At 39.8% G+C, this 69,428-nt stretch overlaps 2 protein-coding genes across 3 annotated transcripts; both read right to left on the minus strand.

Moving 5' to 3' along the window:
• Positions 1 to 16,615: 16,615 nt before the first annotated feature.
• Positions 16,616 to 54,491, minus strand: LOC124126982 (transient receptor potential cation channel subfamily A member 1 homolog). 2 transcript variants are annotated; one of them, XM_046490503.2, is made up of 24 exons: positions 54,057 to 54,491; positions 43,605 to 43,773; positions 43,186 to 43,307; positions 42,371 to 42,556; positions 41,696 to 41,917; positions 40,507 to 40,600; positions 39,972 to 40,167; positions 38,472 to 38,655; positions 37,953 to 38,060; positions 37,519 to 37,607; positions 36,727 to 36,873; positions 35,932 to 36,043; positions 35,112 to 35,248; positions 34,554 to 34,675; positions 33,596 to 33,760; positions 32,182 to 32,282; positions 30,316 to 30,485; positions 28,563 to 28,695; positions 28,026 to 28,157; positions 24,426 to 24,566; positions 23,752 to 23,952; positions 23,011 to 23,079; positions 21,481 to 21,666; positions 16,616 to 20,956 (listed from the first exon to the last, which is right to left on the minus strand). In XM_046490503.2, exons 1-24 carry the CDS (start codon positions 54,153 to 54,155, stop codon positions 20,936 to 20,938), a joined length of 3,306 nt encoding a protein of 1,101 aa, XP_046346459.2. In that variant the 5' UTR covers positions 54,156 to 54,491; the 3' UTR covers positions 16,616 to 20,935. The 2 variants fall into 2 exon arrangements, with proteins under 2 accessions (XP_046346459.2, XP_046346458.2); XM_046490502.2 differs by having other exon boundaries at positions 24,426 to 24,626; positions 54,057 to 54,490.
• A 2,599-nt stretch (positions 54,492 to 57,090) lies between these two features.
• Positions 57,091 to 60,512, minus strand: LOC124127563 (carbohydrate sulfotransferase 9-like). The gene is made up of 3 exons (XM_046490968.2): positions 60,420 to 60,512; positions 58,753 to 58,925; positions 57,091 to 58,434 (listed from the first exon to the last, which is right to left on the minus strand). The coding sequence occupies exons 1-3, from the start codon at positions 60,502 to 60,504 to the stop codon at positions 57,304 to 57,306; spliced, it is 1,389 nt and encodes a 462-aa protein (XP_046346924.2). The 5' UTR covers positions 60,505 to 60,512; the 3' UTR covers positions 57,091 to 57,303.
• Between the last annotated feature and the right edge of the window lie 8,916 nt (positions 60,513 to 69,428).

Consider the following 69,428-nt stretch of genomic DNA (forward strand, 5'->3'; position numbering starts at 1 on the left):
CTACTGTGGACATGACCTATATACACTCCAATGCCTACTTTGTATATGACCTATATACGCTCAAATGCCTACTGTGCACATGACCTATATAAACTCAATGCCTACTGTGTACATGACATATGTGTTTTGTTCCTTGGAATAGCAGTTACAAATAATGTTTTACTTGAGTTACCGGTAGCTGTTAAGAATATTTTGTTCCTTGAGATACTTTTAGAGGCTAAGAAAGAGGTAACTACGGCTTTTTACATTCAAATAATAGTAAACTGACATAACTTGTGCAATGAATTTTTTCAATATGACTTTAGTAACAGAGATACCATTCTTGTTTCTGTAAATGAATGTACCACCCTGTTTTTCTGTTATGGTGTTAACGCCTTAGAACCTGCATTGTGCATTCCACCTTGACTTTTCAACTTTACCTTTGTTGCACTGCTTGCACAGAACACATCGACCCTGGTGTGTGTCTGGTGAAGATTTATACCACACCAAACAACTGCTGGTATTGTAAATTATGTATTGCAAGTATAAGTCGTCTGGTTTGTCTCGGTGACCTTCACTACAGCGTGACCTTGTGATGCCCTGGAGGTGTCCTCCTCTCGTTGTGGCTGACACGGCTGTTGAGCGTCTACACTAGCGGAAACTTGTATAATCAGGGACGGGTCCCGCATTGATTTTAACCCCCCAGGGAACCCTTAGAAAGATGAAAACGAGAAGCGTGTAAAAACCAACACTGATTTAATGTTTTATTCAGTAGTATGTATTTTACCTAAATGTGATAAGACTGTGTGAGACTGAAAGTTTTCAGGAAATGGAGGGGGGTAGGTTGGTGGGGTAATCAATAGGTTTAATGATGAATAAGTAGGTGAATTTGTTTGTTTGTTTAACGCTGCACTCAGCAATATTCCAGCTATATGACGGCGGTCTGTAAGTAATCGAGGCAAGACAAGACAATCCAGCGATTGACATCATGAGCATCCATCCACGCAATTGGTATACGATGACATGCATCAACTAAGTCATGAGCCTGACCACCCGATCCCGTTAGTCGCCCCTTACGACAAACATGGTCGCCGTTTACGGCAAGCATGGGTTGCTGAAGACCTATTCTACCCGGGTAGGCAGTACGCTGTAATACCGGATGTTTCTCTGTTAAATACGTCTGGTATGTGCGATGATGAGATCTGGACTAGGCAAACCAGTGGTCCATATCATTCACGTCGTCGAGGTAAAATGGAATACGAACTCCGCAGATCCACCCATCCATGTGGTTTCAAAGCATATTGTCCACAAGCAGCAGCCATTGTGGCCTTCACATCAACATTACTGAGGCAAATTTGTGATCGTACGTATGGCCCAGCTCAAATTAAACTCCGGTATTCCGGTAAGAATGTCCCCAGTTATATATGCCTGTCGTAAGAGGCGACTACAAGAATCAGGTGGTCAAGATCAACTTCGTTGATGGCATTTCATCTTGTCCCATTTCCGTAGTTCGGTGTTCATGATGTCAGTTTCTTGATTGTCTGGACCAGACTTGAATAGTTACAGACCGCCGTCATATAGTTGGAATATTTGAGTTAAACTAAAACAAACAGAGAAAAATATAAATTGAACCCTTTAACCTCTGAATATAAATCAAACGGGATGGGTCTAGAAGTCAATTTATTATCGCTGTATGAAACCGTGACATGCCTAGCCCAAGATTACTACCCAGCAGGTCTTCCATACAAACGTTCTCCTCAAACATCCATCAATTTTCACACGTGGAAAGGTGATGACAGGGGGATTGAAAACTGTCCACTCCTTCGTCAATTACAGAGGCTCAAGACATAGACGGACAAATGCTTAAATGGATAGAGGAGTGGACACGAGATGTTGATGGGAAGATAGAAGGCTTATTACAGAGTCGGTGTGAATGACGGACGTTCAGGCATTGGCAACCTCTGATCCACCTGCACCCACACCTTCACAGATGCTACATTGTTCGGAGTGGTCTTGATGCCACACATCGCTGGGGTCAACTTGGTCAGTGTGGCTCTGTGTTGGGATCTGTTAAATCACCTGCCACGTATGGCTCATTAACATTGTTCACTGGTTCTGCCATCATACTAATTTAGTCCAAGTGTCTAATAACGGGCGTTCGGGATACTGGGATCTGAATGGATGAGATGAGGTGAAATGGGGTTTAACGTCACGTTCAAGATTATTGCACTTCTATAGCGACATGCATGCACGCGTGCGTGTGTGTGCTTGTAGTAGTCTACTTATGCTGGTTTTATAGTGCTAGCCGACTGATATACCATGCCGCAGTTTAAAATGGATACCCTACTGACTCCGAGCTGACCAGTCATTATTGTATCCACTTAATGCCGAGTACCAGGCAGGGTAATCACAAATACAATCTTGTAACGTCTTTCGGTTCGAAGCGACCAGAAAATCGAACCACCGACCTTCCGCCGTCCGGACAGACACTCTGTGTTCTAGTTCTGAATGAACTTGTACACGAACATTTAGTTCAGTTTTGTTTACCACACCATCTACACTATCTCTATCATTACAAGCTTCGGTGCCACAGTTTTGTGTGACGGCTAGTGGACCCTCTACAGTAATGTAACTCAAATCAGAGTCAAGTGTGACGTGACAAGCAAGTGACGTCAGATCAAACATTATGCTGTTGGGGATTTATGAAACATAAATTAGTAGGTAATTTGCTTCATTGAAAGTGTTTTTCCTTCAGATTCTTCACACACAAAATTGTTAGCTGAAAAAATGTGTTTAATCTTTTCTTAATGATATTGAATAAAATATTATTTTACCATTAGTTTAGAAGTTTGCATATATGGTTTCATGGGACGAAGCTTAAAATAATGTTGACTTTTCTTCAAGATGCATCTGCAGACACCGTGCGTCTTATTCCATGCTCTCTTGAATGTGAACCACACATGGCTCAGAAGACCTGATCCCGCTGGTAGAAACAATCAACCACTTGCCCAATATCTGTTCAAAAAGCCATCAGTTTCACAGCGCCATTAGGTCGACAGTTAGTATACTGCAACCCTCTCCGCCTGTCTGAGAATGTAATAGCCTTATTCTTGGCAAATCATCCCTTTGATGCTTCTCGTACAAGCGTACATCTAGACTGGGCCAGCGTCTCCAATACCATTTCGCCATGACTCTTCCCAATCCGACAATCCTGGTCGGATGAAGCCTAGTCACTTATCCAAGACTGGGATGTGTCTAGACCTTTTTATAAGACGCAAACGTTCGCAAACAATAAACCAGTTAATTTCTTCATCAGACATCCATAAAGAGGTCCCTGCGTGCGCCACACGTGCGAAACGCGAGACGTGTTGGTGATAGTGAATTAAGTCGTTAAGTCTGCCGTAATGTTTGTTTGTAAATAGACACATCACAGTCAGGATTATGTCTCGCGTCAGTAATCGCAACGCGGAGAAATATGGCAATGATAAATACCAGAATTCTGTATCGGTGTCGTCACGTGACAGAAGTAGTGCATGGATTAATCACAATCAATATGTTCATTATCCGCTGTGTGCAAATAGTTCCAGACTGTCTTCCTGACAAATAACGCGACTAATGTAGAACTGTCGCCGTGTCACCTTCTTAAAGACGCATCGTTTGTATAACATTCCTGCAAGGGCAGCAGCTGGTGCTGCAATTTCCACATATCCCCGCATTCTAATTCATGTTGGGTGAAAGAAAGACTTATGCTAACGGCCCTGCGGAATTCCTTGTTAGAATCGACTCCAGCAACGTTTGTCGTAAAACACGACTAAGATACGAGGGTTGGTTAAACGTTTACGTAGTTTAGTCGTGTTTTTAGCTGCTGAGATTGATCAAATGAGATTAAACGTCAACGCCAGAAAATAACCAGTCTCGATTATCCTACGAAACAGACTCCATTTGGCGTAAAAGGCAAAATAGCGTTGGAATTTATATGAATAGATAACTGATAATAAGCGATGACACCAGGTGTTCGCGAATTGGTTAAGCTTAAAACATTTGATGACGATCCGTTTTGCTACTACATGTTGCACAGAATGAAAAACAAGAACATATATAGAGTGGCTCTGCTTTCAAATAAAGCTTTGCTGTTTTGCTGTGGGTCATGTCTGGTCTGGTGTGTCATCGTACCCGAAAGCATGGATCGATCGGTTTGTGTGTTCCAGAGCTGTATAACCACAACAGTGATAAAGCCTTGGTTACACCTTGGTCGTTACCATGGTAACAGGGTGTCTGTCGTGATTCTGCTACTCATCCTTAAATTGAATTGTTACTTGAAAATTGCAAACTTCCAAGAGTGACGTCAGCTACTGGGTGTAGTTAAGCACTATGCTGATATTCCTGTATTAGTGTTCTTTCTCAGTGAGTGAGTGAGTGAGTGAGTGAGTGAGTGAGTGAGTGAGTGGGGTTTAATTCCACTTTGAACACTACTTCGGTCGCAGCATGTGATGTGTTCCCGACAAACCAAGGGTCATAACAAAGACTAGATTAGGTTTACAATCCACAGTCGGTGAATCCTAGCACGACCAAGGGACACAACTCTACATAACAAATTGCGACGCATGTGACGGCTTGACCTACCGTGCCCCAAGTACAGTGGAAAGCTGACATCTCCGAATATCAATTTCAAAGTTCAACAGACACAGGACTACTGAGAACCACACAAGCATACATTGCATGCATACAAAAGCGCTGTTCACACAAGCATTCATTGCATACATGCAAAAGCGCTGTTCACAAAAGCATACGTTGCATACATACAAAAGCGCTGTTCACACAAGCATACACAAGCGTATACAAAAGCGTATGCGTAACATATAGAAGCCATTAATAAACATTTCCAGAACCACTAAAGTGTAGATCAAAGCACATTGACATTCACACGCGCAGACGTGTAAGACAACCATAAACTGACGTTCACGCGCACACAAACCCATAACCGTTTTTACCTGACGTTAACACATGTAAACCAGTTTATGAAAGACAAACATTGACGTTCACTCAAAAAGGTCACAAGCGTGAGACATACACTGATACAAACGTTCACACAAGCACATGAGCTTGTGGCAGACATTAATTAAATTTACACAAGCACACGAGCGTGTGGCAGACATTAACTCACGCTCACACAAGCACACGAGCGTGTGGCAGACATTAACTCACGCTCACACAAGCACACGAGCGTGTGGCAGACATTAACTCACGCTCACACAAGCACACGAGCGTGTGGCAGACATTAACTCACGCTCACACAAGCACACGAGCGTGTGGCAGACATTAATGACGTTCACACAAGCACAGGATCGTGTGGCAGACATTAATCAAATTTACACAAGCACACGAGCGTGTGGCGGTCATTAACTCAAGCTCACACAAGCACACGAGCGTGCGGCAGACATTAATTCACGCTCACACTAGCGTGCGGCAGACGTAAACTCACGCTCACACAAGCACACGAGCGTGTGGCAGACATTGACTCACGCTCACACTAGCGTGCGGCAGACATTAACTCACGCCCACACAAGCACACGAGCGTGTGACAGACATTAATGACGCTCACACAAGAACACGAGCGTTTGGCAGACATTAATTACGTTCACACAGAGAAACTTCCCTTTCTCCGCCAGCTGAAATAGTGACGGAATGTTCTTAATTATCTCATAGCCATTTTAATTCTGGATTCGAAGCATTTTGCGATCATTGCATGTGATGTTTGTTTGTTTGTTGTTTAACGACGCACTCAGCAATATTCCAGCTACATGGCGGCGGTCTGTAAACAACTGAGTCATGTGATGTAAAAAGACATTGCACAACTCTCGGTGGATGGCGCTGGATGGTGTTTGATAGCCAACGGAGAAAATGTAACATAATAAAAACAATAAGTTTTATCCCGGCCCGCGACACCTAATTGTTGGTTTGATGCGCAATCTGACAAAAAAAACTTCATCTAAATGAACCAATCGTTTTCTTACACATGACATGTCTTTTTATTCCATGAATGAGGTAAGAATATCTAAACGCTTACTTAATTAGTTTACAAACTGGAGAAATATTATTATTATTATTTTCATATTAGAAAAATTAGTCAGACTGGTTAGGCTCATCGTCAGCACAGGGCCCTTGTCCCCTCCACACGCAGCTCAGACAGCGAATGGGACTTCTCCCAGGAAGACCTTTCGGAGGATGTGACTTCCCCAACACTGCAGCCCTCTGCATTACCCAGATTGTCAGAAGGGTAATGTTCCTGGCATTCGGGGTACTTTCCTAATGTCAGTCAATAGATTTGGAGGTACCAAACCTAAGGCACCGAGAAAAATGGGGAGTCGGGTAACTTGGTACTTGGGATGCAAGCGTGACATATCGAAAGCGAAATCCGCATGTTTGCCATGGTTTTCCTGTATCTTGTATATAAATGATTTCATTGGATTTATCAAAAAGGACAAGATCAGATTTGTTGGCCTGGATACGTCTGGGGCTGTAAACGGGCCTATTCCAAAGAATTATTATTATTGTTTTTTGAGGTTGTTGTTATGATGATGATGATGATGATGATGATGATGATGATGATCTAATCCTCAGTGTTTCCGGGGTCCTTACTTCCGGGTTTTCACTCTAGCGAGGCTCATTTCCGTTTGGCAGGAGTGTGAGTTATTAGCTTTGTATTCTAACATCTAAATGAGATTTTCCCAGACGGAGGATATTTGATACATCCTGATAGGTAATTAGAGTGGTTGGGAAGAACTAAATGGCCTTAAACGCCATGTGTGTACTTGGTAATCGTTGTCGGTTTGGGGCAGTGGGGTAGCCTACAGGTTAGCACCCTCGCTCGGGTTCTATTTCCTACTATTTCCTAGAATTTCTACTCAATGATGTTGAGGTAAAAGTATTCATTCAGATATTGCATTGTCGTTTCATATTTGTTAATATAATGTTGATGGCGTATTATCGAATTATGTCATGTATTTTATGTTGTGATAATGCATTATTGAACAACGTTTTTTATGAATGATTTTAAAAAATTCTTTTGAAAACTAACCTGAAATCAACGGTATTTGTTGTTATTTATAATTTGGCTCCTGACTGACTAAAAACCCAGCAAAAGACATTAACATTAGCCTAACGTAATTTTCATTTACATGTAATAAATTCAATAAAGTTTATATTGCTGTAAGTAATCTCCTCTAACAGTTTCTTAAACCACTGCCAATGAAACTCGCCAATGTGTCACTCAAGTAGACGAAAGATGTATTTTTTACAGCGTTATCTCAAAATATTTTAGAATGCATGCCAGTGTTGAACCATACACCTGGTACATAAACTTGGTGAGTTGACGGGTGAGGTTTGACCCACACTGAAGTCGGGATTTATCTACCAAGTTCACAGAACCCCTTAACTAGTGTTGGGGATTCACTTCGCTTCATGGTTTATTTTAATCACAGATATGTCAACATGTAAACAAGACTTTTTCTGATAACATTTGAAATACACGTTCCTTAGTCCCCCCGAATCTGTTTTGTGTAAACTTTCTCCCGAACTTTCCCCCGACCCCCTCTGTCTCAGCACAGAGCCTGTCTGGGAGGTGCTGGTGATGCAGGCGGTGACAGGAGTTAGCTATTTCAGACACTACACGCATGCGACAAGCGAACTTGAGATAAAAATCGGTGGCCACGTGCGGTATATAGGCTCACTGTTTTGCTTCTCTACTTGATCTTGGAGTGTCAGTGATAGGAGGGTCATATTTATTTTGCGAAATGAAAAGTTGTGATTTCTTCCTGAAATACCTAGGGGAAGAAGACATGCGTATGTCAACAGTGTATGCTGAGAGAAAACAATGACCTTTGAACTATTTGACCAGTGATGGACGCGCACGTGTACGGGGGACCACAGGGACAGTTAAAGGGGCTATAAACGTGTTTCAACTGTCCGTCGTTATTCGTGTCGAGTAAGAACATTCAGCTGTGTATGCACAACGCTAGCGGTAACTCTTTGCCGCCAACGTCCCCGTGAGTAATATTTTTATTGGCCAATATTTTCGCGTACAAATCCCGATCGTTTTAACATAACGCAAAAAAAATTCGCGAACAGCTTAACGTCAATCAGTACCAAGGACGGGTTCGAATCTGTAATCGGACGGTGGGGGTAGGAAAATGGTTAAAACGCCCAGTTATGTGACCATATTGCTGGAATAGTGTTATAACTGACGTAGAAATACTCTCACTCACTAACTTCCTTGAATACCAGATCCACAGCACAATCCCCGTGACATTAAACGTCAAACAACCAAGCCTACACTTTGGGTTTTGTCTAACATTCAATTGCATGATTCAAAGATCATGCCTCCATCTTTGAAACCCTAGAAGAGACTGTATGATTCAAAGATCACACTTCCTTCTTTGAAACTCCAGTCGAGAGTGCATGATTCAAAGATCAGACCTCCATCTTTGAAATCCTAGAAGAGACCACAGTCATCAAGACTCCATGATTCAAAGACCACGCCTCCATCTTTGAAACCCAAAATGGAGACCGTATGATTCAAAGATCACACCTCCATCTTTGAAACCCCAGACGAGACTGTATAATTCAAAGATCACACTTCCTTCTTTGAACCCCCAAATGGAGACCGTATGATTCAAAGATCACACCTCCATCTTTGAAACCCCGGTCATCAAGACTTCATGATTGAAAGATCACACCTCCACTTTGAAACCCCAATCACCAAGACTACATGAGTGAAACGTCACACCTAAATCTTTGAAACCACAGTCGAGTCTGCATGATTTAAAGATCACACCTCCATCTTTGAAACCCCAGTCATCAAGACTGTTTGATTCAAAGATCATACGTCCTTCTTTGAAACCCTAGACAAGACAGTATGATTAAAAAATCACACCTTCATCTTTGAAACCCCAGTCATCAAGACTGTGATTCAAAGATCATACGTCCTTCTTTGAAACCCTAGACAAGACAGTATGATTAAAAAATCACACCTTCATCTTTGAAACCCCAGACGAGACTGTATGATTCAAAGATCATGCCTCCATCTTTGAAACCCTAGAAGAGACTGTATGATTTAAAGATCACACCTCCATCTTTGAAATCCCAGTCATCAAGACTGTTTGATTCAAAGATCATACGTCCTTCTTTGAAATCCTAGACAAGACTGTATGAGTCAAAGATCACACCTCCATCTTTGAAACCCCAAATGGAGACCGTATGATTCAAAGATCACACCTCCATCTTTGAAACCCTAGACAAGACTATATGATTCAAAGATAACACCTCAATCTGTGAAACCCCAAATGGATACCGTATGATTCAAATATCATACCTCCATCTTTGAAACCCCAGACGAAAGTGCATGATTCAAAAATCACACCTCCATCTTTGAAACTCCAGTCACCAAGACTACATGATTGAAACGTCACACCTCCATCTTTGAAACCCCAGACGAGACTATATGATTCAAAGATCACACCTCCATCTGTGAAACCCCAAATGGAGACCGTATGATTCAAAAATCACACCTCCATCTTTGAAACCCTAGACAAGACTATATGATTCAAAGATCACACCTCCATCTTTGAAACCCTAGACAAGACTATATGATTCAAAGATTACACCTCCATCTGTGAAACCCCAAATGGAGACCGTATGATTCAAAGATCACACCTCCGTCTTTGAAACCCCAGACGAAAGTGCATGATAAAAAAACCACACCTCCATCTTTGAAACCCCAATTGGAGACCGTATGATTCAAAGATCACACCTCCATCTTTGAAACCCCAGACATGGCTTTATGAGTAAAAAATCACACATCCTTCTTTGAAATCCCAAATGGAGACCGTATGATTCAAAGACCACACCTCCATTTGTGAAACCCCAGTCGAGAGTGCATGATTCAAAGATCATACTTTTATCTTTGAAAGCCCAACCATAGAGTGAGAACTGTCATACTCAGTATGATAAAGCCTGTCACGCATAATATTACACTGTTTACTGACGCGCGACAACAACACTGAATGTCTGTGATTTGGCAGTTCTGACAGAAATTTGGCATGCTCTCGTTGTCTGTTACTTAAAGACATATTTTGGTGAAGATAGTACAGCTATTTTTACCCCGAAATATATATCTAGGTGTGTCCTCGAGTCTCAAGGCTGCTGTGGTTTATGACATACGCACGTGCTTGCGTTTATGCCCGTATCTCCTGCAGTTGCCAAAAACGAGACCAAATGCGACCGTAGTTCCAAAACGCATATAACGGACTTTCGCATTTGAAATAACAAATATTTGGATATTTACACCCGCTTGGGACAAGGGAACTGCAATGAAAGACACATAAGAGGCATAATTGAAAGTATGACGAGAATGTCTTTATGGCAAAGGTATTGTACGGGCGTTTCATTCAATTGGGCCAAATCGCATTTTTCGCGGGCGTTGTTCATATCCTGAGCTCTACGATAACGAGTTCGAATCCAAAAGTTGGTAGTTTTTTACTGAATATTTTCTTTCTTTCTTTATTATATCCATTTATCCCCTATACTTTCGATTATTCTTTTATGGTCATTGACTTGTTTGTAATATTTGATTCATAGACCGTATAGTTCCTTATGTGTAAGGGTATGAATGAAGCTGGTTTTACGCCGTTTTTAGCAATATTGTGGGGAATCGAACCCGGGCCATCGCCGTGACCAGCGAACGCGTTAACCACTAGGCTACCCCACCGGCCCTATAAGGGTATGGAAAATCTGTTCGTTCTTACGAAACAGATATACACCAGGGCTATAAGCATACCATGTATACATGGTGGTGCTGTTTCTTATAGCGTTCAATTATGCCGGCCAACACTCGCCATATGGTAGCGCTTTAGGCGTAACATAAAATTCACTCACTCACTCGTATGAATAATAGTTTTTTCACCCTGACTGAGTGGGTATAAATTCTGTAAAACAATTCTGAGAAACAACTTCTCACCCACCCTTTCTCTCGCTGTATCAAGTAGAAGATATTTTGTAGAGAGGGTATTTAATAGGGTACAACATGGAACACATTGTATACATGTACAAAAATGTAGGTTGTTTGCAAAAACATCAAATACACATTAACTCGCTCGGTTGTGAAAATGTAAATTCGCAGATTTGCAAAGAAAATACACCCCACGAAACGAATAAGTAAACCCTACGGGTAATTAAGAGGCTTCAGTACAAGTACCCATACAGAATAACCTGAAAGGCACCATAGTCGGATATATAGGTATCTCCCCTTGGTTGCGGCGCTCTCTTCCCTTCAGCAGCAATGCAGGCATTCCCTGAGTGTCACGTCAAGCTAGGCCGGCAACATAATCAGCGTGTTTACATCAGAAAGGGCACTGCCGAGCGTTACACGCCCCCTCGTAGTGCAAGGCTGGATTGTTGAGGATCAAAAGAGTTGAAGTCGCCGGGGCAGAGCACAATGAAGAGACAACCATCATTCACCAGGAGCACCTGCACATTGCAGCAGGTGGGGTGGCTTATTTATGTTGGAAATAGTCATGTAAACCTACGCCAAAGTATATAAATTCCTCTAATCACACAACAGAAATGAAGGTTTTTTGAAATATGTAGTTTGTTGACCTTACCAATTACCGGAAGAAAATTTCAAAGGGAGATAACTCTGATGGCGTTTTCTTTCGTGTGCATGAAGTACAGGTGGAAGCCGACTGGAATGACCTTTGACCATTTCATACGTCATGGGGTGATACTTCCCTCCATGTACAAAGTTTGAACGGTGATTGCGCAAACTTCTATCGTATGTCTTGCAGGGCGCTCCAGGAATGTTCTTCCTTACCCGCGAGCGCCACCACCCCCGCACGCTGCGTCTGCACGAGACTACGTGGAATCTGATTGGCCGAAATACTTTTCTCGCTGACAGATTTGAGTAACGTTAGACTTCAACGAGGTTTGTTGTCGGTATACATCTTGTTTTGAGATGTTCCAAGTGTTCCAGTGAATATGCCACACGCGTCGTAACTCCAAGAAAGGTGTACAAGCTGTTAAACTTTGGAAGCAATCATAACGGTAAAACAACTTTTTGGGATTAAAAAAACACATAATATGACCACATTAACAACAAATGCATATTAGCGTCTGTTTGCATAGAAAACTTAACGGGATTACAAACTGCTGAAATTATGAGGAATACTCTCTTTGTGAACATATTTTGTTGTAAACGTTGTTTTATGGATAAAATATTATGTCTCCATCTCGCCGCAAATAGCAGCAAGGTGCTGATGCGGCTGAAAACGATGTTTTCATTCTATAAGTGCTACATCCACTAGCATCCATACTAATGTACACGGCGAAGGGGCAGATCAAGGATTTCGAAGACTCCCAAGCATCAGATACGTGACTACGTTCACGACGATGATTTCTGCTTACTTTGCAAGATGACATTATGCACGCATGGCTTCCTCTTCCATTGTGGTTGTGCTGGTGTTGACCATTTACACCATGGCCCAAACGGATGCCAGTGAGGCCATACAATTGCTCGATCTTACAATATAGTTATCCGGACCATACACCGTAAACATGTTATCCTGTCTGTTGAAGTTTCGTTGCATTGTCTAAATGTTTGATTCAATTTAACCGTCTTCGTGTAGACTAACATCTAGTCTCTGAAATGAACATATCGTGCAGTTGTTCAGTTATCTTAATAAAAATATAATAAAAGGGAGCCCAGTGACTCTCTTCATTTTCAGATACTGCAGTAATCTAGACTTGCAAAACATTATAGACTTGCATGGGCTGTATTTGATATATATTTGTATCAGGGTCTGTAAGACAGGTGAGGTGAGGTGAAATGGGGTTTAACGTCGCGTCCAAGATTATTGCACTTATATAGCGACGTGCATGTACGTGTGTGTTTGTGTGGCTGCTTGTACTAGTCCGGAATGATGCCGTTTTATAGTGCTAGCTCACTTAGATACCATGCCGCAGTTTAACATGAATACCCCACTCAGACACAGTATACTAGCTCCGAGCCGACCAGTCCTTGTAAAGTTTTAGCCCCTTTATGCCGAGCGCCAGACAGGGTAACAACAAGTACCATCTTTTAACGTCTTTTGGTATGACGCGGCCGGGGATCGAACCCCAGATCTTCCGCTCTCCGGGCGGACGCTCTACCACTAGACCAAGGAGGCAGTCCTGTAAGACAGACTACGTCTTCGTGGTGTAGTGGATGACAGTCTGTCAGGTGAGCTGAAGATCGGTGGTTCGGAGGGACGCTTGAATTTGTCACTCAGCAATATTCCAACTATATGACGGCGGTCTGTAAAGCCCATTCACCTGAACCACGTTCATTCAATTTTCAGTTTCAACACTGGTACCCCTTCTTCAGGAAGTATACTGGCACCTAATATCAGGAAAGAAATCTAAACTGCGGGCAAAAGAAAGTATGTACTTGAAAATTCACACTTCACCCTGCTTATAACTGTACTGTGAAGTTGCGGTCACCATGTTCCGTGAAACGCCATGTGTCACCCTTGTCTGAGATACTTATGAGACATAGCCTAGGACACCCGTGTTTAATACATTGCCATCGAATAACCATTTCTTGGCTTCAACCATGGGTGTTTTCTTTCTTTTGCCCGGCAGTTTTGTAACGACTTCGTAGGCATTGCATTGTCATGACATTTAATATGTATCACTGTCGTACTTATTCACCTGGAACGATTCCTAGACAAAACAATACCCACAATTTGCCAACATGAAATGTGGAGATTTCGTCTGTACACCACATGTAAGTATGAAAGTATGCCACAAAACACACACATCCCTGCCTCCACAGACGGGTGATTGCATGCAGACACTCACATCAAAGTCTCGGGCGGGGCGAGACTGGAGTTGGAAATAACCAGAACACATGTAAAAACTACTACTGATATAAGAACAGCTCTAAACATAGCAATCTCGTTACCAAACGGGCACCTGTTGGCTAGAATCGCTGTGGGGAGCTTGGAGAAAATTGTTGTTGATTGACAGTAAATGTTGTACATTTCCGGAAATGATTTGCAGATCATTAGACGAGAGGAACTTCTTCGGAGAAACTGTGTTAGACCAAATACCAAAATACCTCACCCTGCGCTGGGTGCATTCGTCAACATTCGTCTCTTTCCGTTACAAGTTTCGGAAAGACACGAGTTTTCACGAATATGCTATCGAGCCGAGACTTAACACTTCGTATAATGTCGGTTTTAGAAGTGTTTTAGTTCTGGGCAGTGCCTTCTTCCCATGTTAAGCGTTCGTAGTGGCAAGCATTCCTACTTTTGCGACCCTACTCAGTTACATATGACAACCTGACAGCAACAGTCCTCTCCAGCAAGTTCTAGCCGTCCAGTGGGAGCTAGTCTGACAGCTGGTCTTCGCCATCGGGAACGATGGTACACTAAATCCACCATGTCAATACATGGTGGGTCGCTAAGTGGTTAACTGTTATATGGCAGTGTAATTTATTGTCATACAATGATTGTAACTGTATTACAATGTTTCTGTTGTGAATCAGTAGAAGTTTTATTGCATTGTATTTGGACAATGATTAGTTGTCAGGAATGTAGTACTATTTAATGTAAGCATTGGTGAGAAAGTTATTATATAAAGATGCTGGAATTATCAGTAAACTTCCGGAATAGCATTGATTGATTTCAAGCATTATAGAAACCTGTGGTATATTCTGTGACGTTCTAGTGGCACTGGACTGTGCACAGCGCACAGGTCACAGATCAGGTGAAATTTAAGCAACGTAGGTTGGGTAGAGTCCTTGGATGGGTGACAGCGTTTCGGCAGCTTAACTACTGATAGTTTCTATGGCTTCGGTCCTGCCCCACACTGAAGCACATGTAACACATGTGGCGTCTCCTTGGGCAAGTGACTCTGTTCACCCAGCAGTGAATGGGTACCCGGTAGGATGAAATGTCAATGTAGTTGTTAACCTTCCAGCGCCTCACAGGCAGCTTAGGTTGTATACTCCCAAAGGGGCTGAGAATGATAATGGTCAGGCTCCGAACCATTCAGCCACCCCTCGGATTAGAATGAAAGAAGAAAGTATAAGTCTGAAAAACCACAGACAGTGTGACCTTATATTAAGAAACATGAGTTCAAAGCTTTTATTTTGGATGGAAAACCTTACGCAATGCATATCATATCGCCTAACAGGGCCGGATTGCCGAACAGGAATCGATCACGTCAACGAAACTTTGTATCACAGAACAGGTGTGTATCGACCCGGCTAAGAAAATGGCGGACGAAGGTAAACAATGTCTTGGAAAGTGAATTGCATCTTTGCAACATGTGAACACTTTATTGTCAGTCCGAATCTTTATGCATTGATCAAAATATAACAGATGATGCGGTTTAATTGTTTCATTTAATTTCTATTCAGGGAATTCGCTGTTTGATAATTATTGAGCGATTGAGATCATCGATATACCTAAAGCATTATTTAATCTTCTTGGCCAGATTGGCGTGTTTTGAGTTTGCCATTCCAGGCAGAAATTCCGATTCATATACATAAAGAAACAGATCAACAAGAAGGGGAGCACACCTGGTACCCACGGGGATGCTTACTTGTAGCCTAAATATCATGTACAAAATTTAGATAATATGCACAGACTGTCCTGAAACTTTGGAGATAGTGATGTACGATCTATATCTAGGGTCACAACGGTTCGGGACAAATGCCTCATGGATCCAGGAATGACGTTGAAACCTGGCCTGATGAGCGAAATCCAGTTTTACTACCATTTGAATCATAGTCTTTTAACGCCAGGTAACACGCACGAATATCTTTGGGGTAGACCCGTGAAGATCCGGGGTAGAATAGGTCTTCAACAACACATGCTTGCCATAAACGGCAACTGTGCTTGTCGTAAAAGGCGACTAACGGGATCGGGTGGCCAGGCTCGCTGACTTGGTTGATGCATGTCATCGTATCTCAGTTGCGTGGATCGATACTCATGATGTCAATCACTGGATTGTCTGGTCCAGACTCGATTATTTACAGACCGCCGTCATATAGCTGGAATATTGCTGAGTGCGGCGTTAAACAACAAACAAACAATAGTTCTGCACTAATAGCTTACGTTCCTATTAAAGTAATTAGCCCACACATAACGTAGGACTACTGTTGTTCAGTGCGAGATATCTTTTAAAGAAATCACTTTATACTTTATCTATGTCTGTAGACACCCATATGTCACTGCCGTACTATGAAAATGGTGCAAATATAATAATAACAGCTGCTTTGTATGACTTATCAGAATACAGGTTCATTGAATTAAAACCAAGAAGCAAGCTAATATGGCTTGAAGAGCAATAGTCTCGCAGGCTTTAGATATGGTTAATCTTGATTGACGATCCTCAAGTATTTGTAATGTGAAATTACTGTCACGTTATTTCCTTGATATATAATCCCACTATTTTTAAATATCCCTGTGTCACACGTCCTATGCTTGGTTCTACACAATAATCAGTAATCGACATATGTGTTGGGCTTCTTTCAACACTCTGGATTAGTCGGGTCACAATATATCGTCGAGATCCCTATTTTCGAACAGCCGTATTTGATATTGATTTGTCGCATTATTGGGAGAGGTGTAACGTCATCAAAGCTGCCGACTTGTGAATGCATGCTTTCGGCCTGTCAACACTGAGTACATGTGAAGTACTGTACACATGTCAGAACATTCCTTCGTCAGTCAGACTTTTTGTGCCCGTCATGAAAAGGAAGAGTACAATAGTGTGAACACAATCATGTTTCAAATATTCATATTTTGTGAATAGGTTTCAAACAGTCAATTACTTTTTCAATTTTTATGCCGACCTGCGAGAATTATGTTGAGAACTGTGCGCCAAAACATGTCTTTTCATTCAAAAAACAACCTCGCTAAAGTACGAAACCAATCAGGTGTTCGACAATAGGATAGTCCTGTAAAGTCGAGTCTGGACCAAACAATCCAGTGATTGTGAGCAACGACCCACATCGTCGGGGTACGATGATACGCAATCAGAGCTCGGCCACCCGATCCACAAGCGACCTATTATCAAAAACCGATAATCGGAGTATTAAAATGACTTTAATAATATATCATTTGTAGAAAATTCTATGTGACGAATAATACAAAAAGTATCTAGAATGCAAAATAAGGGCATTCTAAAAATATTCAGATAAAGATGTGTTATATTACATATAAAACATTTGCACTGACCACTTCGGTATTATACATGTTAAAGATACTTTACCGGGGAATTGCAAAATGAGGGCAAATATATAATATGTTGATGTATAGTTGCCCTATGGTTCCATATAAACAGTGGGAGTTCTGAAATAAGAAAACTGTATTTCAGATTTCTACGAGTTTACAACGAAATATTTACTGCATGACGTGCATGTATTTGGTCATCTGTCCAGAAACCTGGTTTTAAAAAGGTTACAAAAACACATAAATATTCCAAACAATTTAGGGAAAATATATACGTCTCTAAGCCTCTCGCCTCCCCATCCCAGATCTATATACAATATGACTCTTTACAGAAAATATAAGTTTTTGTGATGATCATGTCATAAGCTCATATTCCAGAAAATAGAAGTATTAGAGATGTACTAAAGGAATTATCACATCACTTGGGAAAGTATCCATGAAATACACTGAATCAATCAATAAACATTTTAAAATGGAATGTTTGGTGATCGATGTACGATTGGCAACATGAACATTTAATACAATAATACAATGTTTATGAGTTAATACCTTTCAATGTCTTAACTTGTGCTAAAAATAGAACGAACAGGTGTATATAGACGGTACACCAGTAAATAACAATCGCCTTGTTATAGCTAAACAAAATCTACTGTGAGAAGTGGTTAACGCTCAGTAAGAGAGGAGACAACTCTTGAGAGAAGTAGAAGAGTTATTACCCTTGACTGAAAACTTAATTGTACAAGGATGAGACTGTTAGGAATATTAACCCGGTGTAAATGAGCCTCCCCTGCATATTTGTCACACTTGACAACGCACAATAGACAATGGCAACCTTTATCACTTGTTTACGTTATAAATATACAAATACATGCAAATAAAATCTGAGCAAATGTGACCACTGGTTATCTTTTAGATACCTGCATAAAAAATCTAAAAATGATCAAAATGTGTACACATTTTGAAAGTTATTCTTTATGAGATCAGTAACAGTTCTTTCAAAGCTGCTGACATTGTTTTTTAAAAACCAAACTCCATCTAGTACAATCATGGGCTGATCTGTTGAAATACAAATAGATTTCTGAGCTGCCGCGAGTATGAATGTATGTTTTCATTTGCTTTCCCGACTTACCACAAAATCAGTATCGGCTTACCCAAGAAGGTGGGAATCACTATCACACAGTATATCACTGGTTTCCTGATCATACCAATCACCAGCAGTACCATGCCACACACCCGACATCATTAGCACACTTTACAAGTAGCCATGATGAGAATCTAACCTTTGCCCAATATCTGGAGAAGAGGTGAACCCAGCCTCGCCTCCATGAATCTCCATGATGTTTGTTAGTTTGTTGTTTAACGCCGCACTCAGCAATATTCCAGCTATATAGTCAAGGACCAACCTGTAGGTCCCGTGATCAAATCATGGAAACAAAGGTTTGAAAGTGTTTTTGAGTTTCCTGATGTATACTGAACAATTTTGACTTGGGCTGCCCGGTTGAAAATCCCGGGCATTTTGGGGAAGGGTCAACAAAGGTCAAACAGGGGTCAAAATTCAGAATTGTGTCGATATGAATATCAAATTACTCGTCCAGTCATAAGGAACCTAGAAATATATAGTTTGTTATACTTCCGACCTTAAATGGGGGATCTATGGCCAAAAACGTTAAAAGGATCCTTGGCCAATAACACAGCATATTTCAGAATCCATTGTCCAGAAATGCTTACTTGCCAATACGGTATTCACAGCCAGCACTGCTTCAACATCTGAGTGATACCAGAGCAAACTGCTCTGTAGAATCGGACACAGATTCAGATACTAGTGATTGTGACAGTGATTCCGACTCTGCATCTGATCGGTATGACACAGAGTAGGATGATGAACTGTGCACTAAAGTAAGGTTAGAAAAGCATTACTGGACAATGGATTCTGAAATATGCTTCATTATTGGCCAAGGATCCTGTGACTTTGCTGAAGCATTTCAATTCTTCGTGCAGCCAACCATTTTCGATTTTCAAGGTCAAGGTAAACCTTTTTACTTTTAAATGTTGCTTGGTTGAATTTGTCTGTGTTTGTGAATTTCACCGACTGCCAAAAGTGCGTTGACCTTTTAACGTTTTTGGCCATAGATCCCCCATTTAAGGTCGGAAGTATAATAAACTATATATTTCTAGGTTCCTTATGACTGGACGAGTAATTTGATATGCATATCGACACAATTCTGAATTTTGACCCCTGTTTGACCTTTGTTGACCCTTCCCCAAAATGCCCGGGATTTTCAACCGGGCAGCCCAAGTCAAAATTGTTCAGTATACATCAGGAAACTCAAAAACACTTTCAAACCTTTGTTTCCATGATTTGGTCACGGGACTTACAGGTTGGTCTTCTAGTAATATGGCGGCTTTCTTTAACAATTCGAGTCTGGACAAGACAATCAAGTGATTGATATCATGAGCATCGATCCACACAATTGGGATACGATGACATGCATGACCCAAGTCAGCGAGCCTGACAACCCGACCCCGTTAGTCGCTTCTTACGACAAGCAAAGCCGCTTCTTACAAACATGGGGTGCTGAAGACCTATTCTAACCGCGCATCTTCACGGGTCATCTACATGATGAATATGTAAAACTTGTGACTCAAAGTATAATAATATGAAAGATGACTATCACATATCCTTGTTTGTCCATTTTATGTCGACATAAGAAACCAATTCAGTCATGAGTATTTTCTTCACGTTTCATCACTTGTATAAATTTGACCTTGACAAATGAAGATTAAAAATACTGTCACAATTAAAAAATCGTCAAGGTTCATTTCCCATGCTATGTATTTAAGGAAGCATTAACTCAACAACTTTATTTATTTTAACAGTTATCATGGTTATTGATGTAGATCTGCATATTGTTCACATGTACTCCAACCACTTTGTACACATGTACTATCGGCCTATGACCTACTCAGTATTAAGATATAACGATTGCTTGATTGATAGATTCAAAGTACACAGATGTGCCAGTTCTACGCGAATTCTTGGTATCATCACTATTTGATAGTGATTCATAAACATCTGCACAATTGACTCTGCTAACAGCAAAGATATTTTATAATTATGGAAAGGGTTTGGTCGAATTAACCGTCGTCATACTCATAATAATGTAACCAGCACATATCTAGAGATAGATGTACATTTATTACATCTACACTTACATTTCAACCTTGGTTGAATTCTCATTTTAAAGTATATACAACAAAAAGTACTACACTGATCAAATCAGCAGTACATTGTTCAGATTTTTCCAAACCTTTTTTTCCAAAACCATTTTAACTGCTGCTCAATGTTTAAAATTTGAAATATGGATTTAAATGGAGTAGCTAACTTCCATCCAAAGTAGAAAATGATTTTCATACAATCTTTGATGTGGCGATGTCAATTGAAATGTTTTCAAAACCGACACGCCTCAAGAGAGACAAAGGGGGATAATCCATGTTTGCCAGGGGAGGCAACTCTAAGTAGACACTATGTTCTCCCGAGTCCGCTCTCCCACTTGATCTTCATCCTTCTGTTGGATTGTGTGTTGTGACTGTGTCACGAGGACTCGCAACATGCTCTCGATCCGGGAGTTCTGTTCCTGGAGTTCCTTCATGGTCATCTTCATGCCCACTATCTCTCCTTGCATTTACCCCTGGCCCTCCTGAACCTGATGGAGGAATAGTCACAAGCTATGAAACAAGCATCCTTCAACATCCCCTCGTGGGCTAGTGGGAGAGCGTCCGCCCGGAGAGACTGTTCGAGTGGGATATTCATGATAAACTGCGGCATAGTATAACACACACACACACACACACACACACACACACAGACACACACACACACACACACACACACACACACACGTGCATGCACGTCGCTATATAGAAACAATAATCTTTGACGCGACGTTAAACCCTCATTTCATCTCACCTTACCTCCTGAACCTGCAGGGGCGGTCGGGTAGCCTAGTGGTTAAAGCGTTGGCTCGTCACGCCGAAGACCCGGGTTCGATTACCGACATGGGTACATTGTGTGAAGCCCATTTCTGGTGTCCCCCGCCGTGATATTGCTGGAATATTGCTAAAAGCGGCGTAAAACCATACTCACTCACTCACTCCTGAACCTGCTCACAAGCTCTGAAAGCATCTCTTACAATCTCTCTCTCTCTCTCTCTCTCTCTCTCTCTCTCACCAGCTCTGGATGGAGTGCTTTCTCAATGACCTCAAGAGACAAGGAAGATTGGAAGGTCAACAATCTCCATAACCTCCATAAAGGGTACTTCAGACAAATGTTAGGGTTTAACGTTTCTCTTCGGATGTACGTCTTCCGCCTGATGAAATCGGGCAAGATTTTCTCTACGTCAAGTGCCAAGTCAACCTAGAGAAGAACATATTTGACCAATTGTATTAATGTTCATCTGACATAACATGCTGACCACTTCAAGTGTGGCCAATCTAATGCGATAACCATATGTTTTTATGATAATTCAATTTACGTTATCTGGATCATTTAAAGACAGAAAACCAAATACTCATAATCTAACAGGATACATTTCGCTACTCTCCTATTTTCAAATATGGTGTTCTGATGTTTGTATACAATTGGCAATACCAAGTGAATTGCAACTATTCTGCTGTGCCAGTCTTTAAAGCTCTCATAAAATCCCACTTTCCACCAGTGATTGAAATGTCATCAGTTCATGTCTATTTGCAATATTTCAGCTACATGACAATAATCGACAATAATCTGGACAAGAGACACTTTCCACGCCATCTGGTACATTGACACGCTACCGATCAAGTCACCTAGTCTGACTACCCGATCAATCAAGTCGCCAGCTACGACAGGCATAGGTTGCTGGCAGAATGGACTCCTGGACAAACCCTATCAGCAACGAGAGACATTACCAACCTATCGCAAGTATCCAGCTCTGCCAGAATGTCGCCAGATATAGTATGAAGGAATCAGGTGAATAGAAGCCACAAAACCCTTTCCATAATCATAAGAAATGCCTGCTAAAAGCAGGGTCCTTTGTACGATTCAGACATATCATAAGCAGGTGTTTATGAATAACTATCACATTGTGATTATACCAGGTATTTAGCGCAGAAATATTTAGTGCAGAATTATATTAATTCAAACACACAGCCGGAATCTGTCATTTATCAATATATCTATTCTCATCTATTCTCTAAGAGGTACATTGAGGGGGGTTCGAATCCCGGGTCTCCCCGATTATGTTTCTAGGTTTGTCAGCACCATACCCGTGCTCGTTGGTTTCACCGAAGTGGTAAACGTCTGAGACCTGCATCACGTTGGGCTTTCCTCCCATATCAAGCTGACACACCGTGATATAACTGGAATACCTTTTAGAAGCGGCGTTAAACCCAACTCACTCACTCACTCAGGTACATTGAGAAAGGACTACAAGGACCCTCAGTGTAGGGGTTCTCATTTGGAATAAGTCCCAAGTAACCTCGGGACGTTGCTCATTATATAAATAACCGGTTCCTATGGACATGAGTCAGTTATTTACAGGTCGCTGTGATCGAGCTGGAATATTGATGACTGCTGCGTTAAACAACAAATAGACAACATCTAAAAGTGGAGCAATTTTTTTCTGTTTTCCAGCAATGGCATTTTCATTAAGGAAATTTATTAAGCTATTTCTACAAACATGACTTATCTGTGGTCACCTGGCTGCTGATCTACGTCACCTACCTGCATAGCCATTTTCTTGAAGGCAGACTGGTCCTGCACAGCCTTGATGTCAGCTACAGCCAAACCAATCTGGGAGAGACAGACAGACATGTCAAGGAATAGAGAAATGTTTGTTTATCTTGTTTACCTCATAGAGTTGTCTGACTTGACTGTCAACAGACATTTTCAAGCCAAGAGTCCAAATATCTGCTTCGTCATGCCATGAGATGACGTAAACAACTTATCTGACATGATAATCATTTATTCTGTATATTTTAATTTCAATTTGGATGACATCATCAGAGAACACTGAGTTTCTCCACGTCCTATGATGTAATGATGATGTAATTGAATGATCGAAAATTGTGACGTGCATTTGCTTTTTACACGAGTGAAAATGTCTACCTCTCACTCCCTCTGAACATATTGGCATTTGACTATCAAATTTGTTATACATTCTTTCATTCCGCTTTCAAGCACTGGAGTGTCTCAAAATTGATCTGGTAGTATAAGTTGGAATTTTTCAGGAACAAAAAGAATTTATTTAAGCTGCCTGGTGCCAAAATTCAATGTCACACAAATCAAATTTGTTTAAATGTGATTTTAAATTATGTTTTTGTTTTTGTTATTGTTTTAGAGTCAATGGATCTTAAAACAACTTTTATATTTGTCATTACCTTGGTTGATACATTCATTCCATCAACATATGCAAAAACCTAGCAGTAACCATCTAATGAAATCAGATTACTCACGAATACTCACGAGCAGGTTCGTGACGATGATTGACACGAGGATGAGGAAGGTAACAAAGAGAACATAGGCAACTTCAGGAAAGTGGACTTTATCCCGATAGTCTACTGGTGATGACTTAAATTGCTCATTGAATATGGCATCAAACTCAAACTCGCCGATCATCATGACTCCTGTTTTGATAATTGAGCGCGGGACATTTTGGAAGGCAACCTGAAACGACATTCAACATCATTGGGTTAACTGGATTTTAAAATTTTTATTTTAATTTATCTGAAAATGCATTTCAACCAGCTATATTCATCTTCCCGAGGCAAGAGAGTTAACTGACTTTAAAAGTCCAGTTTCCAACCTTGCCGAGCTAGGCTGGGATTCCTGGGCTCGATCGTAGCGCCACCAGTGACTGTTACGAGTTATGTCCCTTCTATGCCTCTCTTATGGACCAATAACATTCCACCTCTCGTATCACTTACATTTCCTTCAAACAAAATGGCGGCGCCCAGACAAGACGATCTGATCGACAATCAAGATCTATAGTGTGAGAAAACGGGTCTTACATCGCGAAGTGCATCAAACCATGTGAGCCTAGTTCGGCAAGTGTGGAAACTGGACTTTTATAGTCAGTTAACTCTCTTGCCTCGGATATATTATGCTCAGCTTTGAAATAGGATTATTGATTTGCCAACCTGGTTCTGGAACACGGTGTAGAAGCCGAGTGAGAAGGCGACGATGAAGAGGAAGAAGACGACGAAGACCTGAATGACGGTGAGGAGGACCTCGCTGAGCATGACAACGTAGATTCCAAACATGGGGAACTTCTGGATGAACTGCAACAGCACCATCCACGCCGTGAACACAGACACAGCCCCCAGGGACCACTGCCAGTACTGGTACACAAACATTCAGCGCTTGTTATGAAGAAATGTGAAATCAAAGTTGAATCAAACACGTGCTTGTTACAGACCTCATTACATTACACATCGTGTGGAGGTAAACAGGTTTCCATTCTACGAATAAAGTGAATTCCTGACCTCAGTCATCGGCATTCAGGGGAGTTGTTGCCGAGAATGACTACATGTTTACACACGAACACCACTCAGTACTCGTGTTTTGTTTATCTGGAAAATGACACTGGAACTGGACCGTTAATTTTGCATTAACTGGGTTTCAGGAATAAAGTTTGCCCTATCTCAATTTGTGGTGTTACGTGTCGATTCCCAAACTGAAACAATATGTTGACCCAGAAATCTGTACGAAAAAGAATTTAGTGTGAATCCAACAAACAACCAACAAATGGTATACAATCAACAAATGTGTTACAAAATTCACTTGGTTCACAAATCAATAGAAAATACCGCACAGCGTTTACAATAAATGGCAGTAAACAATAGAGTAGTAGTACAAAATTCAATGACAGTATATAATATGGTGGCAGTGGTCAGTAACCAATGCAAAACATACAGTGTTTAAAGCAAAAGTCGGTGATATTAATGCCGAATTTAGGACTAATCTTATGATTTATTGGAGGTGGGTTTAGAATCAAATCTGCAATAAGCGTAGCCGTAAAATGAAAATCAACGGACATGGCTAACTGACGGGCTGTTTCACCTGACTGCCTACACCCTATCGTCAAGAGACAAAGTATACGTTTTAAACACAAATAAACAACACTAAAATAGGTAAGTTACTGTTAGATGAGTCACATTGTATTATGCGTTCAGTGTGTGATCATCCATAAACAAATGCAGCAAAATGTATGATTTAAATGTAAGATTTTATATCAATTTGCTTCTGTTTAATCACATGACTTGAAACATTCCAAGTGCATTGTGGGGCCGAGCTAACACACGGGACATAGCCGATGAGCTGTGCCACTGGTTATTGTGAATTGAGGTGACTTTTGTCGTAGAACTTGCTACTTTGTTTCCACCACTGATGTAAGCTGACTGCAGCAACTGCAAGCCATGAAATAGTGTGCTTACCGAGCTGGTTGCGCTACATTATACGTTGTCAGTGCACACATGCTTGGGGTTCACAAGGATGGTGCTACTAAACCAAGGCCAACAATAGTGAAACCGAGGTCCTCAGATGACAAGATGGACATTCTGAAGTCTCGTTCTCCTCTCAGAGTTGGTGGATACGGTGTTTCCAGTGATCATACTAGGAGACAACGCCTACAACTCCAGGCCCACTTGCACAAAGCAATCTTAGCACCACGACTATTGTAAGCCTATGTTTAAGTATGGGAGTTACGATCATCTTAGCACTAAGATCGCTTTGTGCAAGTGGGCCCAGGACGTTAAAGATCAAGGACTTAGTGGGCTACTTCAAGAACGGCAAACTGATGACGAAACCAAGACACGACAGAGACGCCCCAAAGGGAACAAGGAGACAATTCAGCAGTAACAAACGACGAAATGGAACACCCGTTTGTAGCAATGTGGCCAAGGCTCAGAACTTCTCACACAGGAGACAAATGACATTTTCACCGGTAACTGTGAGAACTTTACCATATTGTCATGGAGTATCAGTGGTTTAAAATAGAAGTTTGATGATTATGACTTCATTGAATATTTACAGTGTTACGATATTATATGCCTAGTGGAAACATTTGTTGCACAACTGGTTAAATGCTGATGATATTTATTATTCAACAGCAGTTAAACTAGCATCATCTGGAAGGAGTTCAGGGGGTGTTTGTGTTGGACCGGAGATTGCTGGCCACTGTACACATATTAGCGAGTGACTGAGTTTGGGTGTAACGCCGCTTTTAAAAGTATTCCAGTTATATCAACGCGTGTCAGCTTAATGTTGGAGGAAAGCCCGAAGTGATGCAGGTCTCAGACGTTTACCACTTCTATATCTATCATCTATTGGTGACATTCATATGTTTTTACAACTATCTGTAGATATGTTCCGACAGGATTGGCATTCTGCACTTTAAGACATTTCAAAATATGACGCATATCGTAATATTAAGTCTCTCCTCGAACCAGAAAGGTATCTTTCAAATTTAAGATGCAGATACCCCCGCAATACCTTTATACGTTTTAGACTTAGTCTAAATGATCTTAAAGTGAATAAAGGAAGATATTCCAATATTCAAAAGTCACAAAGAATTTGCCCCATCTGTGGCCTTGGTGTTGAAGACGAATTTCATTTTATGTTTATTTATCCGGTATATAACAAAATAAGAATGGAAATATTTACGTGTCAGGGCCCTGTTCCACAAAGCGATCTTAGCGCTACGATTGTCGTACGTCAGTGTTAAAGAATGGGAGTTACGATCAACTTAGCGCTAAGATCACTTTGTGGAACGGGGCCCTGGTCATGTTCACGCATATCTACTAAGCACTTTGTATGTCTGCTGTCAAACAAAAAATATAACTTACAACTTCAAGTATCCTTATACATTCATCATGCTTTATGTTACGTCAGTTGTTGTTGTCCTGATACTCCGTATACTACAGTACTTGTTAATATAACTGTATGTGTATGTAACTCACTTGTACGTGAACCAATGACCTTTCATACAATTAACCATTGAATTGAATTGAATTGATACCGTAAATCGACGGCCTTGGACTGGTTATGGCGTCGACGCGGGACGAACATGGCGCAAGAAACGCGACAGTGGTCGTATTGTTTGACTGCAGTATGTTGCTGAATACCATACACTGAGCAACTGGCGCATATGTGGTTATGAAATTCTGTGAGGATTGCACATGCCTGTGTCCCGAGACGGACATTATTCCAAGAGCACCAACGCCCGCCTCGGACAACTTTGTGGCTGCTGTGGCATGGACACGGCGGTTTGAATACGTTTGGGTAAACCCCGCACCATGAGAGATGGTTGAAATCATGTTACCATATTTCTTCTAAGGTAATAATAAACAAGTTCGTAATATTCGACATGTTTGAAAATATGACATTTCACCTCTGACTGATGTGGATACTATGACAAGGATCATCATCAACCGAATCTGGGATTTAAATCCAAGATTAAATGTCTCTGGAAGGCACATCAAATTAGTGGGCCTTTCTTGTCTGGGCCTTCTCTGTCCCCATATCTACATCGTGAGTGAGTATGGTTTTACGCCGCTTTTAGCAATGTTCCAGCAATATCACGGCAGGGGACACCAGAAATGGTCTTCACACATTGTACCCATGACGGGAATCGAACCCGGGTCCTTGGCGTGACGAGCGAACGCTTTAACCCCTAAGCTACCCGACCGCCCCCTTATCTACACAAACATGACCCCGCACAATGACAACACTGTCCTCACCAATCTGAAGCCTGTTTCCTTCTGACAGTCATTGAAGTCAATAACGAGGAGTAGAGCTGAGATATAGGTGAACCACTCAATCAGATTCGTCCAGCTGAAGTACGAACACCTTGCTTGGAAGATTTGAAACAACTGGAACAAACATTCTCACATTGTATTTAAAGGATTTCATAATACATACATGATGTAAGGATAGAGAGTATTAAAGGGAATATTTCCAAGAATTACTAAGAAGTGTAACAATATTTGATGTGAACTTCCTGTGGAAAGTTATTTGGGGGTCAATGAGGAACCAACGTCAAAGGAGTATATTGTATATTAAGATTCGTTGTCAAATCTGTTTTTACGCCGTTTTAAGCAATATTCCAGCAATATCACGGCGGGGGACACCAGAAATGGGCTTCACACAATGTACCCATGTCGGTAATCGAGCCCGGGTCTTCAGCGTGACGAGCGAACGCTTTAACCACAAGGCTACCCGACCGCCCCCAACAGGCATTAGAAGCCAAATTCAGGAAAGATACAGTATAACCTCACCTCCTTCAACATGTTGAAGACAACTAATAATATGACAACATATTTAGCTATTAGGGCAGGTTTGGGCTGTTGATAGGTTGTATTCAGATGGTCACATGACCCAGAGGACATGGCCGCGAAATCACTTGAATTACTGAAACATAAAAATAACCGCCATTGCTCTCTGCTCAGTGTCATTCCTTTTAACGTTCACTCTTTTTATTTGGCAAAACATCATTATACACGCTATATCCTCAAGATTATGTGATAACATATCAAACCCAATGTAATAAGTGAGTGAGTGAGTGAGTGAGTTTAACGCCGCTTTTAACAGTATTCCAGTTATATCACGGCGTGTCAGCTTGATGTGGGAGGAAAGCCCGAAGTGATACAGGTCTCGTTTACCACTTCGGTGAAACCCAAGAGCACGGATATGGTGCTGACAAACCTAGAAACATAATCGGGGCGAACCGGTATTCGAACCCACAATCATAGGTTTCAGGCGTGTCCAAGGGACGCAACCCTGCCCAACGAATCGCGGCGCCTTAGACGACTGGGTCACCTGTGTCCCCAATGTAATAAGCATGTGGTAAGTGTCTCTACAGTCTTTGCAATACAGGTTTACTTATTCATCATACAATCAAACTAAGTACATCCATACTTTCGTATAAGTTTTATGGCTAATGGTAGATTGTTGGATGGGGATAACAAACAACAAAATACCTTTACTAGTCCAAGTTTTCAGACCAGTTCATATTTGGGAAATTGATTAATCGTTGTTTCAAATGCTCCAAAAGTTATTTTCAAAATCGATCATAGTGTAGAAGAATCCCTATGAGTAGCCATTACTCGTCGTAGATAATAATAATAATAATAATAATAATAATAATAATAATAATTTAAAAAAATAAATGGTACAGGAATGGGTCCAACATTTCATTTTCAATATTGCTTCTGCAGCAGCTTAGTGATTCCATGCAATAACTTAGAATATGGTGGTGGGATGTCCCGGTACTTGGTTGTTGTTTAATGCCCCTGTCAGCAATATTTTAGCTTCATAAGACATGGGCCTGTAAAACTCTAGTCTCAGTCAGACAGGTCAGTGGTTGGTATTATCAGCAACGTCCCATGTCATTTGGTTATGGTGACACATATTCTACTTAGTCATAAAGCCTGACCGACCAGTCCAAGTTAGATTCCTCTCATGGCATATAATAGCGGGCTCGGGGCCTATGCTCACCTGGGTATCAACGAGGTCAGGGTTAACTGAGGGCATTATAGTGGAGTGCACTTACTAGCTATAGGGTGGTAGTGTCTCCACGAAGTAAGCCGTGAGGAACGTCAGGAACACCAGGTAGAGGTGAACTGAGGGTATTATAATGGAGTGCACTTACTAGATATAGGGTGGTAGTGTCTGTACGATGTACGTCGTGAGGAACACCAGGTAGAGGTGAACTGAGGGTATTATAATGGAGTGCACTTACTAGATATAGGGTGGTAGTGTCTGTACGATGTACGTCGTGAGGAACATCAGGTAGAGGTGAACTGAGGGTATTATAATGGAGTGCAGTTACTAGATATAGGGTGGTAGTGTCTCTACGATGTACGTCGTGAGGAACGTCAGGAACACCAGGTAGAGGTAAACTGAGGGTATTATAATGAAGTGCACTTACTAGATATAGGGTGGTTTTGTCTCTCTACAATTTACGTTGTGAGGAACGTCAGGAACACCAGGTAGAGGTTAACTGAGGGTATTATAATGGACTGCACTTACTAGATATAGGGAGGTGGTGTCTCTACGATGTACGTCGTGAGGAACGTCAGGAACACCAGGTAGAGGTTAACTGAGGCAATGTACAAGGGACAGCCGAGCGTGAGCCACTTGTGGTTCAACATGGACATGACAAGAGGGTGGGACAGTAGGTCTTTCCGACGCAACGCCACCTGGAGGAACAAACACCACAGTCGGGAGACGTGTGCAATTGCACCGACGACTCTCTACACATTCTCTACACAAACATTCACTGTTATGCTTGGAATGTTAATACGTTGATACTATTGTCATATGCAATATGGAAACCTATTCTCCATGAAAGGTAAGGCATCAATGATACACTTTGTTGTACAAAATATTTCGATAGGAAATATGAAAACTTTACTCTAAACATGGTAAGAAAATAAGTCGTAGCCCAACTTTTGTAAATTTTGTAGAATTAAGTCAATTAAAAAATGTCTTTTCATTACAGTGATGTTGCCATGGTGATCATCAACTCTGAGCTGTGGAAGGATGCCTTCAGTGGTACATTCACCTCCATTCATTGGTACATCCATCGGTACATTCATCACCATTCAGTGGTACATCCATCGGTACATTCATCACCATTCAGTGGTACATCCATCGGTACATTCATCACCATTCAGTGGTACATCCATCGGTACATTCATCAACATTCAGTGGTATATCCATCGGTACATTCATCACCATTCAGTGGTACATCCATCGGTACATTCATCACCATTCAGTGGAACATCCATCGGTACATTCATCACCATTCAGTGGTACATCCATCGGTACATTCATCACCATTCAGTGGTATATCCATCGGTACATTCATCACCATTCAGTGGTACATCCATCGGTACATTCATCACCATTCAGTGGTACATCCATCGGTACATTCATCGCCATTCAGTGGTACATCCATCGGTACATTCATCACCATTCAGTGGTATATCCATCGGTACATTCATCACCATTCAGTGGTACATCCATCGGTACATTCATCACCATTCAGTGGAACATCCATCGGTACATTCATCACCATTCAGTGGTACATCCATCGGTACATTCATCACCATTCAGTGGTATATCCATCGGTACATTCATCACCATTCAGTGGTACATCCATCGGTACATTCATCACCATTCAGTGGTACATCCATCGGTACATTCATCACCATTCAGTGGTATATCCATCGGTACATTCATCACCATTCAGTGGTACATCCATCGGTACATTCATCACCATTCAGTGGTACATCCATCGGTACATTCATCGCCATTCAGTGGTACATCCATCGGTACATTCATCACCATTCAGTGGTATATCCATCGGTACATTCATCACCATTCAGTGGTACATCCATCGGTACATTCATCACCATTCAGTGGAACATCCATCGGTACATTCATCACCATTCAGTGGTACATCCATCGGTACATTCATCACCATTCAGTGGTATATCCATCGGTACATTCATCACCATTCAGTGGTACATCCATCGGTACATTCATCACCATTCAGTGGTACATCCATCGGTACATTCATCACCATTCAGTGGTATATCCATCGGTACATTCATCACCATTCAGTGGTACATCCATCGGTACATTCATCACCATTCAGTGGTACATCCATCACCATTTAGGGGAACATTCTTCACCATTTAGGGGAACATTCATCTCCATTCAGTGGTACATCCATCCCTTTTTAGTGATACATTTAGTGGTACATTTATCACCATTTAGGGGAACATCCTTCACCATTTAGGGGAACATCCTTCACTATTTAGAGGAACATTCTTCACCATTTAGGGGAACATTCTTCATCATAGTTGCACCACAGTACACTCTGCCCACCATTATTTTGAGGGGATGGTTCATCTTGAGGATGCTGGAGTCTGATGCGTAGGGCTTGGCACTTGGCAGTACCCGTCCATGTTCATCAAACACCCCATAATCTGAAAAAGGGTTTCTTATTTAAGGATGGAAATTATAATATATTGAGTGTAGGTGTAAAATGCAATGTGGTGAGGCATGGTTAGTGTACCAACAATTCACAATCATGCTCTTTTACAAATATGTATGTCCTTAACGTACATTCTAATCTCGATTATAATGTTATAAAATGAAACCTAACATGGTTGATTACAGCTGTTTTGACTAATATATTATTTAATTGTGAAGTGGGTGTTCCTATAGTTGCATGGAATAAGAATTCAAAAAAGACCAAGAATATGCAAGGCAAAGTATTATTACTTCTAAATAAAATCGTCAAAATCCTGACCATATTCATAAGAAACCTCTGTTAAAAGTCCTTTGTACGACTCCGACTATATCATGAACCTGTGTTCATGAATCACTATCAAATAGTGATGATACCGGGAGTTCGCGAAGGGTGAGCGTACCCAGTCCTATACCCTGGTACCCATCACAAACACATGCACAGGCTAGTTAATTGATCTAGCCACACGGTTCTATTTGTTTTAGACATCACGAACGTATTGGAATGTAGGACAAATTACAAAATACACCACAAGGAAAGAATGTTAGACGTTAGTGTAGTTATAGATCTTCTACTTGAAATATACATATTAAACACAACTAATCCCTCTTTACTCACCACCATTTGTTTTGCTTTTGCATTATTTCTCTTTGAAATAATAACTATATTAATTATTCACATGTATTAGATATGAGTTATATTACCAGTCCATTCAAGAACAACAGGACTTATAAATATAAGTTGTCAATGTAACATATCAAGAAAGAAAAAACATCTCGCTTGATTTTTCAATAAACCTTATCATTATTCAAATACGGTGAAACTGATGATGATGTGTTCCAATTAAAGTTTTCTGCAGTCAAGTACAAACAACATGAACTCTATAGCATTGGCCATGCCCAAACATGGTGTCATGGAGGAGATTGAATGTAAGATTGATGTTATTACTTGTTATTACTTGTGTTATTACTTGTGGTGATTACTTGTGATTCGTGTTCCTCTCATGGCCATCCTATGACCTAGATCTGTCTTCACGGGCAAAACCAATCGAAGTCTCTAAGTTCCTCTTGGGACATGGTCGTATAGATTTACATGGATGATTCTGAATAGCACAGTTGCAATATTTGGTTATAGACAGTTTGACTAACACAAACAAGTTGATAGATCGTTGTGACGCTTTAAAGTATGCTAATGCTAGGTTCACCCCCAGTACAATGGAAGTATTCAATTTCTCTTTGGCACACAATGAAACTGAAACACATTACACACCTGAACTTGATCCAGTGTCGCTGGAGGACTCTCTCTTTGTGTCCAGCCAATTCGCATACACATCATCCAAGAACTCATAGTTGAACGTGATTTCATAGTCGGGTCGCTCTGGATTCTTCTCAGCGCCATAGCTCAGGCAGCGATCAAACACTCGCTCTGCCACATCTGGTTAATGAGAAATATTTGCTGCTAAACTTGTATAGAGTATGAGTGATTGAGTTGGGTTTATTGCAGCTTTGAACAGTATTCATGTTATATTACGAGTGTCAGCTTAATGTGGGAGGAAAGCCCGAAGTGATGCAGGTCTGAGACGTTCACAGCTTTGGTAAAACCCATGAGAACAGGTATGGTGCTGACAAACCTAGAAACATAATCGGGGCGAACCATGATTCGAACACACGATCATAGATTCTGATTCATGACGTGCCCAGGGCATTCAAAAGCGAATGGCAACGTCTTGGACGACTGGGCTACATGTGCCCCCTAACTTGTATTGAGGCGAATAGAAAGATACGTTTCTGTGAAGAGAGATAGACCCTACTGATTATCTCCAAGATATGCCAACCACACAGACCTGCATCACCTTTCATTTTCAGATTAAATATGTTACAGTAAGCTACGGTTATAACGAACACTCTTATAACGAACTGACGGATATGACGAACTTACTTTTTGGTCCCGACTACTTGCTGTAGTCATGCTGTATATGTACACATAACGAACTACGGTTATAACGAACTAAAATTAGTAGTCCCTTTGAGTTCGTTATAACCGTAGTTTACTGTACCTGGGAAATGGTGCTCATTGATGAAACCCTTTAACCAATCTCATCGACAAATACCCAAAAGGACATTAACATATAAGTTTGTACCACTTCACACTTTTCCAACTTGATTTTGTATTCTGGTGATTGAATATTTGGTACAACAATACAGGAGATTGCAAAAATGAGTCGAACCTGGCATCTTCCTGATGAGTTTTCTCATGGGCGTGTCGAAATGCCCTGTAACAATGTCGAGCGATGCATGTCGCAAGGCATCCTTCCACACCTCAGAGTTGATGATCACCATGGCAACATCACTGTAATGAAAAGACATGAGCATATTTCAGTGCGTTTGACCCCCTTGTGTAACGATTCACCGCACGTTCAATGCACTCGATTCTTCATATATCAATATGAAATGTAGGACTCACATTATGCGTTGTTAAACATTGATATAACATATATTATATTATATGATTTTTTAATTGACGTATTTCTACAAAATTGGTCTACTAATTATTTTCTCAACATGTTTAGTGTCAAGTTTTCATATTTTACAACAAAGTGTATCATTGATGCCTTACTTTTTATAGAGAGAATGTTACCATATTGCATATTACAATGGCATCACCTTTTTTACATTCCATGCATAACTGGCAATTATGTTTTACGTTAGGGTGGGCATGACATATTATTTGCACATAGATAATCATGATAAAACAAAAACTCAAGAAATAAAGCTCTTAAACTCACTTGTTGTGGTTTTCAATGGCGATACTAAGACTGTTGAGACCCTCGGAGTCCGGCAACGTAGCATTTGCATCCCACTCAATGAGGAGGCTTACCACTGCGGGGTGTCCATTGCGACACGCAAAATGAAGTGGAGTGGTCTGCAGTAAATGTTCGGAGTGAGTGAGTGACAAATGTTGCTGGCATGTCAAGGCAAAGACGCCATAAATTGGATCCACAAACCGTATATCCGTGTAGGTTTTCTATCTGATATCTATAACAGTGAATGTATCACCGCTTTACTCTAATAAGCAACAATAATTTGCATATGTAGGTATTTCTTATTACTGAAGTAGTGTTGTCCTCATGGCAATGCCTCCAGAATCATTTCTTGAAACTGATCCGTTGGTTACGTCCTCAACTGTGAGATTATCTTTCGGCGGCATTTCATGGGTATGTGCCGAAAGTGCAATGCCACACTCTCGACAGAACAATGTTGTAGAAATACACAAATCTACCATCTTTTTTAACTGTTATGCTACAGGAAGCACACTAAGGGTTGTCAGTTATCTTGATGTTGACCTCATGCTGAACATTTAATAGCGTTAACATCAAACAGGATTTACAGGTTCTCGGCTGCTACACTATGGCATCAATTGCCACTAGAACTGTGACTGTCACAAACCCTTACGTCCTTCAAGAGTTCAATGTTAAATAAATAAACACTACGGCCTAACATCAATTATTATTATTATTATTATTATTATTATTATTATTATTATTATAAATCCATTTTATTGTCTTTCCTAGTGTGTTGTGCAGGTGCCGGCTATTTGAAACTGACCCCATATTTGTCCATGGTTTCAATGGTTGCACCATGTTCCAGCAGTAATTGGCATGCCTTCAGACATCCTTCGGATGCTGCCAGATTCAGGGGGGTCGACAAACTGTAGTTCCTGTCAACCAATAACGCTAGTACGTGAGCATGAGTTTCTCAAAAAGTAGTTTACGGGAAAGGGGTTCAACAAAAATCGTTTCTGAAAAAGGGGTTCATCTGATATAGTTTCTGAAAAAGAGTTTCATCAAAAGTAGTTTCTTTGAAAGAGGTTTATCAAAAATAGTTTCTGGGAAATTGGTTCATCAATAGTAGTTTCTGGGAAATTGGTTCATCAAAAGCAGTTTCGGGGAATGGATTCATCTAAAAATATAGTTACTAAAGAAGGGTTCAACAAAATAAAAGGTTCTCAGAAAGACGTTCACCAGAAATAGCTTCTGAGAAATAAGTTCATCAGAAATAGGTTTAAAAAAACAAACAAAAGGTAGATCTTTCTGAAAAATAGGTCTCTGACAATGGAAAGATGAGGTTTGTCAGGTATTGTATTGTAATTATGGATGCCCCCAAGGTGGCAGGACATGCTCACCTTTTCGCTAACATCTGGTACCCTCACAGTAATTCATAAACGCATGCTTATAGTACAGTCGGAATCATACAGTGGACTCTAAAATATCAACCATTTTGTCTCCTGCACTTTGGATTTTAACAAAAATGATAAAAAGAAAGAAATTGCTCTGGCCTTGTTATAATAAAATGGTTTGTGATAGGCTGATATAACAATTAAGGCCACAGGACGCCTTGTACCTGCTGGCAACGTCGGCTCCGAACTCCAGGAGGAGTGCTACTGCCTTGTCATGTCCCTGCATGGCTGCCAGATGTAAAGGAGTGTTGGAGTTCCCGTCCTTGGCATTGACTAATAACTTGTCACGCTTCACCAGCTCTCTCACATTGCTGTAACATCAAAAAAGACATTGCCTTAGTATTCTAATTTCAGACCGCCTCAGTGGATACTCGAAAAGCGGAAGATCCGAAGACGTAAAAGACGTACTTTTTTAAGGTTCGGTCCTATCTGGATTATGATTATTTCACTGAATACAGAAAAGTAGCAGTTGAAGGTGATTCAAGGATAACAGTCAAATTACTCCAAGAAATGGGCAGTAAATACAAGCATTGCAACACAAATTGCTAAAAGAATTAAATATACATTTAAATTTAAACTGAGTAAAACTGAAAGTTTTAGTGTCAGATGTCCTGTAGTTAATGAGAAGAAGTGGTAAAATAGAATTCTAGTGCTAAGAACAATCGCAACTGCCACACTTTGACACAGACCTACGACAATCATAGCGCTAGGATCCCTTTGTCGGACGGGCCCCAAATGTTATTCACAGCAGGAAGGTGTAAATGGCAATAAATCAAAGTACTGGATATGGAACCATCAAGTAATCTCTGAACTGAAGAATACTAAGAAAGAAGAGAGTACATGAACAGTTCTGAAAATGAAAGGCTCTGTTGAAACCAATTGTCATGTTGTCAAAATGGTTTCAGAGTCTGTACACTGAATATCCGAATCATTATTCCCTTCTGTCAAGTATTTACCTCATCCTGCCAAACATGGCAGCGAGATGTAATGGTGTTTGCTGTTCTTCGTTCCTGCTGTCAGGAAGAGCTCCATTCTCCAGCAATATCTAGAAAATAAGGACAGATTGAACTATTCATACACCACATACCTTGGATACACATATTAGCATCAATCTGTACCATGGGAGTTATGTCCCTTCCTTCCCATGTGTACACTACATACAAATGGACTCCTTGGTATCAAGGGCTGTAGGATGCTGCAGTAGTCCAGCATTCAACTTTGTAGGATTTGTATGGCTGTTTTAACTTGGTATAGGTAACTGAGTCATAAGTGAAGTGAACATCACGTATAAGTTTTTCAGTTCAATTGCATGTACTTTATCTATCATTTCATGAAGACAACATACTGCATTCAATTTTTCTCAATACAAATAGGTTTCCGCCCATCTTACCACTAGGATCTCGCTGTAACCTTCCTGAGCTGCAACATGCACAGGATTGGTGACACAGCTTTCATTTCCCTTGATCATCAGCTTTACTTGTGGGTAAGACAATAGTTTCTGGAAAACAATTTCTCTTCAACGGCAAAATGTACACCTCTTAATACCCTCCCTTAGTCATGTAAATATTTTGGTGATCGGCAGCTGTTTATGTGTTTGTTATTCAAGGCCACTCAGCAATATTCCAGCTATATGACGGCGGTCTGTAAATAATCGAGTCAGGACAAGACAATCCAGTGAGTGACATCTTGGCATCGATCAACGCAAATGGGATACGATGACATACATCAACCAATCAGCGAGCCAGACCATCTGATCCCGTTAGTCGCCTCTTACGACAAGCATGGGTTGTTGAAAAGAAACACTTTTAAATATACAATACGTTGTTAGATACTTCAGGCCCCGAGAAAAATTCAAATTAGGGGCATGAGTGTTTATGAATTTAAATTTTAGGAGAAAATCATAACTTACCTTCAACACTGGAGCTTTGTTTTCTTCCGCTGCCAGGAAGATGACGGTTTTGACGTTCTTGTCGACAGCAGTGTAATCTGCACCTTTCTGTAACAAGAGCTCCACAGTCTCGACGTGACCGTGTGTCACAGCCAGCAGAAGGGGGGTGTAGTTGTCTTTGCAACGTCGATCAATCTTTGCACCGCTGTAACCATGGAACATTACTTAATGTACAGCATAATATGTGCGTGCATCTGGCTATATATGTACTCCTAAAAAAAGAAACGCATAGGCTATATTTTCTCTTCTGATTTATCTAAGAGGAATCCTGAGAATCTGTACAATTATTATGCCCTTGCTTAACGTTGAGTCATTTCCAAGTTTAAAACCATTGACACCGTTTACCAATTGCCAAAATGCAACCACGTCTATTTCTATCAATAAAGGGTGTGAGGGACAATGGGGAAATAATTTCATGCGTGCATCATGAGAACCATTACCAATAAAACCCATGGTTCCTGCTTTAGTGACAGTTAAAAGACGAAATTTCTCATGTCCCATGCGCAGCGAAATAATGCAATTAAGCATTTAGAGGCAGGCGAGTTGCAATCGGCGGTTGCTCCGCGCTAAATGTGTCCCAGAGCAAAGTAGGGAGGCTTTGACGTGATCGGCCTCATTCCGGAAGACCACGTGTCACCACATCCGCACAGGACAGGTTTATCCGTCTACGACATTTACGGAACAGGTTTGTTACAACAACCTCTACTACATCTGCAGTAGCTGGAGTCCGGAGAATCATCTTGGATCAACCGTCAGGAACTGTTTGCATCAGCGCGTGGACTCATCCTTACACGAAAGCATCGCCAACCACGCAGGCAGTGGTGTTTCAACCATCTCAACTGTCCATTACAGAGATGGAGAAACGTCGTTTTCAGTTTTCAGTCAGTGATTTTTAAACTATAGATGCAGGTATTGTAGACTTAGTTGACAAGGTAGGTTGGTGTAGCATGTTTATCTAACAGAATAGACTGGCTCGCGTCTGTCTGGATTAATCGGTGCTATTTCAGCAACATGACGAGATGTGGAAGGTTAGAGAACTTAGACAAATTAGACTGTTGACACTGTGTGACAATGTGTAATTGGGGAAACACGGGATGTGAGGGATTATTTGTTTAGACAACGTAATTACCCACAGTGTTGTTATACTATTGTTTGGTTTTGTAATTTGTGATGCACATTTGCACTCAAGAATCTCCAAATTGATAAGGATATGGTGATTTACTGGAGCTCTGTGACTCTGTTTCGTCGTTCGATGCTCATGATGACAATGACTGAATTGTGTAGTCAAGACTCGATTATTTACAGACCCACGTAAAAAAGCTGGAATATAACTGAGTGTGGCGGTAATAAATAAACAGAACAAACAAATACAGTGTAAACCTAGTGTATTTACCAGATGCCACTTGATGCTACGCAGTATAATAGTAATGTCGTTCTACCAATAGAATGAAGATAACTTACTGATCAACAAGATACTGTACAACATCCAGATGATTGAACACAATTGCTTTGTGTAGTGGAGTTGCCTGTTCGTCATTCAACACATCAACACGAGCCTTGTGTTCCACCAGCAGCTTGACATTCCGGATGTCTCCTGACATGGCGGCCAGATGGAGAGGATAGATGTCGTGTTTCCGGGGGACATTCACATCGGCATCTGCAGAACATCAGAAGATGCAGTGATCTTCATGGATCATGTGGAAGATAAAAACCACAATATTTTCCTTGGGTTGCATCTCTTCATTGCCACAAAGTTAGTTTTCACAATATCATTAGTGAGGGGATGTTGTTAGACTCAACAGTCAGCAATATTCCAGCAATAGCACAACTGCCAGTAAATTGTCAAGTCTGGACCAGGCAAACCAGTGACAGAAAACATGGGTAACCTTCCACGCCACCAGGGTAGAAATATACACAATCAACCTTTCAGAGAGACATCCGAGGGTAGATGTCAAATTACAGACTGATGTTCTTATACAGAATTAAGTTAACTCACATTTCTCCAAGAAGAGTTTGGCCACATCATAATGTCCGTTGTCTACAGCCAGGTGGAGACATGTGCTCTCCTCAACATCCCGATCTGTCAGCATCTGGATGAGGAACACAGTACATCCGTATAATACTTCATCCTCATTACACGTTTTGGGTTCTAAAGTCATAGATCAATGTGTTTTTTATGGCTAATCCACTTTTAGTGATGACGACTAGATATAAATGTTGTGAACCGTGACATAGTGAATTATACACTTGGGGATGACTTGTACCTAATACCTTTGATTCTGAAATAACAAACTTCGCTCTGGCCGCTCACATTTGCTTTTCTTGCTGGATATTATGAAATTAGCTAACGAGCTACGATTAAATACGGTTTATATATCCAGAGGGAAAGATAAACCATTTGGAACTTATACATACACAACATGCAAATGAATTGTTGCATTCAATTCATTAACTTTAACAAATGCAAGTCAGCACCGTTGATGCCAGACATGCATACCAACACTGGATGATGGATGGGTAGATGGATGGATGGATGATGGATGGATGGATGGATGGATGGATGGATGGATATGGGATATTTATCAAGTTGCAGGTATTTATTCGGAATCAGAATCCAGAATTATGCAACGTCTCATTCCATATCAAGACGTGGTTGATAGACTTTAAGGACTAACGAATGAAAAGTGGTACCGGTGACCAATGAAAAGCCGAGTTATATATATAAACTGTAATCCCCAAGGGCATTACAGAAAATGTAATACCCTCTACCCATCATCCCTTATGATATATATATCATGAGGGAATATGGGTAGAGGGTATATATATATATATATATATATATATATATATATATATATGCAGGAGAAGAACCACTCAAGATTTCCCATATGCAGGAGAAGAACCACTCAAGATTTCCCGCCGAAACTATTGAGCATAAAGGACAAAACACAGAGAAGTTTGTATAATTGATGATTTTCAAAAGAAAGTGTTCGGGTTGCAATGAGTTCTGGATATACACTCATTATGCATAAGTACCATAACACACGGCAATGGAAACATGATCACACATACTTTCAACCAAATGTCTTTACATATGTTGTGTGCAGATTTTGTATTTTTCCACTTATACAGGAGTTAATGCATTATTTCACATTCTGAGAATGTCCTTGATGAGAGTCACTCACACTTGAAACCATCACCCAGCCTTCGGCACGACCTGATGCAGCATCAAACAACATCTGCACAAAGGAGACATTTCCCTTTGAACACGCATGATGCAGCGGCGTGGCCATCCCAATGTCTTTACATCGCACGTTGGCACCTGCCTCGATCAACATGGCTGCCACGCCCTCCTGGCTGTGAACGGCTGCAGTATGGAGGGCTGTGACACCCTGCATGTCTTGGGCCTGCCAACACCACATACAAATTTACAAGTTTTATTTGCATGAAGGCCATCAGACCCATAGTACAAAAAGGTTTACAAGTACCATTTTACAGAGAGTTATTTCTTTCGGGAAGATAAACAAGTGCTTTATCTTCCTGTGAATACATTGAAATTTGAAATAATACCAATGTCACAACTGTAAAATTGTGTAATGATTTCATGACCAACCATACTCATTTCTTGAATTGCTTCAACTCATGCCTGATACATATTTCAGTCAGAAAATAGTTCATCGACACTGTAGCACAGTTTAATCTGTACTCAACACTGTAAAATGCCAAGAATGACACGAAGTTATCATAAGCTTCTCTCAGCAAATTGTTTCTTAATTATTCAGGGGAGCTGATACTTATCATTTTCCAGCCTTTTGATATAACAGTAAGAAAAGTCAACAGTATGCGTATAAGACACTCACGTCAAGATATATGTCAGTAAGGTTCAGCAGAACCCTTGCAGCATTTTCATTCCCGCTCATGGCAGCATAGTGTAGAGGCGTCTGTCCATAGATATCCACAACATTGACTTCGGCACCAGTTTTGATCAGGAAGGATATACAGCCCTCTCCAGAGGTCTCCACAGACAGGAGGCCACTGGCTGCAGCCTGGTCACAGCCAAAGACAAATGTGAGTGTTAGTATCTAGACATGCTTTTATAGATATTGATTGAATCAAAGTTTTGTGAGGAATATTATTGAGGCCTATGCATGGAAAACAGACGTGAACTATTCAAAAGTGAAATCAACAGATCACCAACAAATGCGCAACATCCGATTCGGCATGTAAAGATTTGTGGCTTTACCTTAAATCACGATCAATACAATTAAAGTGTATTGTACACAAGTCCATTGTGATTTTAAATTCCTGCATTAAGTTTTTAACAGTCTATTTTATGACTTGTGTGTTGTTTTAATTGTGTAAAATGCACACTTTTTGTCCAGAAAATACGTCTCTGTAGAAGAAGTGAGTTTTTACCAACGTTAAATTATCTGCTGGTATGTTATTTTTTTAGTAGAGTATACCAGATAGTCCCGTTGATACAATAACATGCATAAGAAGGTGCTTGGTGTATTTCTGGCAATACGATTTTCATGTATTATATTCAATTTATTTAATCAATAAATCAGTATCGCGTATAGTATATGTTATAACTTAACATTATTTTGGGTAAGAAGGTGTTGCCCTCCACCTGATAAGCAGATCGTGTATTATGCACAAGGACTACAGTACTCACACTCCCCTTAATTGACTCCTCTTCTTCGGGACTGTTGGTCTCCATCCTCTTGATCTTCGCTCTGTGGTATCTGGCTGCAGTGTGGAGTGGGGTGATGTCTTCATGGCCTTTCACGTTGAGATCTTACAAAACGAGTTAGTGAACAGAGTATCCTAGCCTCAGCAGTGTGTCTCATCTGACCAGGGTGCCGTTGTACAAAGCAATCTTAGAGATATGGTGATCGTAACTCCCATGCCTTAACATAGAGTTACGGCAATCTTAGCGCTAAGGTTGCTTTGTACAACAGCACCCTGATCCCTATTAATATTTTTAGCCTTATCATGCTTATTGTTGCTTACCTGTGACTCAATTCAAATTGAAAGGTAAAATATGTAATTATATCATTAAAATATGTTTCTATCGTAACAGCATGTGAGTACCTGCACCAGCGTCCACCAGCAACTTGACCACACTGAGGTGGTTGTAGCGAATTGCATAGTGCAGGGGAGTCAGGAATGTATCGTCCAGTGCATTCATTTTCTCCTTGACGTGTCCGCTGATAGTCTGTAGCTCAGTTAGCATGTTACACTCGTCTCCATATCTGGCACACTGGTGGGAAGGAATGATGAATATAACATATGTCAAGATTAATTACTGGTTTGATAAACGTTTAATGATCGACCATAACTGATAAAAAAGTCAATGACATATATCCGCTGTAATCTTTCTCAATATCCTTCAAAGCAATAAATGGTTCATTAATCCCCGATCATTAATGAGAATTTAAACACATAATACATTCAATGCCATCCTCCTCATTTGAGTGAAAATAAACAAAATAGCAACGCATTCAAATTGTGATATAATGTATATACAGCATTCATCCACACACTCATAATGACAACAGATCTAATACCACTACATAATTCCATTATAAAGGATACAAAATCCAAATGTCCTTGTGTGCCTTCACACAGGCAACATAAGTTTGGGAAAACTCCAAAAAGTTTGCAAACTTGTATTTTCGAACAACAAATATGTGTTGTACGAAGTACCTCTTCACTTCTCTCAAATGCCGACGCCATTTTAAAGAAACATTAAGTGAAAATCAGGTTATATCGTTGCAGTATGTGATTGGTTGTAAACGACAAATATATGTTTGACAAAACCCTAATATGAAAGGGCTAATATGTTGGCCAAATATTAGTGTAGAAAGAGATCCATACCATTTCCCGACAACAGTTTATAAAAATTCTAAAGCTGGTTTACAAACTGTTTCGCAATGTTCACACACACATTTATGTTTGTAAACATAAATTGGAAAAATTAATTTTGTCGTGTGAAGCCATCTTGGAGCTCATATGTTGAGTTCTAATATACCGACCCATGAATCTACTTGATCAACAAAAACACGTCAACTAGTCCCAACTAGATCTGTATTACAATTGTTCGTTTTGTTTATTGATTTATTTGGGGAATGGTCCAAGTGGAGGGCCACATGCGACACTAACCAGGTTCGGATCTATAGTGTGGAATGTTGTCAGAGACTGGTCAAGTGGAGTTGAACAGAACCGAAGAAGTAGCCGTAGATGAACTAAACGAACTGGAAAGACTTGTGAAACAATCAATCAATCTTGATTTCCCAGAAAGATCTATCGATGACAGGAAAGAGAATTCCCAAGAGAATAAGATGTTCGTTCAAATGGTGAACAGTTCCATTAAACTGGAGAAAGGTTATTACAGCATAAAAATGCCATTAAAGAAAGCAGAGGTGAAAGAGACTAGAAAGACTGAAAGTGAAACTGAAGAGAGATTCTAAGTTATTGGAAGAATAGAATGATTTCGTGTCTAAACTTGTTGAAAAGAGCTATGCTGAGAGGATACCCGCTGATGAGGTGATCAGTACTATTTGTCATGTATGGTACTTGCCCCACCATAGTGTGTACCGCCTTGGAAAACCCGATAAATTGCGAGTTGTGTTCGACTGTTCTGCAGCATATGAAGGTATATCCCTAAACAGTCACCTGCTGCAAGGACCAGATTTAACAAATAATCTCACAGGCGTCCTTCTGCGATTCAGACAGGAACGTACAGCAATAATGGCAGATATTGAAGCCACCCTGTTCCACCAGGTGAGAGTGGCGAAAGATGACTGTGATTTCTTCAGATATAGTTGTGGCCTGAAGGTGATCTGAATCAAAACCGCACATCTTACCACATTGTGTTTCATTTGTTTGACGCAACCTCATCACCAAGCTGCTCGAATGCGACATTGCGTAAAACTGCAGATGCTAATGAAAATGACTTTTCATAAGAGGCAATAGCAGTGACAAGAAAGAGCTTTTATGTGGACGATTGTTTAAAGTCTGTGCCTACAGATGAGGAAGTCATTTCTTGTGTAAATTCACATTCATTGTGCTCTCATGTTCTCAAAGATAAGAGTGGCACCCCTCAAAAGGATTACTATTCCTAGAACTGAATTGACTGCAGTGATGCTCGCTGTTCGCACCAGTACCATGATCCTTAAAGAGATAGAGGTCCAAATATCATCTGTACATTATTGGACAGATAGTGTGGCAGTGATTAGATATATCTCCAATGAGAAAACCCGCTTCAACACGTTTGTTGCAAACCTTCTCTCAGTGATTCATGAAGCAAATGAAGTCAACCAATTGAGATAATCACAAATACAATGGCCGAAAACACCAACAGTGGATTCAAACATTGATGACGATCAAATTTGTTTATTTGTTTGATGTTTAACGCCACACTCTGCAATAGTCCCACTTTATATCTGTAAATAATCGAGTATGTACCAGACAATCCAATGATTGACATCATGAGCATCGATTCACGCAATTGGGATACGAAGACATGCATCAACCAAGTCAGAGAGCCTAACCACTGGTTACCTTTAGTCGCCTCTTACGACAAGCATAGTCGTCTTTTACAGCCAGCATGGGTTGATGAAGACCTATTCTACCCGGAAATCATTACAGTCAGTGGATAAAATTGAAAAGAGTTGTAGCCTTGTTTCTTTTGATTTTGGCAACATTGAGAGAGAAGGCAGGGCAAAGAAAAACTTCCGTAAGGAAGTTTCGAAGCAAGCAGAAGAATTTGTTATTCGCTACACACAGAGACAGAATTTTTCTTCTGAACCGAAAGCTCTAGAACAGTTTGGAACGGTTGGTCACAAAACCACTGACTCAAACAGGATTCAAAAGTTGGATCGGGTAATGATAAACGGTATCATGAGAGTGAGAGGTCGCCGTGAACGAGCGAACATTCCATTTGAAGCAAAACACTCTGTTTCCAGATTGATATTGAAAAATAGTCACAGAGTTGTTGAACATCAAGGAAAGAATACAATGCTGTCAGCATTGCAACAGAATCACTCGATAACCGGCGCTAGTACAGCCCTCAAGCGTCTCATCGCCAAGTGAGTTGTGTGTCGAAAATATCGAGCTCAAACAGCAAGTTAAAAGATCTGATTGCAGATGAACCCCCATTTCACGGTTTGGAATGGACTATTTTAGACCTATAAAAGTCAAAAGAGGTCGCAGTGTTGTAAAACGATATGCTAGGTATAAGACACAGACTCATACATCAAGGCGATCCATCGTTTTATCGCACGAAGGGGGCCAGTGAACGATCAGACAATGGCACGCACCTGGTAGGTGAGTTGAGACAGGAAATCAACAGATAGTGAGACCATTGAAACTGTTCTTCAGAAGAAAAAAATTGTGTGGGATTTAACCCCCCTTTGGGGTCTCACTTTGAAGGTGTATGGGACCATTTAATCAGATCCTTCAGAAAGATCCTTAACGGTCTGCTCCATGAACAGATGCTTCCAAATGATCCCACAGTTTTGGCTTCACTCACCCCAAATCACCTACTGTTACTATAGCCTGAAGAGACCATGCCACCAGACCTCCTCGACAAGTCGAACGTTTACACAAAAAGAAGATGGCGTTAAGTACTGTTTTTATCTAACCTCTTTTTGAAAAGATGGACAAATGAATATTTCACACTTCTTCAAGAGACACAGAAATTGGTGTGTCCAATGATGAAGCAACATGAGCTTTCAATTGCATTGATGATGTACAACTCGAACAGGACAATACAGAGGTTTCATTCGCATTGGTGATGTACAAGCCAAACAGGACAATACAGAGGTTTCAATCGCATTGATGATGTACAACCCGAACAGGACAATACAGAGGTTTTATTCGCATTGATGATGTACAACCCGAACAAGACAATACAGAAGTTTCAATCGCATTGGTGATGTACAACTCGAACAGAGTGTTAGGAACATGATGCCAGTCATTGAGCGTGTTGTGGTCTTATGTATGATCGGGCCAGTATCTGTACAGGAGTTGCATGCAAAGAATTATTCTCTAAAAAAAGTAGAGTCCCTTCCTCCTACGTCAGATGCTTTTCTACCAACATGTAAAAAGGGCTGCATTTCACGCTGACCACTGTTGAGGACGAGGTGGGAGGCCGAAACAGACCACCCAACGCAAACTGAGTGGAGATTGGTAAGATTAGTTGCAAAATTAGTGAGCGTTTGTGGATTGCGCAACCATAAGCTTCTCAGTCATACCAAGAGCTTCTGAGATGTAGTTCTGAGAGGGGATGCAGAGCACGGTGTAAATGTGTTGATTTGCACATTACTTTGCAAATGTGGTAGCAATTGTGATTGCATTTAATTGTCACTAACCAACAAAAACGTTAGCCATGTACACCATATCTTTTTTAAATGCAAATTTTGTTCTTTAAATATTCTGGTGTTGTCATTTTATCGACCATACGAGTATAAATATTGGTATAGATAATTGGCTTTTAATGAGGAAAGTCATATGCTAAAGAAATATACTCGAACTTCATTCCTCAAAGGCGGCCATATTTGATTTTTGTCGGTGGACCAATATCTTACAATATTCGGAATGTCCAGATCTGCATCTGTGCCAAGTTTCAATCTTTTATCACAAAGTGCAAACATTTTTTCACAAAAAGGCTGCACTAACAGGCTCTCTCGTACGCGTAACGTTGCTGCGATGACGGCTTGTTTACCAATTATGAGCAGTTTGAAGGATTTAGACATGTTTTAACGCGATAGCACACCTGTGTTAGTTCGTGTGAATGATAAACTTTAAGATGAATAAGCTTTCCGAAAATGCTAAAATTATGTTTCTGAAAAGTATGCACTTAGGAGAATCTCGCTGTCAAAAACCGGCTAATTTTGCTTAAAATTCGCTCTTTTCCCCCCAAAGTTGACCGTTTAATTTTCCTTTAACAATTTCTTTCAAGTCATTCGTATAACTGGTATAACTATCAATTACTGTACTGTGTTGTTTTAAATAAATACCACTTTTAGAGACGTTTTGGGCTACATGGACATGGACAGGCAGTTACGCGTATGACTGACCCCTCTCAGGTTGTCATCTTTACGGGGGACCTTTCTTGCGTACACGTTACCTCCTCCGACAACAATCATCAGATTAACCAACCCGAAGTTGGTAGATCACCAAGAAAACACGAGGACAGCACACTTGCGACTACCTTGCAGAGAGACAAGTTATAGACTTCACAATAAAATGTTATAGACTTCACACAGTGGGAAGTTGTGTTTACAGTTTTTAATTAATGCGAATCTTTGTATGCTAAATGGTCCCAATAGTTGTGAAATGAGATTTGACATTTGTGTGAAACTAGGATATGTGTGTTGTGGACTACTGTTTTCTGCCTTATGAAAGCTTAGATATAGTGTTCAGTTGTGCCCTTCAGATTTGGTTAACCAGTCCGGTTGTGTGGTGACAGATGGAGTGAGTGAGAGAGTTGAGTTTAATGCCGCTTTTAACATTAGTCCAGTTATATCACGGCGTGTCAGCTTAATGTGGGAGGAAAGCCGGATGGAGACGCACTCAACCCCGAATGAACCATACAGAAGGAAGGAAACGGGAGATAACTCTGTCCAGTACTATGAGAAAATAGTAACAGGAAAACCAACGGCAAATTTTCGTAAGTCGATCGAAGTGAAAAAGTTCTTAACAAATATAATATACAAGTTAGAATCAACGATAAATCACCAACCGTACTATTTTGACGATGTCTATGGTGAATTTGTGAACGTCGTTTGCTAAGAAGTGCAGGTTAAGCTACCAGTGAATCTTTATGTCAACTGGGAAAAGTAACAAGAAGTGAGACATCATCGGCCATAATGGAAGGATATGTACACATTAAAGTGAAATGAGATGTGTATAGCAGTGAAGGACTGGTGCCGGGGCACGCAAATACCAACAGAAACAGAGAAGTCAACATCGCAGCAAAATTCACCAGGATATGGACGATGTGTGTGACGAAAATAGAGAAGATTTTTGGAAGTGTATTGTCAAGGTAGCAGTAGGTAATGATCGACAGAAAACCATTCCTATGGAAATACTATTACAATAAAGGGATAAAGACCACGTGTTAGATTGGTGGAATAGGTCTTCAGCAACCCATGCTTGCCGTAAAAGGCGACTATGCTTGTCGTAAGAGGTGACTAACGGGATTGGGTGGTCAGGCTCGCTGACTTGGTTGATGCATGTCATCGTATCCCAATTGCGTGGATTGATGCTCATGATATCACTGGATTTTCTGGTCCAGACTCGATTATTTACAGACCGCTGTCATATAGCTGGAATATTGCTGAGTGCGGCGTTAAACAAACAAAGCAAACTATTGGTGGAAAGCGGGTTATGAGGAACTGCTGAACATAAAAACTGCAGATGACGACACAAGGGATACGATGACGTCAGAGGATGGTGACATTCACATGGTGACATTTAATGATGACATTACTATAGAGGAGGTCAGAGAAACTCTCAGGAAAACCAAGAACTGCAAAGCCCCTAATATTGACAATACACCATCAGAGCTTTTATGGGGAGACCACACTAGCGAACTAGTATATAAGCTGGTCAATGTTTGTTTCCAAACCCCTGTATACCTGATATGTGGTCAAAGGGAATAATCAATCCCAAACCTCATCATGTCACTCAAGGGACCCGTTGAAGTACAGGCGACTAACGTAAGCAGCTCGTGGTGGTTATAAGCTACACTGTGGAGTGCTAAATGCCCGATTGGAAATGGAAATAAACAACATTTTCAGTGATATTGAAAATTGTTTCAGAGAGGGGATCACATTGCTTCGATAACTAGTATTATAGAGATCTGAAAACTAACGCTGCCTTCTCGACTTGAAGAATGCGTATGATGGAATCGACAGAAGCTTTCACTTTCGTGACTCACTTTTGAATATATCAGCTTGGTCCAGTCGCTATATGGCTGAAATAATGCCGATGCGACGTTAAATTCTTATTCACTCACTATTTACCCCCCATTACTGTCCTTGTCGCTGGTGAATAAAGTTTTTTCTTTCTGCTCATGTTTCCTATTATTCATACAATTAACATGTTATTTGTTAAGTACCACACCTTACCCAGCTTCTCCTTACCCATCTCTTTTTCTGATTATAAAAAAAACCCAGGTGGGTATTTCAAGTATATTGTGTATATTTAATTATTTTAGCCTCCTTATAAAATATAATTTTATCTATTTATCAATTTGTTTTATTGTCTCTCATAAATCGCTGTTAGATTGGTCGTAGATAGTGTGATCAAACATGTAAATCACCTGTTTTATTTTTGTACTTTAAATGGTTTACTAGTGAGACATAAATAAACGCGTCTGTCTGTCTACTGTAAATATACATCACGGTTTATTTTGGTTATTTTTTATTACAATATCAAAACTTGCAAGGTGTTTTTACTTTGAATGTTATAACCCTGAGCAAGAGTCGTAAGACGCTCTTTGCAATCTTCGTGAAAGAGCGTTCTCGATTGTACCTCAAAAGTTGTGTAATGTTGACACCAAAGGGTGGAGCTGCTGGAATAGTGTTCGACATAAAGAGAAGGTTGACAATTGGAAAGTTGAAGTCATCCCTCTGTATAGTCGCCTTATGGTCTAGTGGAGAGTTTTTTTTATGTCATGCAATAAAATTCCCAAAGAACGAACCATTGCAAATGTAATTGAAAAGACATCACAGTCCGATATACGCCGCATTTCAATAAATAAAACGCTACCTTTTGAAGCGCAGCATGTGTACCTAGCTTTCCTTTCAGTCAATTCGTGTCCCACGCCCGACTTTGAGCATATCAAAGTACTTATGATTTTTCACTCTTTGAAAGGTGGCATGTTTCAAGCTTTACACATGGTAATACCATTCAAAAGATGCATAACAGCGGATAAACGTGAAATCTTCACTTTTTTATTTCGAAGGCTATATTTGAATGTGTATAAAAACCGTCTGATTATAGCAAATGCTGGCTATCCTTTGTCATGTTGTGCATGGAATTGCGAGACAAGTTTACTCTCTATATGGATCGTTATAAAAACAATTGTACCCCTTTTGAATAAACAAAAATAAAACTTAAAAATTCAAACTTTTAGCTATTTAACAAGACAATTCTAAACGTGAGAAATTGTTGGATATGTTATGCCAACACGAAGAAACATAATTGTGTCATATTTTAAATATACAGGAGCAACAGTAGAAACTTATTTTTCTTAGTGTAACCATTAGAGTTAGCAATATTTTACAGAGAACAAAATAATACACTATTTCTGTCAGTGTATTATTGTAAAACTAATATTTTACCTCTGCCCTGGAAAAGAAACAAATTCTCATTTTTAATATCACCACGTGTTAAAGCCTGATTTATCGCTCTTTATGAGAAATAAAAAAAGTGATGATTGAGGGATGATTTTGTCTTCTCTGTGTCCAAAACACAACAAATATAATAGTTATAATTTCAATATTCTTTACTTATTGAACATGTGTGCTTTGTACTTATGGAAATGTATGCTATGCAATGTGTGTTTACCTAAATTATATTAAGAATTTCCTCACGTAACAGCAAGGACAAAGCGGTTACACCAAAGACAAGGCAGTAACAAGTAAATAGTGTTCATATTGGCTTTTTATGTATGTTTATGTTATTCTTGCAAACATTATGTTTATGTTCTCATGTAAATATATTTCTCTTTGTTACTTTAAAATGTAATTTGTGCATATGTATGTGAGTGTGTGTGTGTATGTATGATTATGTGTGTATGTGTGTATTGGTGTACATATGAGTGTATATATATTTATGTATGTATATGTATGTGTGTTTTGGTGTACATATGAGTGTATATATATTTATGTATGTATATGTATGTATGTGTGTTTTGGTGTACATATGAGTGTATATATATTTATGTATGTATATGTGTATGTATATTTGTATATATATATATATATATATATATATATATATATATACACATATATATATATATATATTTATACATACATATGTTTATGTGTATATTTATATATGTGTGTGTGTGTGTGTGTGTGTGTGTGTGTGTGTGTGTGTGTGTGTGTGTGTGTGTGTGTGTGTGTGTGTGTGTGTGTGTGTGTGTGTGTGTGATCAATGTCTGTGCAAATATATTAGGGAAAGGGCCACCTAAGTTGGATAACTTTTGTTGACCATATATGTCAATAAAATATGTTTAAAACAAAACATAACACCAAGGACATTACCATTACTCATCACCGCTTTCCTGTCATCAATCAGTCGGAAATGACGCTCTATAATTAGTGTCACATAATTACAATAGCATAAGACATTTTTCACAACGTACTTTGAAGTTTCTACATAAAGATGGATCACTCTAACACCTTATTAAGCAAATGGTTGCACCAAATACAGGAACCATGATTTTCTTATTTTTTTATTATTTAAAGATAGAAACAAAGAGAGACTCATGTTTATTTTAAAATATCCAATCCCATTAATAAAATAACAACATATGATAAATGTATATGATATATAATCTGAAATATGTTTATTGTAAAAAGCATTCAGTGTTTATTGTCAGTGATATTTAAACAATTTCAGACGATACACAAATCCACCACAAGCAGTTAAAGCAAAGCACTGACAAAGCAAATACTAGTATTTGACGATCTATTTTAATTTGGTTCACCACTGAAATATTAGGGATGAAAGTTAAGGACTATCTTAAACTTTATGTAAGATAAAGACTATTGACATAAAATGAGTACATATATTGATAATGACCCATATACAGTAGTAGTATTGGTAGTTAATTATAAGGTAGTTGTCGCAGTAGTAGTTGTAGTTCTAGACATTAACCAGTAGCAATTTTTGTATAAATAAGTAGAAGTGGTAGTAGTAGTTGTGGTTGTAATGGTTGCTGATTATTATTTTGTTGCATTGTAGATGTTGTCGTTGTTGTGGTGGTGGTCGTGGAGGTGGTAGAGGCTGTGGTATATTGAAGTCGCTGTTGTAGTAGTAACAGTTGTGATTTAGGCGCCTTAGGAATTCAGACGGTCTTTATGATAGTATGACACAAATTAATATGAGTAACACACCCACTAAAATCGCTCACTAGATGGCTCCCAAGTGTTTTATCCGTTAAAAAACAAACAGTTATTAAGCATCAATGGATACCGCACTGGGATATCGGACGAATAATGTTGGTCCACACTACGACGTCCTGCGAATGCCCCCTGACGGTACATACCAAACATAATTAATGAAATGAATTTAGGATTCAAACCATGATCAACAGATCCTTGCTAGCTCTGCACGGGTAACTGCTGTACCTTTGCCCACTGGACCACATGTTAAATGAACGTGTAGTGATATAAGTTAAAAATGTATAAATAATATAGGCGAAGGCAAAATAATATAAGCATGGGCAAAAGCAATATAGGCGGGAAGAAGATGCCAGGCCTTCTCCTTCGCTCTGAGCAGACGACAATGTGTACTTACTTGGTGTAAGGTAAGATTATGTGCCTCTGTACTGTCGGCGCAGTCCGAGGATTCCCCCGGAACATCGCATAGGTTTATGGTCAGGTTCGCCATTTCCATCACAACATCTGACAACCGTCTATTGACCAATAGCAAGTGTGTCAGACTTTCCGTCTCACGAAACAAAATTCCTCATGACAGGTAACAGAAAACGCTGAACACGATGCAGCATTTGAGCTTAAAATATGCTAGTAAGCCGGAACCTATTTGACACGTCGACCTCGCTAGCACATGACCGTGACGTGATATAAACATTCTAGCTTGTCAGACCCTTTGTAAGTCAATGCTAGCCTTGATCACTCCAGTTCAGGTACATTCGTGCTTTTGTTTACAGTCACCATGTTGAAACTAAGTATCTTTTGAATATATTTGCGATAAAAACTTATACGTATGAACGCAGATGATCAGCAACGCGCATAAATATGCTTCCGCGAGCGTGTTTAGGCGGAGGCCTGTTTACAGTATTGGGGACAAGTTGTCCCGTTTCCTGCATTCATACCCCAGTCTTCTTGTGGTTGCTGAAAGGGACGAGGTGGGCCGATTGATAACAGAACATAAGCTTTTCAAGCAGTTTGCATTTAACAAAAGGCAGTTCAAGTAATTACAATATATTGTCAAACGGTTTGTTTAGCTGTACATGAATGACAGCTGTGTTGTGAAACGTTTCGAGGGTGTATGTTAATGAGTTTTGCGGTTGGGTACCCGAAAGCATCTACCGTGACAAGACACACCCATACCAGATGAACCGGGGCATGGTATGGGGTAGTGTGGTTAGACTCGTTTATAAACGTCTTTGTAATCTAAACCAAGATCGTATCTCCAAATAATAAAAAAAACACTTCCCATCTGTGCCTGTTTCATTTGATTTTTATATATCAACTAAGTCCAGTTTGGAATAGTCACATTGAGGTATGGATGCTGACCTTACCATTCCCTTCTCCCATGTCTGACTGATGGAACATCTGACTAATGAGAGTGGCCCCGGTTTCCAGAAACCGACTTAAGAACATCAGGTAGTCACGCTCGATTATTTGTCTGATTGCAAACAAACAGACAGTTTATTAACACACAACAAATGAAATAAGTGCACAATAAATATAATATACATATGAAAAGTACAAGGTTCGACGATGTGATATGATAACATTACTAACAAGTTCATTGATGGACAAAAACAAAACAGCTTCTGTACATCAGTAAGATCTTCATAATCAACATTAAAATAACAGGCAATGCATTCTAAATTAAAATGTAGGTCATCATTCACTGGACATTTGAGTAAAACATGAATTTACCCTCAATACGGTGGTTAAAAACGCAAAGGACGTGCGCTGTTCTTGTGGCAAGTTCTCGTAGTCTCTATCCTAATAGGGGCAACCCAACATCTGATTTAGCAAAAAGCGCTTCTGTGGTGCTTAGGCACAAGCATATTTAGATAGGTTTCAGCACCGTACTACAAATGCCACTTTAGTAGCATATTTATTTATTTTTTAATCGCAATTTCTCGTAATTTCAATTATTTGTTCTTTTCTCGATCGAAATTTCGAAAGAGAAAATATTTGAAATTGTGAGAAAATAATCGAAGTAACGAGAAAGAACTCGTAATTTCGAGAAAATAATTGAAATAACGAGATGATATTCGAAGCAACAAGAAATACTCAAAATTTCGAGGGGCGTTCGGGTAGAGTTCGATTCCTGACATGGGTACAATGTTTGAAGCCCATTTCTGGTGTCCCCCGCCGTGATATTGCTGGAATATTCCTAAAATCGTATAACTTACTTAAAGCATTGTATGGTATATCACCAATTATTTACATTAGGCAATGACGAGCCCTAATGCCTGATTGCCTGTTTTGTGTCCGATGGCCTTTCGCCCATGCATTCGGTTGTTGTTTTGCCTGGGGCGTTCTCCCTTTGCCGGCAGGTATTGTTCTCGTGTAACTTTATTTGTATGCCAATAGAATACAAGATGGAATTATACATGCGATTAAATCTCTAAAACATAATAAGTCCTCGGGTATTGATCTGATCGAAAATGACCATTTGATTGATTCTTCCCATGTTCAACCTTATTTTTGTCATCATCAATGATCCCCGATTCGTGGCTCGCTGGTTATTGTACGTATATACAAAAGGAAACGCAATATATGACCCCTTTAGTTATAGACTTTAGCTGCTTTGGTAAACTTTTTACATGTTACATGTATTCTGAATTCCAGACTTAAGGGTCAACTATTTGATATTCACGTGTGTGTAGAGGGCTTCGATTTTATCCCAAAAACAAAATCGTCCTCGATTATTCTTGAAAAAAATAATTATGTTTCGTATTGTTGGAATAAACTGAAATTGACTGCAACAAAAATTGTGTTTTTTAGGAAATAGTATAATTAAAAAGAAATACCTGGTTTTGCAGCTGTAGCTGTACAATATCTGGTCTCATCAAAAAGTCCCAGCTCCCAGAATATCAAGCGGTCGGTCCCTTACATGTGTTTTTAGGTACAAATGATGAGGTCTTAACCGTCTCAAGCGTGATTCCGAAAACATTTTCCTACTTCAGATAATATTCCTGTTCACCACACAAAGAATGAAGTCTTTAAACAGAAAATTGTGTATTGCGCATTATTTTATTTCTCCCGAGCAATAAAACACAGAGTGCTGGTCTGTGGTTAAACCTACTACGAAATTGAGTTGAAGGTAACCTTTTAACACATCATGTGTTAAAGTTAACATTGGCAAGTCTGTGACTCAGGCTTTAGACAGGGAGACAATTTATCACCTCTCCACTTTTCTATGTAACCCGTAAAATTACCACTCAGGTCAATTATAATGATGCTTTACGCTGCTGATCCAATTCTATTTTTTTCATTGTCGCAGTGGACTACCAATTACTGAAAACATTTACAGAATGCTTTAAGTGGAAACTGTATACTGTTATTGTTAAAACTAAATTTATTTTTTTTCGCTCCGGACCAGCGTGTAAACGTTAACACAAATTCTTGAAATTATTCAGATAGTAGATACGTATAACAACCTGGAAATTGATTTCAATCGAAACAGACGAATGAATATAGCAATTAAAACATTAACCAACCACGCACATAAAGTAATGTTTGCACTATTAAGAAAAGCTAGAAACGTAGATGTCCCATTAAAGTGTCTCCTCCACGCATTTGACACTATGAATTTATTATTTCAGTTATATGAAAAACTATTTCATCCTCATGACATCAAAGTAGTCAAAATCCGCCACGGGATCTCTGTTTACTTTAAATAATTCCTCAGGACGCTGGTTATAGTCAAACATTTCAAAATCAGCAATATACTTCTCGCGAAGGTTTTCCATGTCTTTGAGTGTCACCATCGAATAGGCTTGCAAAAAGGCCTCTTTCTTGTTTGCTTTGGCCGACGGCCCGGATCTCTTGAATGCGTCCAATGCCATGTTGAGATATTCGGTGACGGTTATGTTGTTACTCTGCTCGGCAGAGAGGGGATACAAATCTATTTTTTCTATCATCCCTCCTATTTGTAACTGGCGCCATAGTCTCTGATAACCAGCATGTATACTAATGCAGCGACTCCACCCATTCCTGAAGGAAAATGCCCGTACGACAGCGTCAACTATATAATCTACCTTATACTCAGTATTCACATCTTTGAATATAATGTCTCTGTCATAGGAACCTGATTTTTGCAAAATATACCGTGTGTCATCTTGGAACGTCTCAATCTTGCCAATGACGTCATAATCCACCGAGCAAGCGTCGCAACAATACGCAACCGGTCTAAGATGCACGTCAAAACTTTTAGAGTTGAGAGTGTTTAAATATTTGATATATTCATCAAAAGTCACATCGGATCCACAAGTTTCCGTGCCATTTGTATAGGACGATCTGAACATCTGAATCGCCTTTTTACCAAGACTCCACATGTACCTGTTTGGTGACAGAACTTTATCTATAAACGTTGAAAACACCCGACTGTACGGGTCCCGAGCGAATATGAATTTAAGAGTAGTTTCAAGGAGTTTGGACATGTCATCCGCATGAGCCGCCTCCGTCATATTGAGTGGAATCTTAGCATTGGATTCTTTGAAATCTATGTAGGACAACTGGAAAGGCGAAACAACTTTTGGGTCTTTCCGCCTCACCACTTCAAATGCTCTCCGCCAGAAGGTTGAACCAGACTTTGCAACAGGACAATACATTATGCGAGGTTCCTTCAGGAACCAGTGATGCTTACGCACTATCTTTGTGTTGAGTGTTGTCTGGTCCTCTGCTTGCTTCTGACAATACTTCGTCAAATGTTCTTTCCTCTTTTTATAGGTGTTCTCATGTTTTTCCTGTAAAGGCAATTAAAATACTATCAGCATAGTAACGCTGGACATGGCGACGAAGATGAATTCATTAAGCATAAGGTAATTTCAAAAACAAACCAGATGCCCATATTTGAGTCAGTAAAACATCCTCCGTTGCTATAGTTCGGATTTTCCAAGGTTTGTATTTTCGTTTACAAATTGTACTCATAAATGGTAAAGCTTTGGTCGCTGTCATTCCCGAAGTCAAATGTTTTATTACTTATTCGAGGCTTATCAAGTAACATTTTAGTCTCCACTGCTTCCTGTCAGTAGTTGCGATTGAAGACATCATAACCAACTCACCTGATTTCTTATGAATATGACGCTTCTATTTATTCTGTCCTGCAGTTGGGTTCGAAGATTATGAATATAATGTTTCACTATAACGTCTCTGTCTGTGACATCTTTGGGTAGGTTAAGGCGCAGCTGCAGCTTCTGGTGCACTGGTACAGCCACAGGGTTGTTGTCCACAATATCTTAAATATAATACATTTCTGTCACTGAATACGTTCGGTGTTATATCACACTTGTCACACGGACACAGAAAGTCTGTCGTGGCCAAAACCGTCACGTTGACCATACAACTACAAATACTAGTAACGGTAGCCTCCTGGCCAAAACCGTCACGTTGACCATAAAACTACAACTACCAGTAACGGCAGCCCCCTGGCCAAAACCACCCCCTTGACCATACAACTACAACGACTTGTAACAGTTACTGGAGAAAATTTAATATTCAGAATAGTTATCTGAGTTTTAGTTTTAGTTTAAAAGTGCCAATCAAGTCAACAATGAACAGTGATTGAGTGTACGTTAGGCGCAATTGTTCACTCTTTGTATAATGCTAACAAACAAAAACATATATTATCACGTTATAGATATTGGTATCGATACGATCAACCAATCCATTAATTGTGCAACTGTGGTCACCTGACAATAACTACTTTTAGTATGCTCCATAAACGTCGTTTCAACTGACGCAGCTTACCCAATAGAAATGTGAATATCAATTAACATGGCAAATACGTTCTCTTACTCACAAGAAGTAGCATTGTAACGCCGTAGTAAATCATACAAGAAGTTGCTTATTGCAAATGTTTATTGTTTTCAAAGACATTAAATCAGACATTTAAATAACTGATTGTCTCCTGTTTTAACGAACTCCAAGAAAAATGTCAACTCCAATCATTTAGACCTAACACGTATCATTTTTCAGACACATTTCTGACTGTAGATGCTTAGCAAAAATCACGATGACGATAGGAACACTGGATTTAAAGGGGACCAATTTTACTACTATAAGACAAAGACGGAGAACACCAGACTTCGACTGTAAATGACAATGATGCTGAAGATTCTAGATATTTGACGGCACATGATCACAAGACAGACACTTTATGTAGTCTGGTAATGACCACTTGTCTAAATAAAGACACGCTCTTGTTAAAATCTTGGTGATATGAAAACTTAAAATGTGAACTTATGTGAACACAAGAATGATACATATTTTAATAATACAAATAAATATGTATTTTGATTTTCAAACATAAGCTGTCTAAGATACCCAACAGAAGTCTGTATTATGCAAATGTATTTTTTAACTTTTTAAAAGTTTTAATCAAATTATATTTAAAACTAAAACTATGTAGAAGTATTATTTGAGTGATGTCTAAACGCAAGAACTGTTCATGGTTTAATAATATTGCTAAGTTAAGATATTTTCAATTGAAAATTAAATATAAGATAAAATCAACTGAAAGGTCCAGTATTTTTTGTTCCTTAGTTTATTATAAATATATATCGACAATCAACTTGTAGGGACACCGTAAATGAAGATATCGTCTTTGCTTTAACGTTATTTTCAACACCTTGATGCACATTTGGGTATCCCTATCAATCCTTACTATTATTGTAACGATGTAACAGTAGATATTGTAAACATTTAGAAGTTGTAAAAATTAGATACTTACAAAACCCATGTAGAATCCAGATTGCTGGCAACGCCAAACATCCAAAGAGACCAAAGAGACTCAAATGCTTACTGCGAATAACCATGACTGACTGAGAACCGAACAGCGATATGACGCCTATTGCCTCTCCCTGATTAAATACCCCCTGTGACGTTATCCCATTTGTTTTGTACGGGGTTTTCTTGTTTGACCAAGTACGTGGGCTCAATCAAGATGAAAGCCGGGGGCGATTTTGAATATACAGTAAGTCAGTTAGTTTTAACGCCGCTTTTGGTACGCCTAGGGCATCCCCTATGATCGTGTACGACAGGCGGTCTTTCCACAAGGGAAGTGAACGCTTTCCTTTGCGAGAGGTACATGTTAGTTTGCAAATATCGTTTCAGTGAAGCATTTTCCAATATTTCACGAGTTCTAAGCATTTATGCAAAAGCCTTTTCAATGCTTTTATAGCAAAAGATATTACATGAGGGACACGCAATATCATGGGTTCCAAGAGCTAAAAACGAAATTATTTGGTATTAATGACGACTGCCACTTTTAAAAGTCAGCGGATTAATCTTTTCCTGAAATTAGTTTTAAGATTAAATATAAATAGATCATTGTAAACATTAATAACCGATCTTCAAATCTTGAGAAAATCGTCTTTCATAGAAGTGTAGTTATTACATACGTTTTGTTGAAAGGTACCTATCCTCAAGTATAACAGTAAATTTACCGGTTGTGTACTCTTCCCATACATCGCTCGTACTCTTTCCACATGTTATTTTTATATATCCGGTTTTGAGAACGGTTTTAATTAATACAGTGCATTCTATTTTTGAAGGAAGGTAAAACAAGATTCTTGTCGTTGCTTTAATGAAACGCTTGACAAGTTTTCTTCCATCATAAGTTTAAACGCACATGAGCATAAAATACTAATAACAGAAAACTGAAACTGTGTTCAACAGCAGTCATATTCCAAATTAATTGAAAGAAAGAGTGTAAAAGAAGAAATGTTTCTGAAACCAGTGCTGAAAAGAATCTGTTAGTTCAGAAAAAATAAATGAGAAATATACATGATCATAAAACATTATTCCATCAAACCAACCATGACGGTGTTATCTTGTCAGCACAAATTGTTCATTGAATGTAACAATAGTCTGTCATCTAAAAATGGGCGTAAGCTCAAAGTGATGAAGGTTTATAGAGACATTTACCACTTTGGTGAAACCAACGAGCATAAATTGAAACGCTACTGATGTACATGTACAGTTATTTAGTGTATTGTCAGTGTCCCTCGTGGAATTAATCGGAATCGTAAATATCAACCAAGAAATGTACTCTCTTACTCAACCCTACCTGCTCTTACATGGGCAATGAATTTCATCTCCTGGGCAAAGTTTTACATATATTCATGGAAGTTTTCGCAATATTAGACTTCAAAATATAGTACTTTACACAATATTATTAGTGCAAGTATCTACACTACACAACTAGATTCTAGGAAAAGCATTCACTGGCAAGACTTGTTCCATTGTGGAAAGAATTCTGAACGTGGAGTGGAAAGCGTTCTAAGGGTTGTTTAGGGTGGTGGTCTTTCAGTGCTAATAATTTGATAACCGTTAAATATTGAAACGCCATACTTCGTAAAAGCATTCTTTATTGAATTATGTAAAAGTCTTAATACCCTTTGAATTTTAAACGTTTGTATGAATTGGCAAATAATGCAATCCATTCTATGGCTTGTTTCTCAGACAAACTTTCTTCTGACTTTTCTGACGGCTATCAACAGTTTAGTTAGTAAATGGCTTTTATTTCGCGACAAACCTGTTTGGTGTCTTCTCGTTTACCGCATTGAAAAGGTCTCGGCATAAATGCTTAGAACTTGAGAGATATATGAAAATGCTACACTGAAACGATGTTTGCAGACTTACCACTCACAGAGGAAAGCGTTCACTTCCCTTGTGGAAAGATCGTATGCCGTACACGATCACAGGGGGTGTAGGGAGGTCTGTGTCATACAGACCCCAAAACAAATACATGCGATGGAGCTCATGTATGTCTATAATACTTGGCAAGTCTAGATTACTGCAGTTTCAGTTTCTGAAAAGGGTGTCTCTGTGCGCCTTTTTTATTTGGATAATTTAACAACTGTTTTTATTTCTGAAAAAGAGTTTTTATCAGAGACTAGATGTTAGTCTACAGTAAGACCTGCTTTGAGGTTTTTGTTCTTTCAAGTAAGACCTAATCGTAAATACGACCTGGTTTGAGGTTTTATTTTTGAAGTGTCTCAGTCTTTTGCATCAAATGTTGATTTTTGACAGGTTAAATGTGAAGATCAATTCCACATGAACATTCCATGGCGTGAATGGAACCTGCATCCACACTTGTCATATGTTCAGCATTGTTGTCCCACTGAGCCGCCGGGGCAGGCGGTGAAGAAAAGATTCGCCTTGGGCGGATGGGTCGAAAAGTAACACCTCGAGCCTATCGGCCATCGGTCTTCGGACATTGACAATGATGTTTGCTTTCGCCACTTCTTTTCAGCCTTGTTATCAACGATCTGATCTCCGCTTTGATTTCATTATCAATCGTACCTGTTAATGTTGTAAACACGTGTGATGATACAACAGTGAGTTTAAAATTGATTTTGACAGCCCGGGCCAACTCGGACCGAACACACGCCAAACACTTCTGATAGAGACTATGTTGAGAATGTATAGGAAAAGGGCTTCACTTTGAGCACAATGTTTTCTTTAAATACCGCGATCTGTGACACTATAAAGTGGTATATAGGTAGATATTATACTAGTCTATGGATGAAAACACATTTCATGATACATCAGTGAGGTCTAATTAAGTTTATTTTGGCAGCCCGGGCCAAGTCGGACCGAACACTTGTGAACTTTAACCAACGTGTCTGTTTTAAATACGATGAACAGTGACATTATAAAGTGGTATTTACTTGGATATAGTACTATTCTATAAATGTAAAAGATGGATGGAAATTTGTATCACGAAATCCTATTTCATTTAACGATTGCTCTTTTACATGTTGCCTAGTTCAGCGACGCTTGCACATGTGCACAGCTCGACTTTCTGATTTTCAAGCGATTTATTGGCAATCACTTAATTATGGTGCACGTTTTTGGTTTGTGATTGTTCATTAATGTCGTGTGTCTGTTGCATTAATAATATGTAGGTATGGTCGTCGATAATGGAGTATATCAGCCAATAACACTTTGGCTCGTCTTGGCCTGCCCGGCCGGAGTTTTAGGTAATCCCAATGGCGTCTTTATCGTCATTTTAAGAAACTCATTTTAAGGTGAAAAGTATATCTTGCGTTCAATGCTCAGAAATCAAGGGAATGCTTCAGCCAAGGTACGCCGTGGGGTTCATCCAAAAGGAATTGAGACTTGACGATACATTAACCTTCCATTAGAAGAAAGTGAATGTTTCAATTGGCCAGATAGAGTTGAAGATCATTTCACAGTTTTTAAGTTGGATTATAAATACTATTTTGATAACATTATGTAAATATTCCATGTATATTTTAAAGGTAAAAGATAGTTTCTCATAACCCTCAATCGCGGCTCATTATTGTTTTAATTACACGTGTTTTTGTCACTATATTTGTACAGGAGGTGAGAGGTCAATAAAATAGTATGTCTCCCTGTCTGTCTGCTTACTTTGAGCCGACTGAAGAACTTCATATGGTTCACGCTCGATTTAATTACTTGCTTGATTTCATGTTGTGTGCTATATCGTCGGTTTGCCTGGGGCGTTCTCACTTTGCCGCCAGCCATTTGTTTAAGGAAGACGTTATTTTTCAGGGTAATATCATGTGCAGAAACCCGAGTGCTGCCATTACCCGCCCCACGAAGGACAGAACAGAGCGGGGGCTTCTGCAAATAATAATGCCCTGAACTAACGTTGCATAATCTCATGTAACTCCATGTATGACGCTAGGCTACATGATGCCGGTATCACACAAGATGAAATCATACATGCGATTACATCTCCAAAAGCGTAGTAAGGCCTCGGGTATTGATCTGATCAGAAATTGCTACTAGTATTTGATTGATTCTTCCCAATTACTAACACCATTACTCGTTTTACTTAACATTGTTCATTTATTGAAGCAGAATATCAGTAAGGTAAATTTGAATTCTATTTTGGTCGATAGATATATTAACATAACTGCCGTAAATAGTAAATATAATTACTGAACTAAAATAAATATTCCAAATATGGTCCCTATCCGCCCAGTAAAATTAACATTAAAACCCCCGTAGCAATTCACCTATTGGTTGGGAAAGTTAAAATAAAGGAAATATCGTCATTTTGTTATAACAGAGATAAAGAAATGCGAGACAAATAAGACGAAAGGATCTTTTCCTCACATAGAAGACACTGATGTTGTGTATGAAGATGATATTGATAGAGCCAATGTATTGAATACTAGTAATTACTTTGTCGATATCGCAACTGTTGATAATCCAAATGATGAAACTGCAGATGATGATACATTTGTCTTTATTTAAAAACGCCTATGAATAAAAGCATATCAAATTAAAATTTAAAGATTGAATCTTGTATCGTCGGATTATTTGTTTTCGGACATCATACATTTTCGGACGGTGCTATAACGAGGGACGTGGAGCCAAACAGACATTGTAAACATTCTTCTGAATGTTATCTTTATCAAGCGAGTGAGATTATTTACAGTTGTTCATGTTATTCGCGAGAAAACTACGACTGTGTGTTTTGTGTCCGAAAACCATAACCTGAGGATTAGTGTTACATGTTTATACAAAAACCATAACCTGAGGATTAGTGTTACATGTTTATACAAAAACCATAACACGAGGATTAGTGTTACATGTGTTCATACCAGATCGTCACCTGGCCAAAATCAAATATACATATCAAAATACGTTAACAGATGGTACTTGTTATTTCCCTGCCTGGCACTCGGCGTTTAGGGGATACAACAAGAACCGGTCGGCTCGGAATCGGTATACTGTGTCTGAGTGTGACATCCGTGTTAAACAGCGGCATGGTATGTCAGTGGGCTAGCACTATAACAACGGCACGTCCATACCAGTACAAGCAGCCCCACGTAAGTGCCTGCACGCCACTACCAGTCTATGATCATGCACGTCACTATATGATAGACATTAGCTTGAACGCGACACTTCGCCTCATCTCCTCTGGTTTCCAGCTTGAAATCAATGCATGTATTTGAATTCGAAACAACTTTTATTCACATAAACTGCATTTACATAAAAATGTTATGGTTTAAAAACATGAAATAGTCCAATACATACATTTCAAGTGTCCATAAAACCTCACTCACTCACTCACTTAAGTGTCCATACGTTTCGTCTAATAACGTCACACAAGATAATACAGCTTCTGTATAATTAGTTTATCTTAACACAATGTTTTGGTTTATAGTGAAGTCAGATTAATTATGGTCTATGTTCATGGAAAGCCAACACAAGACCCATACATATAGTTGTCACCGTGAAGGATGGTGCTTGTTTTAGGCATGTGATAGGGACAAGGGTATAGTTATGTATCCTCCACATCTGCAAGTGGCGTTTCAGAAGTTGTAGTATCAATGACAACAGAGCTGACCTGTGGGTTTCAACTTCTTAATAAATTCTTTTTATCCCTTGCTTGGTAAAGATACAAGCACGTGTACCCAAAACTAACACTGAAAGAGTAGGCAACCATGTCTTCATTGGGTCTCTGTTTGTTTGTTTATTTATTTGTTGTTTAACGCCGCACTCAGCAATATTCCAGCTATATGACCGCGGTCTGTAAATAATCGAGTCTTGACAAGACAATCCAGTGACTGACATCATGTGAACCGATCCACGAAATTGGGATCCCGTTAGTCGCCTTTAACACAAGCATAGTCATCTGTTACGGCAAGCATGGGTTGCTGAAGACCTATTCTACCCCGGATCTTCACGGGTCCTTGGGGATCTGAGTCTTCATTGATAGCAGACTTGGGTATCTGTGTCTTCCTTGATAGCAGACTTGGGTATCTGTGTCTTCCTTAATAGCAGACTTGGGTATCTGTGTCTTCCTTGATAGCAGACTTGGGTATCTGTGTCTTCCTTGATAGCAGACTTGGGTATCTGTGTCTTCCTTGATAGGAGACTTGGGTATCTGTGTCTTCCTTGATAGCAGACTTGGGTATCTGTGTCTTCCTTGATAGCAGACTTGGGTATCTGTGTCTTCCTTGATAGCAGACTTGGGTATCTGTGTCTTCCTTAATAGCAGACTTGGGTATCTGTGTCTTCCTTGATAGCAGACTTGGGTATCTGTGTCTTCCTTGATAGCAGACTTGGGTATCTGTGTCTTCCTTGATAGCAGACTTGGGTATCTGTGTCTTCCTTGATAGCAGACTTGGGTATCTGTGTCTTCCTTGATAGCAGACTTGGGTATCTGTGTCTTCCTTGATAGCAGACTTGGGTATCTGTGTCTTCCTTGATAGCAGACTTGGGTATCTGTGTCTTCCTTGATAGGAGACTTGGGTATCTGTGTCTTCCTTGATAGCAGACTTGGGTATCTGTGTCTTCCTTGATAGCAGACTTGGGTATCTGTGTCTTCCTTGATAACAGACTTGGGTATCTGTGTCTTCCTTGATAGCAGACTTGGGTATCTGTGTCTTCCTTGATAGCAGACTTGGGTATCTGTGTCTTCCTTGATAGCAGACTTGGGTATCTGTGTCTTCCTTGATAGCAGACTTGGGTATCTGTGTCTTCCTTGATAGCAGACTTGGGTATCTGTGTCTTCTTTGATAGCAGTCTTGGGTCTCCGTTCCTTCTCCCAAATGACCTTGATCTGACTATAGGTTGGAATCCCTGATTTATGACCTTGGGTTGTCAGCAATATGCCTGTGCTCGTTTGTTTCGACAAATGCTTATGCATGCACTATGTGCGCCCCACGGTAACCCTACTCGTCGTGATGGTGCTGTATAAGTTCAAAACAGCACTGAACCCTGCTTAATCACCCACTCACAGGGTAAATGTGAGGTTCAATGTGTGGCTGAAGTCAAGTTTCTAGTTGGAGGAGGTTGGCGATTAATAACTAATAATTTGTCAAGCACAATTGTTGAGAACTGAGTGATTTGGTTCAATGCCACTTCGAACGGCCTTCAGTCATATCAGCATGATGTATGAGGAAAGGTCTCAGACGTTTACCACCCTGGTGAAACAAAGAACACTCGCTACACGTTCGATTACCTAAATACTTCAGAAACCTATATACCTATCTCTTCCATCTTATAATATTATATCACCAGTTAATTTAGGTCATCATTAATCTATTTTGAGTAAGAATTCTGGATGTACAAAGAATGCTTGATTAGAAAGGATATATTTAAGAACTAATTAGCTTTGTCAATTGGACCGTAAAACAATAGCCAGATAACGTTTTCCCTGGAAGATGCAAATACTCACCTCAAGGCCGACTTTATGAGATGTTTTTTTAATTATGAAATAAATGTGACGGCTGATACAAGGTGTGAAAATAAAAAATACGATTTAACACCTTCCATAATCATTACACATATCTGTTATTGCAGGAACCGTGCTGTATTTTAGGTGAGTTGTTATCCTATGAAAGGGAACCACCACGTACTTTACTACGAAATCTCACCGGACACGATCATAAACATGTATTATTGCCGTACCGATGTACAGTCGTGTCCTACCCCTCAGGGTCGAAACCGATCTTCATCTAATCGTGTATGCCCAAGGCTTCTACAGTGTGTTACATCATAATATCCTCACTCTATCAATGGGAGCATCTGTAAAATAATATCTTTATTGCTGGACAAAATAATTTTGTTGCGGTACTTCAATTTGTCACGAGACTCTGAAGCAGGATATGCTTACCTTTTTGCGAACAACTGGTGTCATCATTGATTTTCAGGGATCCATTCATATGATTTGTATCACAGTTTTGACTTTTACGAACCGCCTCCGTGGTCTAGGGGTGGAGCGTCCGCCCGGAGAGCGGAAGGTCCGGGGTTCGATCCCCGGCCGCGCCATACCAAAAGACGTTCAAAGATGGTACTTGTTGTTACCTTGTCTGGCGCTCGGCATTAAGGGGCTATAACAAGGACTGGTCGGCTTGGAGTCAGTATACTGTGTCTGAGTGGGGTATTCATGTTAAACTGCGGCATGGTATCTCAGTGAGCTAGCACTATAAATCGGCATCAGTCCGGACTAGTACAAGCAGCCACACAAACACATACACGTACATGCACGTCGCTATATAAGTGCAATAATCTTGGACGCGACGTTAAACCCAATTTCACCTCACCTCACCTTTGACTTTTACGCCCAGTGGAATCTATTTCATCGGAAAATCGAGACTGGTTATTCTCTGGCGTTGACGTTTTATGTCACTTCACTTTCCTGTATTGTATTGTCCCACTTTTTCGAAGTAATCGTTGTCAGTGAAACTTGATGTTGTGGTGATGTCATCATAAGCCATCATTACTTACAGGATTATCACACATGATATAATATAAATTTTACTTTTTTTATTATCTTTCCATTCCATGTTTGAATTGAACTTAAAATCGCTCACTTTTTCTAGTGCCATTTGGTCTTATATTTTATAGCTACCATTGTAATAGTAAATTATTTAATATTCATTCTTCAATATTTAATAGTGACTGGTTCTGGAATATCATGTAGGGATACAGGGGATATTAGATTTGGTTTCGAATTTCCTGACATTGAGTTTCCATGATAACTGACAACATGCATAATAAACCTGCATATTGTAAGTTCCAATGTGATACTAACGAGGTCTACGAGCTGAATTGGTTTGTAAACCAAGCGAGGGCTGGACGATCGAGGAGTGTACAGGAAGGGTCAGCTCATAACATCCCGTACATAAGTGAAAAATATATTTTATGACATCGGAATATCTAAGGATTGCTCAGCAATTTGTTACTGTTTTCACAATAACTCCCTGATATGGGATTCAAACTCACT

Source organism: Haliotis rufescens, unplaced genomic scaffold (genome assembly GCF_023055435.1).
Source record: "Haliotis rufescens isolate VD_foot unplaced genomic scaffold, xgHalRufe1.0.p SCAF_5, whole genome shotgun sequence".
NCBI classification, from domain to species: Eukaryota; Metazoa; Mollusca; class Gastropoda; order Lepetellida; family Haliotidae; genus Haliotis; species Haliotis rufescens.

Coding starts and splice junctions, on each gene's coding strand:
- LOC124126982 (XM_046490502.2), bottom strand. CDS start 54,155: ATGGAAATGGCGAACCTGACCATAAACCTATGCGATGTTCCGGGGGAA. Junction 37,608..37,952: donor GTTACAGCGAGATCCTAGTG/GTAAGATGGGCG, acceptor CTTATTTTCTAG/ATATTGCTGGAGAATGGAGC. Junction 23,080..23,751: donor TCATCGTCACGAACCTGCTC/GTGAGTATTCGT, acceptor TGTCTCTCCCAG/ATTGGTTTGGCTGTAGCTGA.
- LOC124127563 (XM_046490968.2), bottom strand. CDS start 60,504: ATGGTTATTCGCAGTAAGCATTTGAGTCTCTTTGGTCTCTTTGGATGT. Junction 58,926..60,419: donor CTGGATTCTACATGGGTTTT/GTAAGTATCTAA, acceptor ATTATATTTAAG/ATATTGTGGACAACAACCCT. Junction 58,435..58,752: donor TCATATTCATAAGAAATCAG/GTGAGTTGGTTA, acceptor TTGCCTTTACAG/GAAAAACATGAGAACACCTA.